At 40.8% G+C, this 71440-nt stretch overlaps 5 protein-coding genes across 6 annotated transcripts in view; all 5 read right to left on the bottom strand.

Moving 5' to 3' along the window:
* Positions 1-5295: 5295 nt before the first annotated feature.
* Positions 5296-14830, bottom strand: LOC120486156 (uncharacterized). The gene is made up of 12 exons (XM_089129268.1): positions 14741-14830; positions 14016-14348; positions 11221-11583; positions 7693-7782; positions 7492-7575; positions 7166-7258; positions 6792-6857; positions 6635-6709; positions 6381-6409; positions 6217-6291; positions 6028-6096; positions 5296-5942 (listed from the first exon to the last, which is right to left on the bottom strand). Exons 1-12 carry the CDS (start codon positions 14799-14801, stop codon positions 5904-5906), a joined length of 1377 nt encoding a protein of 458 aa, XP_088985394.1. The 5' UTR covers positions 14802-14830; the 3' UTR covers positions 5296-5903.
* Positions 14831-39942: 25112 nt separating this feature from the next.
* On the bottom strand, positions 39943-42527 carry LOC148981859 (uncharacterized). Its single transcript, XM_089129272.1, has 3 exons — positions 42444-42527; positions 41737-42054; positions 39943-40835 (listed from the first exon to the last, which is right to left on the bottom strand). Exons 1-3 carry the CDS (start codon positions 42502-42504, stop codon positions 40477-40479), a joined length of 738 nt encoding a protein of 245 aa, XP_088985398.1. The 5' UTR covers positions 42505-42527; the 3' UTR covers positions 39943-40476.
* A 6741-nt stretch (positions 42528-49268) lies between these two features.
* Positions 49269-50671, bottom strand: LOC148981860 (uncharacterized). Its single transcript, XM_089127483.1, has 3 exons — positions 50272-50671; positions 49627-49974; positions 49269-49339 (listed from the first exon to the last, which is right to left on the bottom strand). The coding sequence occupies exons 1-3, from the start codon at positions 50636-50638 to the stop codon at positions 49269-49271; spliced, it is 786 nt and encodes a 261-aa protein (XP_088983609.1). The 5' UTR covers positions 50639-50671.
* Positions 50672-59756: 9085 nt separating this feature from the next.
* Positions 59757-63598, bottom strand: LOC120486161 (uncharacterized). 2 transcript variants are annotated; one of them, XM_089129192.1, is made up of 7 exons: positions 63243-63598; positions 62537-62857; positions 61847-62233; positions 61220-61306; positions 60618-60677; positions 60392-60472; positions 59757-59819 (listed from the first exon to the last, which is right to left on the bottom strand). In XM_089129192.1, the coding sequence occupies exons 1-7, from the start codon at positions 63301-63303 to the stop codon at positions 59764-59766; spliced, it is 1053 nt and encodes a 350-aa protein (XP_088985318.1). In that variant the 5' UTR covers positions 63304-63598; the 3' UTR covers positions 59757-59763. The 2 variants fall into 2 exon arrangements, with proteins under 2 accessions (XP_088985318.1, XP_088985317.1); XM_089129191.1 differs by lacking the exon at positions 63243-63598 and having other exon boundaries at positions 62537-62947.
* A 2673-nt stretch (positions 63599-66271) lies between these two features.
* LOC148981861 (uncharacterized) overlaps positions 66272-71440 on the bottom strand; it is a 25122-nt gene continuing 19953 nt past the window's right edge. Inside the window, exons 3-7 of the mRNA XM_089129260.1 lie at positions 68249-68581; positions 67562-67945; positions 66829-66888; positions 66603-66683; positions 66272-66334 (exon numbers count right to left, since the gene is read on the bottom strand). Coding sequence (XP_088985386.1) covers positions 66279-66334; positions 66603-66683; positions 66829-66888; positions 67562-67945; positions 68249-68581 — 914 coding nt within the window. The 3' untranslated portion in view covers positions 66272-66278. The remainder of the gene's footprint in view (positions 66335-66602; positions 66684-66828; positions 66889-67561; positions 67946-68248; positions 68582-71440) is intronic.

The raw sequence follows: 71440 nt of genomic DNA on the forward strand, positions 1-71440 counted from the left end.
CGAGGAGCAATACAGAACAGTCGTTAAACCCTGCCTGTGCGCGGTCACAGGGCGCTGTTTCTGTCTCTAAAATTACTCCAGAGGCCAGTCTCGAGAGACTGGTACCCTTAGTAGAATTTCTGGCAGAATGGGAAAGTCTTCCAAATATATCTCGATGGGTCCTGCAGACTATCGAACGCGGGTACGCGATCCAGTTCAGGTCACGTCCGCCTCGTTTTCGGGGGATTTTGCCTACAGTGGTATCCCCCGAGCAGGCTCTGGTCATGGAATAAGAGGTGAAAGCTCTGTTACTGAAGGGGGCGATAGAACGAGTTCTTCCCCCCGACAGAGAGTTGGGGTATTACAGCCGTTACTTCATTGTTCCAAAGAAGCTAACGATGGACGCCTCCCTCACGGGCTGGGGGCGATCATGAGTGGTCGCTCGGCCCAGGGTCTGTGGACTTTCTCCCAGACCTGAAGGGTCACCATGTTCTTGTCTGGTCAGACAGCACATCGGTGGTCTTTTTATAAACCATCAAGGGGGTCTGCGCTCATGTCCATTATTCAGGCTAGCGCCAGATCCTTCTGTGGGCCCAGGGGAAGCTTCTTTCTTTGGCGATTATATATCCCAGGATATTTAAATCGGGGAGCAGACATCCTGTCGAGGCAGGGGCCGAGGCCCGGGGAGTGGAGACTCCACCCCGAGGTGGTGGAGCTCCTATGGAGTCATTTCGGTCATACCGAGGTAGACCTATTTGAATCCAGGGACTGAGACACTGCATGCTGTGGTTTCTCTGTATCCACCAGTCCCTCTGGGGTTGGATGCGATGGTACAGGAGTGGCCGAGGTCACCCCTGTACGCATTTCCCCCGATTGCTCTGCTCCCAGGAGTTCTGGAGAGGGTTCACCGAGACGGGGTCTTTCTACTGTTGGTAGCCCCGTGTTGGCCGGCCCGAGTATGGATGCGGGTCGATACTTCACCCCCGCCCAGATCTATGGAGGTTGTGGGCTTGGCCTCTGAGGGGGCCCAGCTCATAGAATCAGGTCTCTCGACTGAGGTCGTGGAGACCATCCTCCAATCCAGAGCTCCGTCCACGAGGAGATTATATGCCTTGAGGTGGAAATGGTTCACCTCTTGGTGTGGAGAACACCAGTTGGACCCAGTTAACTGCCCGTTGTGGCGGTGCTGGAATTCCTTCAGGAGCGTTTCTCCACAGGGTTATCCCACTCCACACTAAAGGTGTATGTGGTGGCCTATCTGCTTACCACGTCCCTTTGAGTGGAGCTTTTCACGGGAGATACCCATTGGTAATTCATTTTCTTCGTGGTATTGTGAGGTCAGACCAAGAGAAACTAATCTGCTCTGCCCTGTGAGGGCTCTAGATGCTTATGTCCACAGAGCTGCCCTGTGGAGAAAGTCTGAACAGTTATCTGTTTGTTTTGGACCTCCGAAGAAAGGTTGTCCCGCATCTAAGCAGAGGTTGAGTAAGTGAGTGGTTGAGGCCATCTCACTTGCATATGAGTCCGCCGGTCAGCCTTCTCCTTTGGCTGTCTGGGCTTACTCAACCAGGGGTATGGTAGCTCCGCTCCAGGGGCGCAGGTGCTTTTCGTCTAAATGTGTGCCTGATTTCATACAACGGACACCTGCTCGCATGGCGGCGTTGGTATTAGCGTTCCCATTGCGGTTACACGCAGCTCGAAGTTCCCTGAATGGGATCGTCTCTGGTTACGTATGTAACCTTAGTTCCCTGAAGGGAACGAGACGCTGCGTGTCCATGCCATACTCCCAGCATGCCCGTGAGCACTTGCTTCAGTCTTATCAGAAGCTGTTGCGCTTGTGTTTTTAGGGTGCTTTTTAGTTTCCTGGTCGATACGTCACCCCGCCTATGACGTTCCGTCTCGCCATTGGACTGATTTCATACGTGCTTCATGACTCATCACGCGGGGTCGTTCCCATTGCGGTTACACGCAGCGTCTCGTTCCCTTCAGGGAACTAAGGTTACATACGTAACCAGAGACGTTAATTTGATTGGTTCAGTATAGCTAAATTTTTATTTCAATTATTTTATATAAAGCGGCTCTTTATACACACACCTGACTGTGATATTCAAGTAAACTCAAAGGCTGTGTTTACACTTGGCTATTGGCATTAACATGCAAACACCGTCATCCAATCAAATAGATCAGATCATTAGCCAATGAGGACATGACACGTTTGCATTTGTTGGATAACCGATCGGATTTCTGTTTCCTGCATAATATTTAAATTAGGTCTGTGGCACGACACCAGATTAAGAGTAAAGATGGTACAAATTTAACAATGTACCAATTGCTTTCACTCACTCACTTTATGCCGAGTTCAGACTGCATGATTTTAGCCACGATTTTGGCTCGCCGACAGGTTTTGAGAAATTGCCGACAAATGCCCGAAATCACAGGCAAATCGGCGCTCGTTCACGCGAGTGACAATCACGCAGTGTGAATGAGAAAAGACGCGAACTGAGAGAATCACCGACGAGTCGCCGACGGCCGTGAGATATTTGGCATGCTAAATACTGGACCTGTCGGCGATTCAAAATCCTGCTGTGTGAAAAGTGTTTTGACTGAAACTACATCGGCGATCACCGGCAGCCAGTGAGAGAGCAAGATACAGAGCAGCAGGGAGTTCGGGGAGGAGTTATAGATCACATATCAACATGATATATGGCATTGTTTCAGAAAAAAAAAGCTTCTTCTCGGTCTATTTGGACACAATAAATGGAAAAAACATTAGTAGAAATTTGGCAGGAGCACTCGTGTCTGTTTGACGTTTCACCAGCTGTACCACAACCGGGTAGGAAAAAAAAAAGTCTCACGTGAGAACTCCGGTCTTGCACGTGTGGTGTCGCGTTGTTTCCTTTTCACATCTCACGTGTGTTTGTTGTGAAACGTAGTTTGCGCGCAGCGTGCTAGACAGAGTCTGTCGGCGATTTTTCTAAAGTCATGCAGTGTGAAACCTGTCGCCGATCAATCGTCCAGTGTGAACACAGCAGTGACTGAATGCTGGCCAAGATAGTCATGCAGTGTGAAAAGAACAGCGACCCGACTACTTTGAAAATCATGCAGTCCGAACTCGGCATTACTTTCCTGTGCAATCTCCAGTCTTAGATCAAATTAAGTGTTTCTGAACGAAGGAATACTTCCAGAGTTGATCATACAAAAACATCTGGGTTGATCATGTTAAACAAGTCACATCATCTGGGCCCGGCTTTTCAAATGTAATCCAGTGGGATTTCGGATCACGGATTGGATCAAATCTTGGAAATGGGTTTTTCAAAGGCTAAGATCAGAGCATGTAATCCGATCTCACATTTGATCTGAATCAAATCTGCCCTTTTTCAAAACTTTGAACTCAGTTTGGGATCTATTTGATAAAAAAAACAAAAAACAAAACAGGATTATCCTGATCCCATCAGAAGGGTGGATTCAGTTTTGATTTTACAACCAAATACGAGTTTTTTTTAAGTGAATGATCACAAATTCAACGTTTATGTATAATACATTCTTGATATTTGAAACATATATGAAGCGTGTCACATCCAATGAGAAATGGTAAACAATAACAAACAAATCTCTGTTGCACACAGCTCTATAAATCCAAAGTATATTAATGGCGACGACGACAACAAATATACTCCGTCATTCATTAGCCTAGTTAAAAGTAATTTCTCACAATTGCATCTCTAATTGTGTGTCCTTCATTAGGTAAGAACATTGGCGGCTGTTCTGGTTCTACTTCAGGCTCAGGTCCATCAAAACTGTCATCAAGAGGGACATGACCCCTGGTGGTGATGTTATGCTACTCGCAAGAGTTAAGAGTTCATTGATCAGGTCAAATGATTGTGAAATATTGATTATGTTAAAACGCAACCAACACCATCAGATCACCTTTCCTATTTGTTCATCAGGCTATTATAATTCATGTATAACAGCCAAACAACATCTAAAGTTAACAATTTAAGGGTCAAGAGCCCAACTAAAACACACTGATCTCTATAATGGTGACTTAAAAATCTCGGTTTTCTTCTTCGGTGATTCTGCTTGTTATCATCAGGTGTCTTCAATGATGGCAATGAAAAAAAAGAGGTCTTAATTCATCTTTGACGTCAGTCTGTTATTCCGATATTTTTGTTTAGAAAAATGTGTACATTTTACTCAATTTAAATGGTTAACTTTTAATTAATTTGTTTGGTTAATTATAACTCCATTCTAATTTGTTAAATTTAATTAATTATATTGATTGTAATCTGTTGCCTCAATTTTATTGATTAGATTTAACAGATTCAGTCATTTTCATTTTTACAGTGCAGATTTTGTTTCCTTGCTTATATTCAGCGATCATAATTTTATGATATTAATACCATAGGCCACAAGATAATAATCTGTCCAGAATTGATAAAATACTCTAATCTCCATTTTAGTCTAAGTTCCATTACTCACGTTCTTTAATAGATAAATAAATAAAAATACATTTCATATAAAAATATATTGTCTGCGATGTGAAAATATAATGTTCAAGAGTGCTAAAAGACAGCAAAGGAAGGACATCCGGTTTATGAAGCTTGATTTACAGAGACTGAAACGCCTACAACAGAATGATTGCATCATCCAGGGCATGGAGAAGCTGAGCTTAAAGGAGTAGTTCACTTTTTAAAAAAACTTTAATGATAATTTACTCACCCCCATGTCATCCAAGATGTCCATGTCTTTCTTTCTTCAGTTGAAAATAAATTAAGGTTTTTGATGAAAACATTCCAGGATTTTCCACACGGCACCCTTTAGCGTCAATATAACACACTTCGGTTATGGGCAGGTTTAGTTCTGGGGTAGGGTTAGGGTTACACCACTAGGAGGCGCCTTCTACGTATATGCGTCTCATATTGACGCTAAAGGGTGCCATGCGTGTTGGATGTCTACGTTTAGGCAAAAGCGTCAGTATGACGGCTTGGGATGAGAACGGGCTGAGCAATCAGCGTGATTTCCAGAGGATTTGAACACATTCAGAGTATAGCTCTGTTCTCAAAATAGGTTAAAACGCTGGTAAAGCAGATTTCAGGAAGTGTCTAGAGACTGCAAACATGGTGTCGAAATGTTCAGCTGGTGTGACTAGTTTATTGTCTGTGTGAATCAAAACATTCAGACTTTCACATCAGAACTATTAGGATAAATTTCAGCTTACAAATATGTATATTTTGTTCTCAAATTCAAATCTACAAGCTCTCGAATGTTGCTACTCTTGAACCCTCATTCAAGTATTCATTTAAAACGTGAAACTTTCAGCTAACAAGAGCAAGTTTAGTTATGTCTGTTTTTACAGGAATGGAAGAGACGAAAACTTTCCCCTTTTTCATGCTCTTTATTGTCACATGTAAAAAAATAAAGAAATAACTCATATTTAATTTCTTGTCATGTACAAAATGCAAAGTCAAAGTTTCGAATATCTTATGAAAATATAATGTGAGCAAACACTGATGTAATTCTCAGACGGACGTCTCTCGATAAAAGAAGCAGCAGATATACAAGCTGAACGCAGGACGATCATGTGCGCAAGATTAAAGCTCTGTGTGTGTGTGTGTTAATTCTATTATTTGGCATGTTTGTGTGCTGTTTCCGTCCCTGTGTGTGTCTAATAAGCAGATTGTGTGTGAGTTGTGGACCCTCCTGTAGGCACACATTACTAACGGACTCTTTAAATAATAAAAAAATACTGCGCCATTGACTTTAAACAGGTTTTTGTTGGTCAACGGCTCAGTCTATTTCATTTTCCTCAAAATAACAATGCGCCTGAACACACACCTCGTTCTCAGACCAGGCCATGGGCGCAAATGCATTTACTTGTTGTTGTTCACAGTGGCGTAAAGTTGATCCTGTGGTTTATCTTCTCTTCATCTGATGGCAGCGTAAGTCACTGTATCATTATGATCCTGAAAGAACAGATTCTGTCCATCAATGTTTGAACCACAGCGATTATTATTATTATTATTAGAGCATGAGCTGGTATCTACTCACATCGAGAGCTTTTACTGGCTTTGTGTTGGAAGAAGTGACCTCAGAATAAGTGACATCATCTGTCTGCTCCTAAACATCAATGCAAACATGCAGAGAGTCGAGTTTAACACACAGAACAGACATTTCGCTCACTAAAATATGTAGAATAACACAAACGTGAACGTAATATTTGATGATTTAGAGACTCACATCAGCTCTTGCAGCAGGAGGAATGGACATGTTGATCGTCTCATACGTCTGTTTATGTTCATTCTCATCTTTGACCTTCAGAATAAACAGTTAAACTGCATGAATGACACTTTATTGAGCTTTAAAGACTAATCAAATCTAAATCACTGCATTACTGAACTCACCGCAGAGTCGCCAGTCCCTCTTTTATTATCTGAAAACAAGTGCCTCATGAAATTAAATCAGAATTTGTTGAAGCATTAAAATGAATTATAAAAATGATTGACTTGATAACTCGATGAGATTGACCAGTATCAGGAATAAACTTCTGTTTGAGAATTTCATATAATCCACATGTACTTCCAGTCTGAACATGATGTGTTTGTTTGCTCATCTGAACTGTTTTTAATTGTTGTAAAGGAGTAAATCTGAATCTCACCAGCTGTTTTTCTGCAGATCAGCCAGAGAAGAGCAAGAAGGAGAACAGCGACTGCAGCGACAGAAATCCCTATGACTGAAGAAGAGATCGAGCTCAGAGTCAGAGACGGACAGGCCAGATTGAGGACAATTATAGACAAAAGACTGTGATTATGAACCTGTGTTTGTAGTCGAATTATCCTGAGAGTTTGTGCCTGTTGTTGTTGTTGTTGTATTAGCTTGAGCTGAAAAGTATGATTGAGGACAATTATAGACAAAAGCCATTGACACCGGATGAGATTTCAGATGATTCTGATCTTCCTCTGACTGTAGATTAATGACCCAAGATTTATTTATTGTTCATTGCTCTTCTTTCAAGAAACAAAATTAACAAGTCAACTCAACTCTTACATAATGATTATATAATATAAGGTACAGTGTCTTGTCTATAGCGTTATTCATTCATATTTTCTACAGAATTATTTTAGACAAAGCTGTTCTGTGAATAACATCATCTATAACTTACAGTAAAAGCATCAGGATCATCATGTACCTTGTGTAGAAGTTTGTGGTGTGTTTGTTGTTGAGGGAGATTGAGAGTTTGTGGTGTGGACTGGATTCACTGCTGTCGTTGAATGAGCTTGAGCTGTAAAAGAGGAATGTTTGTTCAGATGATTCAAACTATCTGGAGATAGGGACCTCTCACAGGGCAGAAAAAAATCCAAGGACCCCCTCATAACCACAACACAAATGTAATAAAATTGTGTGTGTGTGTGTCTGTGCGTGATGAGTGTATGTGTGTGTGTGTGTGTGTGTGTGTGTGTGTGTGTGTGTGTGTGAACCTCTGTTCTGGCCCCTCAGACTCTGATCCTGACTCACCCTCACCTTCTCCCTCCTTCCGGCTGCTGGACTCTTCATCATCATTCTCCTCATCTTCCTCTTCTTCTTCCTCAGTGCCAGAGCCTGACAAAACACACACACACACACACACAATCAACTCACATCTAACACAACTCAGCAAAAGAGAGAGAGAGACACAGAGAGAGAGAGAGAGAGACACAGAGAGAGAGAGAGATGTACCCAGTGATGATGACTCAGGTGTGATGGTCTTCCTCTCACTGTCCTGCAGATCAGACAGAAGATCTGCATCCTTCATCTTTCCCTCTTGCACTGTAAATAACAAACGCATTCTCATCGGACGCTTTTGCAAAAGCGTAAATATCCAACGCACATGGCACCCTATAACGTCTAATGAGACGCTTCGGTTATGGTTAAGTTTAGGTATGGTGTAGGGTAAGGGTTAGACCACTAGGGGGCGCCTTCTGCCCAAATATATCTGCGTCTCATTTTACGTTAAAGGGTGAAAAGTTTTCGCTGGTCTGACACCAGTATTCAGAAATAGTACTACAGAGACTGAATAAAGTAATCAAATGTAAAATAACACTGGGTAGTGTTTTAGTCCTGAGAACTAAATTAAATACATAGGATATTATTCCTGAGTCCTTAAAATGAAAGCAATGTTTCGTTGTTTTGACAACCAAATTAATGACAGACCATTGCTGCTGTCACTGTAAGAGCTCGTGCACAGATCCTGTAACCACTAACATTAAACGGTCAAGTGCGATGTATGCTTATTTAAGAAATAACCGACTGTGTTTAGAGGATACACACCAGTCATCAAGACTGAAATTGACATTTTCGCATGTTTTTGACTGTTGGGAATATAATCCACGAAAAATAACTGTTGTTATCCGCGAGCTTGTGAGGCGGCTTGAATGTGTGCAGAAAAAAACATCTCTCAGACAGCGCGCAAGTAGCCTACCGAATAGTTCAAGATCACTTGAATGTTAAAACTGGTAAGATTTAAGACCCGCAAACGGTAAACTCCAACTCATGATGCAATGCTGGCCCATGCAAATGACAATTCCGTCTATCCCGACTCTGAAACGCGAGTGTATTATCGCCGCCTGAACGAGATGGAGCCAGTCGGGCCATAGGCACGCGCCTAGTTTGCCTTTGCGTTAATCCGGCTCTGCCCACGCATCCGTGTTTACATCCGTGAAGTAGGAAGTGAAGTGCTCACTGAGTGCAGTGAGGTGAGAGTTGACTAACTCTCTCACTACAGCAACTAACATGTTGTTTGCGTTGAGATAATCAGTGAAGTCCTCTTCTCCATAGGTCAGCTTTCCTTGTGAATGTGGTGATTTTGTCGCTTGCATCAAGGATGGATGCATAGCGTCCATGCATGGAAAGGTTGAGGCTATTGAGAATGTTGAACACATCCACCAGATAGGCCAATTTGGCAACATAGACGGGGTCAGAACGGGCTCAGAAACTCTGACGTCTCGCTGCGTAGCTCGAACACCCGCTGAAGCACCTTCCCACGGGAGAGCCACCTCACTTCACGATGGTAAAGAAGTGTGTCATTGCCTGCGTCCATCTCCCGACAAACGAACGTGACTGGAATGCCCTCGACTGAACGAAATGAACTGCTGTCACAGCTGTGCTCAACAAGTGCAGGTCTGGTTCCAAACCTTTGGAGGCGAGTGCTTGTCGGTGCAGCATACAGTGGACAGATTTCACTCTGGGGTTTACTGCCTTTATCCGAGCAACAAGACCGCTATTTCTGTCCGTCATTGCTGCAGCTCCATCTGTACAAACGGCCACACATTTCCCCCAACTCAGCTCATGAAACTCGATCAATAAACTCATTTAGGATCTTGAAAATCTCCTCGCCCGTTGTCCTGCCCGGGACCTCTTTGCAGAACAAGAAGTCCTCCAGAATGGATCCATGATCCTAGGGGTAGCGGACGAGAGCGATTAGCTGTGCTGCACTACCACATCAGTAGAAGGGAAAATTCCAAAGGGGTAATCCTTTGACCGGAAGTTGAAGCCTCGCGGGAGCTGCCATCTTGTAGCAGAACTTCACTTGCGTTAGCATTCCCATTGACTCCCATTCATTTTGGCGTCACTTTGACAGCGAATAACTTTACATCTGAGGCGTTTGAAGACCCCATTTGTCCTTTATTTATTTCTAAAGAAACACGACAATGTATAAAATTCTCCATTACCTTGTAGCTTATGTTATGGCCCCGTAGAAGCAGTTTTAGTGAAAGTAGGCTAACGATTGCGTCATACCCACGCGACTCTCTGTCGCACAGTAGAGAGATTACCGTATGGACAGGAGGAGAAGCTCGCGCGCAATCGGGGAAACGTGGAGGCAAAATGACAAAATAATTAAATCAGAATACCTAGCAAAAGTTTCTCCTTCTCCTAGCTCATGGACAGCTCCTATTCACACTCTCCGCCTCTGCATGTTTCGGAAGGGAATGATTCAGATTTCTCATGCCACAGCACTAGAAGACAGACGGGTCACTCACGTCACATCTACGTCGTCAAGCTCTGTTTGAGTCTGTGCGTCAGGGACGGAAGTGCTAAAAAATCGCCAAAAATGGGCTTCAATCGTCTCAATGGAGTTCCAATGAGATTGCTCTGTCCATTTCTATTACTGTCTATGGAAAATTCACAGCAACAAAGTCTCCCCACAAGTTGTGATAAGATGTCATCGGCCAGGTTACCAATCCTCCGGCTCACAGGGTCATCAGAGAAGGGTATGCTTTTTAATTTATTTGCTGCCTCTGTCCCGACATTATCTCGCACATATCGACTGCTGCTGGGAGGACCAGCTCTTGCATTTTACTATTCGCTGAGCTACTAAAAGAGAAGCCTTCTGTGCTTTCTTAGATGTTGTGGCCAGATTAGTCAGTTTTGTTTGCTGGTGGCGATACCCTTCGCTTTTTTGGACGAAGAATTCCCTTGGTTTACCCATATACTCCGGGTTCTTGGTTACGAGGTGCCGCTTTAGTTTAGCCGGTTTCATCGCTTCATTTGCTAACACCTGAAGACACACGACGCACATCGGCTTCCCATCACTGTTCTCAAAAAATCCATAATTAACCTTTTTAAATATGAATCCATTGTGGATTCTTCACAGTAGTATATTATAGGAACGGTTAGGCTACTTTGTTTTCAGACTGACGAAATGTAACAACAGAGTTTCTATTGGCCAAAAGTTAAAATGGGGGTTACACAATGCGCCTGTTTAATTGGCTTTTTATTTTCATTTACTTATTCATTATCTGTAAGATGTGAAGTTAAAGCTTCAGGTAAATGTTTCGGTAGATTGACGTAATGTAAAAGCCAAATGTTCATTGGTCTAACGTTACACACGCAGGAGTAATGACGATGGGCCCTGCACTTTCTCCGGGTATGTTTATATTTTATGTCAAGCTTTCCAGGCAGTGCCCCTAGGGGTCCGTGGACCCCACTTTGAGAACCACTGTGTACAATATTACCATTATATTTTAACTTTGATCGTCACATTATAAAAAGTAAAATTTTTTGCTGTCACGTTTCAATTCCTTTATTATTCCAGCATCTCTTTTGGGACTGTGACTTCACTGCAGTTCATTAGTTTGAAGCGAAGCTTTGAGTTTCTCTTCTGTGAGAGTCAAAGCAGCTTTTGTTCCCTCAGTTTGTTCTGGTTCAGTGATACTGATAGACCTCAGTGTTCCTGACATCATGAGGCTCTTTAACAGTGTTTCTCACCTGAATACTTGACAGTGTATGTGACTGACGTCTGGAGTTGATTTCTGTGAGTAAGCTGACATCTCCACTCTCTGTTGTTATCTTCATTCAGGAGTGTTGTAGTCAGAGTGATGATACAGCGATGTGGAGATGATGATGATGATGATGATGATATCTGATATCTGGAGTCTGTCTTCAGATCAACACCAGCCTGATTCACCCACAACAGCTCAACTCCCTCAGAACGAACCAAATAATCACAGGGGGATCCACTATATGAATACAACTGACAGGAGAGAGTCACAGAGCGGCCTGAACTGATCTCAGTCTGTGAGGATGAAGATGATGATGAGGATGACGACAATGATGATGGAGACACTGAAACTGAACACAAGACAAAAATAACAGACTCTTATTAATTACTTACAAAGCACTAAATGGTTTATCTCTGCAGTACTTGAGCGAGCTCTTAACGGATTATACCCAGCTAACAGAATTTTGTTATAAGAACGTTGTCTAAATATTCAGTGTTGGTTCTATAATGTTCCTCAGACGTTCATTAAACGTAATTTTCTATTAAAAATTCAACATGATAGTAATGTTGACTTCTAACATTACTAACATAAAAATGTCCAGTTTCCTGATTGTTACTACACAGCAAAAACTCAAGAATGTTAAAGACTCAATAGTGTTAAAGTGTTAAAATTTGAGTGTTAAACACTGGTGACAATAATAAAGCATGTTACAGTGCATTCTGGGTGCCACCAATCAAAACTCATTCATAGCTCCCATCATACATTGCGGTGTGAATAAATTACGATCTGAATTGTCTTACGAATCTCCTTTTCCTAATCGAATATTCTTTTCGTCACCATTGTGGAGATTCATACACTGAATCTATATGTCAGTGTGTGCCTGAGAAAATTATATTTTTTGTTTTGTTTATCAGAACAACTTTTAAGAAATCATTAATTTTATATTGAAAAACCTGGAATTTATACGGTTAAATCACTTTGATTCTGCAATGACCAATATACATTCTAACCAGAGATTAGGACTACTTGAGTTCATTGAATCAGGTCATATGATTGTGAAATAATGATTACATTTTAAGATAACCAACACCATCAGATCACTTTTTCACTTTGTTCATCTGGCTGTCATAACTTATGTACGGCAGCCAAACAAAATCTAAAGTTGAACATGTCAACTGCCCAAAAGGTCAACTGCCCAACTAAAGCAGACACTGATCTCCATAATGGTGACTAAAATTTGAGTTTTCTTCTTCAGTGATTCTGCTTGTTATCATCAGGTGTCTTCAATAATGCTCAATCATCACTCAATCGATAACTTAATTAGCACATTAACTTTAACATTCTTAAGTGTTTATTTAACACTCAGATTTTAACACATTTACACTCTTGAGTCTTTAACACTCTTGAGTTTTTGCTGTGTAGTAACATTCAAGAAAATGGAAATTTTTATGTTCTTGGAATATTAGAAATCAACATTACTATCCTGTTGAATTTTTAATTGAAAATTACGTTTAATGAACGTTTGAGCAACATTATGCCTTTTAAAACACATTCCTCTAACGTCAAGAAAACTGGACATATTTTACGTTACCAGAACCAACACTGAACATTTAGACAACGTTCGTATAACAAAATTCTGTTAGCTGGGTAGTCCTTCACGTCTATTGCGATCTCTAAACTCCGGCCAGTTGATAATACCTAGAATATCAAAATCGACTGCAGGCGGGAGATCCTTTTCCTATTTAGCACCAAAACTCTGGAACAATCTTCCTAACATTGTCCGGGAAGCAGACACACTCTGTCAGTTCAAATCTAGACTAAAAACACATCTCTATGGCCTAGCAGACACATAACACACTATAGACTTCTATAACTCAATGTTCGGCTGCATAGTTTAGATCAGCCGGAACCGGGAACACGTCCCGTAAATCCTGATGTACTCGTTTCATCATAAGAAGGATGGCGTCTACGCTAATATTAGTCTCTGTTTATCCCGAGGTTTACCGCAGTATCCAGATCTGAGGAAGGACCAGCGCCTGGACACACACACACACACACACGAATGAACAGCCGGAGCGCGTTGAGGGTTTTCTGTTAGAACGGTGTCGTGTAAGTTAAGTTAATAACTAATGATTGCTGCGACAGAAGTGAATCAATTAAAACTTCAGCTGGACAATAACTTTATTCTAGATCTGCTGTAAAGCCAAAACAATGTTACTGTAATTCCCTTGTATCACTGTTGTCATGATGTGGGTTTGTGTCCTGTCATGTTCTATAATTCCCTGTCTTGTCTATTAGTTATCCCAGGTGGTTCTGATTTCCCACGCCGCCTTGTTCTCTTGTGTAGCTCGTTTGTTGATTATTTAAGCCCTGTGTTTCAGCCTTGTCTTTGTGAGTTCTTGTTTAACGTCGAATGGTTAACGGTAAAGTTGGTTGTTCCCGTATGCTGTTCCTGAGTCCCGAGTCTTATGTCCAGTCTAGTCTGTTTAAGTTTGTAGTCTGTTAAATAAAGCGTGTGCTGCACTTGGATCCAGCCTTATCCTTGCTTCAAGGATACTTTTACTTTCTGTAAAGCTGCTTTGAAACAATATGTATTGTGAAAAGCGCTATAGAAATAAATCTGAATTGAATTGAATTCAACCGCACCATCGTCACAACTGTAAAGCTGCTTTGAAACAATCTATATTGTTAAACGCACTATATAAATGAGACTTGACTCATAAATCATCATCTGAGTTTAAAGGGAGAATTTTTAATTGACCATATAATCATAAAACTTACCATGAAGAACATGCAGAAAAACACGTGTATCAGTTCCTTGTTTCTGGTGTTTTCCATTCACTTCTATCCATTGTTGGCAGGTGTAATATCCATAATCTTCTTCTGTGACGATCTTGATGTTCAGAGAGCAGTCAGACTCCAGACTCAGTCTCTCATGTCTCTCTGTGTTTTTCTTCTTTATCCCTAAATTAATCAGTTCAACTGCTGTTGAATGTCTGAATCTGTTATAGTAGATCCATGATGTTGATTTGCAGTCAGAAAGAGTTTTATTACAGGACAGACGGACATTTACACCAGAACTGATGAACACATGATCATCCGCTCCACTGGTGCCTGAAACACAGCAGATCTAAGTGATCATTATGATATTTAATAATAAATTAAAACATAAAACATACCAGCATAACAAGCAAACGATTACAATCATATAGAATTTCTCCTCATTTAAAGCAATCAACACACTCTCCAGAATAAACTATGAGTGTTTATCAGAGAGCTGTTCAAATCACTGACACACTCTTAATATGAAGATCATTCTTCATCATCAGATGTTTGAGTGACACTATGTCCAGTATCAGGAATAATACAGTATGATCTGTGTGTATCAATACACAACTCTGAGATCACAACGTGAATGTGTGCAAGAATAAACTGAGCATGTTCAAATCAACTCTTTCCAGACTAATTCCACTAAATGTGTTTAGAGAAAATACAGATTTCTTTACCTGTGAGAAGTGAAGAGAGAATGATCAGTCCCAGCAGACACAGATCACACTGATCAGACATTTCTGCTTCTGTCCGTTTCTGTCCGTCTTCCTCTTCAGTATATATAGTTACAGCTCCTCCTCTGGTTATTCACTTCCTCTCTAGCGTTTAAATTCTGCTAGAGTTGCTATAGTGACTCGATGCCACAGTGACGTGTTGCTTTAAGTGTGTGTGAAAGGTCTGAGAAGTGCATACACTGGTAACCGCACTGGCTCAACACACATCTGATCCGAACAGTTTATATCTACTTTTGCACATGAGAGCATTACTGTTAGTTTCACTTCTTTATTTTAGCAGTTTCCCGCATGACTTTAAAATCTAGAAATAAATTAAAAGAAATAAAATAATTGCATTATTAGTAATAAAATTAGTTTGCTACTTCGGTCACAGTCAGGTTTGTTTGGACTCTATTGACTCTATTGACACGATCTAAGCTCTAAAGCTTCTTCGTGTGTGTGTTCATGTTAACGTTGGCGGCGTTAGTTTGACCGCACTGGTTTAACACACACACACACACACTGTCAGCAGTTTAGGCGGACGAGTGTGAACTCTCACACATTCAGAAAACAGCTCATCTTCTTTTCTACAACTGACTTGCTCAACTTTTTTATCTTGTTTTTCAATGTGAGGAGTTGAAGCGTGCCTGCTCAGGTGTGTGTGCAACTGGAAAAGGGGTCATTAGCCATGCTAGGAGTGGATAACGCTGTCTCCCAATACTATGCCATTTGGTCGGTGGGATTGAAGCTCTCTGTATAGTGCACTCTCTCTTAGAGTACAAGCATCATGAACAGACCCTGGCCGTTTCACAACACAGTTGGTTATTACGAGGTCGGCGTTGCCCATAAGTTGGATGTTGATGCTGTGTCTCCCCTTTCGACTGACATAACTCCCTTTCACAAGGTGCTCGGATATGCACGTGAGTACAATCATTAGCACCAATAGTGCTAGGCATGTTCCCCAAGAAAAACACTTGTGCTTAGTCAGAGCTGTCCTTGGGAAAGGAAACAAATGGATTGATCAGACTGCCCAGCGCTACTGACATAGCCTTCACCACATTACTCACGGTTGCTTTTCTCACTCCCATTTTGTCACCAATTACTTGGTAGAAAGTCCCACATGTGTAAAAGTGCAGAGCAATTAAGCACTGTTCCTCCACGGATAAAGCAGGACTCCTTTGGGTTTGGTGTTGGAGTGTTGGCCTGACAAGATCTGTGATCAAGATAAATGGGTGCAAAGGCCTGATGTGTTTAAATGGTGTCCCATTAACCAACAATGAGCTGATTGGTGTAAGCCTTATTGAGCACAAGCCAAAGCAATCATGCTCAAGGATTTTAAGATCAGTGTTGGCGACATCACAGAGTTGGAACCATGAAATCCAAAGGGCCTAATTTCCCCGTGGCAGAAACCTGAGAAATACTGGACGGTGTTCGGGCCAATTTTGCCTCGATAGTAGGAGGTTTCAGCTCTGCAAAGGGTGGAGAACTGACCAAAAAAGATTTTATTCAGATTTAAATTATGTTACTAAATTGGTTTCACATGTGTGGTTGACACTAAACATGGTCTTGTCTTTTACAGATTAGGTAAGAAAGGAAATGGCATCATTCAAACTCCGGATAATATGGGGTAGTGTTGCCACCAGTCCCGGTTTCATCGGGATTGTCCATCTTCTGTTCCGGGAAATGTATCCACTCTCCCGGGGCACTAAAGACCCTTTCACACAGAGATTCCAGAAAATACCCGGGATTTGTCCCGGGATTGTTTGATTTCGGCTCATTCACACTGCCACTGATTTGCCAGAATCTGTGAGTGCGTTCACACACAACCCGTAAAGATCCCGGGAAGACACATGACGTCGGGATGAGACGTTTAACTTACGAGTCGAAACCATACACGCGCATACCGTTCCACAGCGCTGGTGAAGGATCTCAGCTTCAGCGCGGATAGTGAGGAGATCCTGGTCTCTGCTTCGGTCCAGTTTGCAGACATTTGTTCGTCCTTTCTTTGTTGATGACGAACACAAACTTACTTCTAAGAGCAACTAGAGCCCTGCACGGGCCTCAAATCTAGGCCCGAGCCCGGCCCTGGCCCGAAACATTCAGGCCCTAGTCCGACCCGTGTCCGACAGCTCATCAGAATTATCAGCCCGAGTCCGACCCGAGCCCTTTTTTTTTTTTTTTAATTACACAGTGGCAGCCTGCCCTGCCCTATTTGCAGCCATTAAAATAGTTCAGTTTTGTTAGTTTTGTTTCTTTTAATTTCTTTATTAAGTTAAGACAAATGTTTGGATCTTTTTTTTTTAAATGACGACCAAGCAGCCACGCCGACAGCGAGTTGCGAGTAAAACATGATTAATTTAGCCTCTAAAATCTTGGCTACCATAAAACAATAAATATAAAAAACTTCAAGCATATCACACAGACATTTAGTTTAATAAAAATAAATGTGTATTTATTAAACCACAGTGAGTACAGAACACCTTTTTTAAATAGCCTACTACTGAGGCAGGCTCGGCTCGCAACATCGCAAACGAACAAGTGAGCATCGCCAATCTAAACAAGTTAAATTAAATAAATTAAAAACAAACTCGCAGGTCATCTTACCTCAAAAATTCACCCCAGAACATGGCCATTCTTTTTCCCAATAGTTTAACGAAAATAAAGTCCAATCAAACGAAAAACATCAGTAGTTTCCAACAGTTAAACAAAAATAAAGTCCAATCAAACGAAAAACATCAGTAGTTTCCAACAGTTAAACGAAAATGAAGTCCAATCAAACGAAAAACAGTAGTTTTCAGCAGTTAAACGAAAATAAAGTCCAATCAAACGAAAAACATCAGTAGTTTCCAACAGTTAAACGAAAATAAGGTCCAATCAAATGAAAAGTTAGAACAGTCTCTTACAGAGCATCATGGAGAAAAAGAATAGCATCCACAGTGAAAGGTTTTAAGCCAGTCCTCCTCTCTTCTATCACTCTTCCCGCGGCACTGAAGACACGTTCGCTGCTACTGCTGCTGGCAGGGACACTAAACACAGAGCGGGCCAGTCTGGACAGTTGTGGTAGTAGGGTCTCGTGCTGTTTCCACCAAAGGAGCACATCTCGTCCATCACCTTCCATGTTGTGATTGAGGCGCATGTATTGCTGTACTTCATCGGCATCCTCGTCCTGTTCCAGAATGTTTTCCCACTCTTCCTCAAACTCGGCCAGAGCTCTTTTCTTTGCGTGGCCCGCAGCAACAGGTGCAGACACAGAAATGTTCGCCGCTGCATGAATCATCATAATTAGGGCCCAAGCCCTGAAAGGGCGAAGGCCCTATTGTTTTCCTAACGATTATTAGGGCCCAAGCCCTGAAAGGGCGAAGGCCCTATTGTTTTCCTAACGATTATTATTATTATTATTATTTATACGACTATTTGGGCACTTTTGGGGCCCTTAACATGCTCAAAAACTCTTGAAACTTTGCACACGGGTCAGAATCCGCGGCCATCAGGGCCGGGCTGAAGATGGTACCCGGGCGTGGCAGGGGGGCTAGACAGCGCCCCCTGGAACGGGGTCCGAAAACTTGGTCCATAAATCAAACACGCTTGCATGTAATAATATGAAACTCGGTGCACATATAGATCTCATCGTTCATATATACCTCAAACTATTACTTTTTACCCCAGCCCAACAGGAAGTCGGTTATTTAGGGTTGTTCATAAAACACTCGCAATGGAATTTGAAGTACTCCTCCTAGAGAATTGAAACACACGGCACGAAACTCGGTCAGCATGAAGTCAAGGCATTGAGGATGAAAGTTTGCGAGGGGATTTTTGATATCTTGAACGGTTTGGCCGTGGCGAGGAAACGAAATTATGGCGAGAATCGTGAAACAGGAAGTGTGTCAGAACTTCAGCATACATTAACTGATCTTGATGAAACTTCAGCAGTTTGTTTGCTGTAAGAGGACGATCACATGGATGTGAATATTGTGAGTCAAAGTTATAGCGCCACCAACTGGCAGCAGGAAGTGTGTCACTTTCAAAATGCTTTGAAATCACCCTCTTTTTTTTACCCGATTTGCTTCAAACTTAATCTGTATAATGTAAATACATAGCAGATAAGGACCTGTGAATGGATTCTTGATATCTTTGATACTGTTGCCGTGGCAACGCATCAAACTTTAAAATTCTTTTTTTTGATGATTTTGAGACTCTTAGCGGCTTTTGGGGCCCTTAACGGGTTTGAAAACTCTTGAAACTTTGCACACAGGTCAGATCCCACAGCCATCAGAGCCGGGCTGAAGATGGTACCTGGGTGTGGCAGGGGGGCTAGACAGCGCCCCCTGGAACGGGGTCCGAACACTTGGTCCATAAATCAAACACGCTTGAATGTAATAATATGAAACTCGGTACACATGTTGATCTCATCGTTTCATCTATACCTCACACTCTTACTTTTTACCCCAATCCAACAGGAAGTCGGCTATTGAGGTTTGTTTGTAAAACGCTCGCAATGGAATGTGCAATACACCTCCTAGAGAATTCAAACACACGGCACGAAACTCGGTCAGCATGAAGTCAAGGCATTGAGGATGAAAGTTTGCGAGGGGATTTTTGATATCTCGAACGGTTTGGCCGTGGCGAGGAAACGAAATTATGGTGAGAAACGTGAAACAGGAAGTGTGTTATAACTTCAGCATACATTAACTGATCTTGATGAAACTTCAGCAGTGTGTTCGCTGTAAGAGGACGATCACATGGATGTGACTATTGTGAGTCAAAGTTATAGCGCCACCAACTGGCAGCAGGAAGTGTGTCACTTTCAAAATGCTTTGATATCACCCTTTTATTTTTACCCGATTTGCTTCAAACTTCATCTGTATAATGTAAACATACGGCAGATGTAGACCTGTGAATGGATTCTTGATATCTTTGAAACTGTTGCCGTGGCGATGCATCAAACTTTACCATTCTTTTAGGATGCTTTTGAGACCCTTAGAATGCTTGAAATTGCATGAAACTCAACAGACACATCACATTTATTAGCCAGTGGACACGTGCAAAGTTTCAGAAACGGGCGTGGTGAGGGCTCAGTAGCGCCACCTTTTGACAAAAGTGGGGTTGTTAGTTTTATCTACAGTTACAAAAATCGGTATGTATATTGTACTCCTCGAGCCGGACAACTTTCTAATTGACACTCATTAGCTAGGACCCACAGAAAGTTAGATATCTTTATTTGAATGTAGAGAAAATCTTAGAATTTTGCCAGTCTCTCAGTGTCTCTCTGTGTGAGTGAGAGGAGGGGCGCCTGTCAGGTTAATTTTAACCCTTTATTTGCTGTGTGCGACTTCTCTGGCATTTTCGGGGGCCTTAACATCCTCTAAAACTCTTGAAACTTTGCACACGGGTCAGAACCCATGGCCATCAGGGCCGGGCTGAAGCTGGTCATCGGGCGTGGCAGGGCGGCTCGACAGCGCCCCCTGGACTGGGATTCGAACATTTGTCCATAAATCAAACACACTTGCGTGAATTAATATGAAACTCGGTACAATTATAGATCACATCAGGCCAAACAACTTTCGTGCTCTAAGTTTTACGACAATTAAAATGGAAGTTGAGAATTATGGGTTGTTTGAATAGTTGTCCTAGGAGAAATACATCAAATTACAACGCATGTGTTTACCAATCACAACCAAACTCGGTGTGCAGGAAGTCAAGACATTGAGGATGAAAGTTTGTGAGGGGATTTTTGATATCTCAAACGGTTTGGCCGTGGCGAGGAAACGAAATTATGGCGAGAAACGTGAAACAGGAAGTGTGTTATAACTTCAGCATACATTAACATATCTTGATGAAACTTCATCAGTGTGTTCGCTGTAAGAGGACGATCACATGGATGTGACTATTTCGAGTCAAAGTTATAGCGCCGCCAACTGGCAGCAGGAAGTGTGTCACTTTCAAAATGTTTTGAAATCAACCTCTTATTTTTAACCGATTTGCTTCAAACTTCATCTGTATAATGTAAATACATGGCAGATGAAGACCTGTGAATGGATTCTTGATATCTTTGATACTGTTGCCGTGGCAACGCATCAAACTTTAAAATTCTTTTTTTTGATGATTTTGAGACTCTTAGCGGCTTTTGGGGCCCTTAACGGGTTTGAAAACTCTTGAAACTTTGCACACAGGTCAGATCCCACAGCCATCAGAGCCGGGCTGAAGATGGTACCTGGGTGTGGCAGGGGGGCTAGACAGCGCCCCCTGGAACGGGGTCCGAACACTTGGTCCATAAATCAAACACGCTTGAATGTAATAATATGAAACTCGGTACACATGTTGATCTCATCGTTTCATCTATACCTCACACTCTTACTTTTTACCCCAATCCAACAGGAAGTCGGCTATTGAGGTTTGTTTGTAAAACGCTCGCAATGGAATGTGCAATACACCTCCTAGAGAATTCAAACACACGGCACGAAACTCGGTCAGCATGAAGTCAAGGCATTGAGGATGAAAGTTTGCGAGGGGATTTTTGATATCTCGAACGGTTTGGCCGTGGCGAGGAAACGAAATTATGGTGAGAAACGTGAAACAGGAAGTGTGTTATAACTTCAGCATACATTAACTGATCTTGATGAAACTTCAGCAGTGTGTTCGCTGTAAGAGGACGATCACATGGATGTGACTATTGTGAGTCAAAGTTATAGCGCCACCAACTGGCAGCAGGAAGTGTGTCACTTTCAAAATGCTTTGATATCACCCTTTTATTTTTACCCGATTTGCTTCAAACTTCATCTGTATAATGTAAACATACGGCAGATGTAGACCTGTGAATGGATTCTTGATATCTTTGAAACTGTTGCCGTGGCGATGCATCAAACTTTACCATTCTTTTAGGATGCTTTTGAGACCCTTAGAATGCTTGAAATTGCATGAAACTCAACAGACACATCACATTTATTAGCCAGTGGACACGTGCAAAGTTTCAGAAACGGGCGTGGTGAGGGCTCAGTAGCGCCACCTTTTGACAAAAGTGGGGTTGTTAGTTTTATCTACAGTTACAAAAATCGGTATGTATATTGTACTCCTCGAGCCGGACAACTTTCTAATTGACACTCATTAGCTAGGACCCACAGAAAGTTAGATATCTTTATTTGAATGTAGAGAAAATCTTAGAATTTTGCCAGTCTCTCAGTGTCTCTCTGTGTGAGTGAGAGGAGGGGCGCCTGTCAGGTTAATTTTAACCCTTTATTTGCTGTGTGCGACTTCTCTGGCATTTTCGGGGGCCTTAACATCCTCTAAAACTCTTGAAACTTTGCACACGGGTCAGAACCCATGGCCATCAGGGCCGGGCTGAAGCTGGTCATCGGGCGTGGCAGGGCGGCTCGACAGCGCCCCCTGGACTGGGATTCGAACATTTGTCCATAAATCAAACACACTTGCGTGAATTAATATGAAACTCGGTACAATTATAGATCACATCAGGCCAAACAACTTTCGTGCTCTAAGTTTTACGACAATTAAAATGGAAGTTGAGAATTATGGGTTGTTTGAATAGTTGTCCTAGGAGAAATACATCAAATTACAACGCATGTGTTTACCAATCACAACCAAACTCGGTGTGCAGGAAGTCAAGACATTGAGGATGAAAGTTTGTGAGGGGATTTTTGATATCTTAAACGGTTTGGCCGTGGCGAGGAAACGAAATTATGGCGAGAAACGTGAAACAGGAAGTGTGTTATAACTTCAGCATACATTAACATATCTTGATGAAACTTCATCAGTGTGTTCGCTGTAAGAGGACGATCACATGGATGTGACTATTTCGAGTCAAAGTTATAGCGCCGCCAACTGGCAGCAGGAAGTGTGTCACTTTCAAAATGTTTTGAAATCAACCTCTTATTTTTAACCGATTTGCTTCAAACTTCATCTGTATAATGTAAATACATGGCAGATGAAGACCTGTGAATGGATTCTTGATAAAATTGCTTGAAACTCAACAGATACATCACATTTATTAGCCAGTAGACATGTGCAACTATGGCAAAAGATTAAAGTAATGTCAAAAAAGTAAACACTAAAAGCCTCATATCTTCTAAAAATTTAATTATACATCATTTGTTTCTAAATTAAGTTATACAAATATTATAACTTCCCCAATTTTTCCTTTTTTTCATTTAAGAATTATGTTTACGTTCAAAAACAGCCAGAATTGTTGTAAAATTCATAAAAAAATAATAATCTGAGTCATACGTAGTGCTATACTGCCCTCTTGTGTTCAATATCAGGTAGGCCTATTGTGTATATTCCCACCGGTTAATCAACGTGTGACTCCGATGGGACTTGGGAGCTTTTAAATCGCTTACTTAAAACCGAAAGTCGAAATACGGATGTCCGCACAAGACATTAATGGTGTGGAGTAGAGCGAGCATTTTAAATAAATTCCTATTAAGTAGGATTGAACTAAACAGAAAGAATGTTCACTCTGTTCTGCTGGTTCCTCGCTGGTGGATCATATGATTACTTTGTCATAATCTATGACAAAAATGCTATTATAAACCATATTACTAATAGATAATACACATTGCTCTTATTTTTGAAAAATACTTTCATGAAAAACAAGATAACAAAAATCATAAAAAAATATAGCCATGGCTGCTATAAATGTTTGAAATGCATAGGACAGATGTTTAATGACGCAGCAACATATAATTGAAAGGCAATTAATAATCTGTCATTACGTCACTGCATTATGATATTATGGCTCCAATACGGTGCAGCACAAAGCACTTATGTGCATCCCGAGAGGAGAATGATGTGCTTGAAGCCACATGAAGTTACAGCGCAGTGAGTCCGTATTGAAAAGTTCAAAGCACAAAGGAAATACATATTTATGAACAGTGTATTATACATTATATATCTATGCAATAGTTTATTGAGCCTTTTCTTTTAAAGGTTTTAAATTTCAGTTACTGTGTGCGTGAAGAACAATTATAGTGCTCTGACTCTAGTGTTGTGATCTAACCGACAGCGTCCGACACCCAGTAGAAAGTAACACGGTTAAGTTACAGCAATAAAGTCCAGCAAGAAAAAGTTTCTTCATTCGAAAATATAGACCTTTAGACCTTTATCTTAAAGATCCAGTATAATAGGATTAACATTCAATCATCTTGAAGATCGTTTCATCATTGACTGTAACCGAATGTGACGTGCTGTTTGAATGCTGAATGGAGAATGACTGACAGGCGCAGAGAGGGAAAAGTTTACGTGTTCTTGAATTTAATGACTTAAATATTAATTTCTATATCACATAATAGCTTCAGAACACTAATAATACAGTACACAAAAACTTTATGGTACTTTAGAAAGTTTTTGTGCCTTTGTGCCTAACATAGAATAGTATATATGCACAATATAGAATTTGAATCAGCCTCGTCAAAGATGGCAGTGTCAGAGCCGATACCGATCCTGAGTATCTAATCGGCGCACTTCTTTTCAACAGTCAAATTGAAATTGAAATTGCTTGAAACTCAACAGATACATCACATTTATTAGCCAGTAGACATGTGCAAAGTTTCAGAAACGGGCATAGTGAGAGGACTAAATAGCGCCACCTTTTGACAAAAGTGGGGTTGTTATTTTTATCTACAGTTACAAAAATCGCTATATACATTGTACTCCTCAAGCCGGACAACTTTCTAATACATAGTCATTAGCTCGGACCAAGAGGAAGTCAGATATTTTGGTTTGAATATGGTGAGCCTCTCTCTGAGCCTACGTCCCTGTATGGCAAGCCCTTTTAACATTTAAAAGCTAAGTTTGCCTGTCCGGAATTAACATTGTAGATATCAACAACGTCTTTCTGTCTATTCGTAATTACATTTTGGATAGTTTGTATTATCATTTAAGATATCTGTAACATAATTGTGACTAGTCGAAATGACAGAGTATGGCAAGCCGTTTTAACATTTAATCATAAAAGGGCCAAAGCATTCGGCACCGCCACCCGGGTGCATTTAGGTAACTAAAGGAACCGGGGTGGCGGTGCCACCGGCTTGGGCCCGCCATCGCTGCTCGCAGCTATATTTAGGGCCCAAGCCCTGAAAGGGCGAAGGCCCTATTGTTTTCCTAACGATTATTATTATTATTATTATTTATACGACTATTCGGGCACTTTTGGGGCCCTTAACATGCTCAAAAACTCTTGAAACTTTGCACACGGGTCAGAACCCGCGGCCATCAGGGCCGGGCTGAAGATGGTACCCGGGCGTGGCAGGGGGGCTAGACAGCGCCCCCTGGAACGGGGTCCGAACACTTGGTCCATAAATCAAACACGCTTGCATGTAATAATATGAAACTCGGTACACATGTTGATCTCATCGTTTCATCTATACCTCGTGCTTTTACTTTTTACCCCAGCCCAACAGGAAGTCGGCTATTTAGGGTTGTTCGTAAAACACTCGCAATGGAATTTTTAATACTCCTCCTAGAGCTTTGATCCAAATTCGACGAAACTCGGTCAGCGTGAAGTCAAGACATTGAGGATGAAAGTTTGCGAGGGGATTTTTGATATCTCGAACGGTTTGGCCGTGGCGAGGAAACAAAATCATGGCGAGAAACGTGAAACAGGAAGTGTATCATAACTTCAGCACACATCAACCGATCTTGATGAAACTTCAGCTGTGTGTTCGCTGTAAGAGGACGATCACATGGATGTGACTATTGTGAGTCAAAGTTATAGCGCCACCAACTGGCAGCAGGAAGTGTGTCACTTTCAAAATGCTTTGATATCACCCTTTTATTTTTACCCGATTTGCTTCAAACTTCATATGTATAATGTAAACATACGGCAGATGTAGACCTGTGAATGGATTCTTGATATCTTTGAAACTGTTGCCGTGGCGACCCATCAAACTTTACCCTTCTTTTAGGATGCTTTTAGGATGCTTTTGAGACCCTTAGCATGCTTCAAAATGCATGAAACTCGACAGACACATCACATTTATTAGCCAGTAGACATGTGCAAAGTTTCAGAAACGGGCGTGGTGAGGGCTCAGTAGCGCCACCTTTTGACAAAAGTGGGGTTGTTAGTTTTAACTAGAGTTACAAAAATTGGTATGTATATTGTACTCCTCGAGCCGGACAACTTTCTAATTTACACTTATTAGCTAGGACCCACAGAAACTCAGATATTTTTGTTTGAATATGGTCACTCTGAGCCTACATGTCTCTGTGTCTTTGGCTGTCTTTGGCTGTCTGTGTGTGTGTGTGTGCCTGTGTGTGTGTGTGTGCAGGGGGAGGGGGCTTAACCATTTCACTGCTGTGTGTATGACCTGCATAAAGAAAATACATTTCTCAAGCCTGGTATTTTTTAAATAAGTTTTTATTTTTGTTTTTTATAAGTAAAGACATATAACTAGTTTAATTGTAGTGCATTGACAATAGTTTTATATAATTAGTTTATTAATCAGATTAACTTGGTCAATAAACTTGGTCTGAAAATTTGGTCCATAAATCAAACACACTTGCATGTAATAATATGAAACTTGGTACACATATAGATCTCATCGTTTCATATATAGCCTACTTCACACTCTTACTTTTTACCCCAGCCCAACAGGAAGACGGCTATTTAGGGTTGTGTTTAAAACACATGCAATGGAATTTAAAGTATTGCTCCTAGAGCACTGAACCAAATTCGACAAAACTCGATCAGCGTGAAGTCAAGACATTAAGGATGAAAAGGTGCCAAGGGATTTTTTATATCTCGAACGGTTTGGCCGTGGCGAGGAAACAAAATTATGGCGAAAAACATGAAACAGGATGTGTGTTATAACTTCAGCATGCATTAACTGATCTTGATGAAACTTCAGCAGTGTGTTCGCTGTAAGAGACCGATCACATGGATGTGACTATTGTGAGTCAAAATTATAGCGCCACCAACTGGCAGCAGGAAGTGTGTCACTTTCAAAATGCTTTGAAACCACTCTCTTATTTTTAACCGATTTGCTTCAAACTTCATCTGTATAATGTAAATACACGGCAGATGTAGACCTGTGAATGAATTTTTGATATCTTTGATACTGTTGCCGTGGCAACGAATCAAACTTTAACATTCTTTTTTGATGCTTTTGGGACTCTTAGCATGCTTGAAATTGCTTGAAACTCAACAGATACATCACATTTATTAGCCAGTAGACATGTGCAACTATGGCAAAAGATTAAAGTAATGTCAAAAAAGTAAACACTAAAAGCCTCATATCTTCTAAAAATGTAATTATACATCATTTGTTTCTAAATTAAATTATACAAATATTATAACTTCCCCAATTTTTCCTTTTTTCATTTAAGAATTATGTTTACGTTCAAAAACAGCCAGAATTGTTGTAAAATTCATAAAAAAATAATAATCTGAGTCATACGTAGTGCTATACTGCCCTCTTGTGTTCAATATCAGGTAGGCCTATTGTGTATATTCCCACCGGTTAATCAACGTGTGACTCCGCTGGGACTTGGGAGCTTTTAAATCGCTTACTTAAAACCGAAAGTCGAAATACGGATGTCCGCACAAGACATTAATGGTGTGGAGTAGAGCGAGCATTTTAAATAAATTCCTATTAAGTAGGATTGAACTAAACAGAAAGAATGTTCACTCTGTTCTGCTGGTTCCTCGCTGGTGGATCATATGATTACTTTGTCATAATCTATGACAAAAATGCTATTATAAACCATATTAATAATAGATAATACACATTGCTCTTATTTTTGAAAAATACATTCATGAAAAACAAGATAACAAAAATCATAAAAAAATATAGCCATGGCTGCTATAAATGTTTGAAATGCATAGGACAGATGTTTAATGACGCAGCAACATATAATTGAAAGGCAATTAATAATCTGTCATTACGTCACTGCATTATGATATTACGGCTCCAATACGGTGCAGCACAAAGCACTTATGTGCATCCCGAGCGGAGAATGATGTGCTTGAAGCCACATGAAGTTACAGCGCAGTGAGTCCGTATTGAAAAGTTCAAAGCACAAAGGAAATACATATTTATGAACAGTGTATTATACATTATCTATCTATGCAATAGTTTATTGAGCCTTTTCTTTTAAAGGTTTTAAATTTCAGTTACTGTGTGCGTGAAGAACAATTATAGTGCTCTGACTCTAGTGTTGTGATCTAACCGACAGCGTCCGACACCCGGTAGAAAGTAACACGGTTAAGTTACAGTCCAGCAAGAAAAAGTTTCTTCATTCGAAAATATAGACCTTTAGACCTTTATCTTAAAGATCCAGTATAATAGGATTAACATTCAATCATCTTGAAGATCGTTTCATCATTGACTGTAACCGAATGTGACGTGCTGTTTGAATGCTGAATGGAGAATGACTGACAGGCGCAGAGAGGGAAAAGTTTGTGTTCTTGAATTTAATGACTTAAATATTAATTTCTATATCACATAATAGCTTCAGAACACTAATAATACAGTACACAAAAACTTTATGGTACTTTAGAAAGTTTTTGTGCCTTTGTGCCTAACATAGAATAGTATATATGCACAATATAGAATTTGAATCAGCCTCGTCAAAGATGGCAGTGTCAGAGCCGATACCGATCCTGAGTATCTAATCGGCGCACTTCTTTTCAACAGTCAAATTGAAATTGAAATTGAAATTGCTTGAAACTCAACAGATACATCACATTTATTAGCCAGTAGACATGTGCAAAGTTTCAGAAACGGGCATAGTGCAAGGACTAAATAGCGCCACCTTTTGACAAAAGTGGGGTTGTTAGTTTTATCTACAGTTACAAAAATCGCTATATACATTGTACTCCTCAAGCCGGACAACTTTCTAATACATAGTCATTAGCTCGGACCAAGAGGAAGTCAGATATTTTGGTTTGAATATGGTGAGCCTCTCTCTGAGCCTACGTCCCTCTATGGCAAGCCCTTTTAACATTTAAAAGCTAAGTTTGCCTGTCCGGAATTAACATTGTAGATATCAACAACGTCTTTCTGTCTATTCGTAATTACATTTTGGATAGTTTGTATTATCATTTAAGATATCTGTAACATAATTGTGACTAGTCGAAATGACAGAGTATGGCAAGCCGTTTTAACATTTAATCATAAAAGGGCCAAAGCCTTCGGCACCGCCACCCGGGTGCATTTAGGTAACTAAAGGAACCGGGGTTGCGGTGCCACCGGCTTGGGCCCGCCATCGCTGCTCGCAGCTATATTTATTATTATTATTATTATTTATACGACTATTTGGGCACTTTTGGGGCCCTTAACATGCTCAAAAACTCTTGAAACTTTGCACACGGGTCAGAATCCGCGGCCATCAGGGCTGGGCTGAAGATGGTACCCGGGCGTGGCAGGGGGGCTAGACAGCGCCCCCTGGAACGGGGTCCGAAAACTTGGTCCATAACTCAAACACGCTTGCATGTAATAATATGAAACTCGGTGCACATGTTGATCTCATCGTTCATATATACCTCAAACTATTACTTTTTACCCCAGCCCAACAGGAAGTCGGTTATTTAGGGTTGTTCATAAAACACTCGCAATGGAATTTGAAGTACTCCTCCTAGAGAATTCAAACACACGGCACGAAACTCAGTCAGCATGAAGTCAAGGCATTGAGGATGAAAGTTTGCGAGGGGATTTTTGATATCTCGAACGGTTTGGCCGTGGCGAGGAAACGAACTTATGGCGATAATCGTGAAACAGGAAGTGTGTCAGAACTTCAGCATACATTAACTGATCTTGATGAAACTTCAGCAGTTTGTTTGCTGTAAGAGGACGATCACATGGATGTGAATATTGTGAGTCAAAGTTATAGCGCCACCAACTGGCAGCAGGAAGTGTGTCACTTTCAAAATGCTTTGAAATCACCCTCTTATTTTTACCCGATTTGCTTCAAACTTAATCTGTATAATGTAAATACATAGCAGATGAAGACCTGTGAATGGATTCTTGATATCTTTGATACTGTTGCCGTGGCAACGCATCAAACTTTAAAATTCTTTTTTTTTGATGATTTTGAGACTCTTAGCGGCTTTTGGGGCCCTTAACGGGTTTGAAAACTCTTGAAACTTTGCACACAGGTCAGATCCCACAGCCATCAGAGCCGGGCTGAAGATGGTACCTGGGTGTGGCAGGGGGGCTAGACAGCGCCCCCTGGAACGGGGTCCGAACACTTGGTCCATAACTCAAACACGCTTGCATGTAATAATATGAAACTCGGTACACATGTTGATCTCATCGTTCATATATACCTCAAACTATTACTTTTTACCCCAGCCCAACAGGAAGTCGGCTATTGAGGTTTGTTTGTAAAACGCTCGCAATGGAATGTGCAATACTCCTCCTAGAGAATTCAAACACACGGCACGAAACTCGGTCAGCATGAAGTCAAGGCATTGAGGATGAAAGTTTACGAGGGGATTTTTGATATCTCGAACGGTTTGGCCGTGGCGAGGAAACGAAATTATGGCGAGAAACGTGAAACAGGAAGTGTGTTATAACTTCAGCATACATTAACTGATCTTGATGAAACTTCAGCAGTGTGTTCGCTGTAAGAGGACGATCACATGGATGTGACTATTGTGAGTCAAAGTTATAGCGCCACCAACTGGCAGCAGGAAGTGTGTCACTTTCAAAATGCTTTGAAATCACCCTTTTATTTTTACCCGATTTGCTTCAAACTTCATCTGTATAATGTAAATATACGGCAGATGTAGACCTGTGAATGGATTCTTGATATCTTTGAAACTGTTGCCGTGGCAACGCATCAAACTTTACCATTCTTTTAGGATGCTTTTGAGACCCTTAGCATGCTTCAAATCGCATGAAACTCGACAGACACATCACATTTATTAGCCAGTAGACATGTGCAAAGTTTCAGAAACGGGCGTGGTGAGGGCTCAGTAGCACCACCTTTTGACAAAAGTGGGGTTGTTAGTTTTAACTAGAGTTACAAAAATCGGTATGTATATTGTACTCCTCGAGCCGGACAACTTTCTAATTGACACTCATTAGCTAGGACCCACAGAAAGTCAGATATCTTTGTTTGAATGTAGAGAAAATCTTAGAATTTTGCCAGTCTCTCAGTGTCTCTCTGTGTGAGTGAGAGGAGGGGCGCCTGTCAGGTTAATTTTAACCCTTTATTTGCTGTGTGCGACTTCTCTGGCATTTTCGGGGGCCTTAACATCCTCTAAAACTCTTGAAACTTTGCACACGGGTCAGAACCCATGGCCATCAGGGCCGGGCTGAAGCTGGTCATCGGGCGTGGCAGGGCGGCTCGACAGCGCCCCCTGGACTGGGATTCGAACATTTGTCCATAAATCAAACACACTTGCGTGAATTAATATGAAACTCGGTACAATTATAGATCACATCAGGCCAAACAACTTTCGTGCTCTAAGTTTTACGACAATTAAAATGGAAGTTGAGAATTATGGGTTGTTTGAATAGTTGTCCTAGGAGAAATACATCAAATTACAACGCATGTGTTTACCAATCACAACCAAACTCGGTGTGCAAGAAGTCAAGACATTGAGGATGAAAGTTTGTGAGGGGATTTTTGATATCTCAAACGGTTTGGCCGTGGCGAGGAAACCAAAATATGGCGAGAAACGTGAAACAGGAAGTGTGTTATAACTTCAGCATACATTAACATATCTTGATGAAACTTCATCAGTGTGTTCGCTGTAAGAGGACGATCACATGGATGTGACTATTTCGAGTCAAAGTTATAGCGCCACCAACTGGCAGCAGGAAGTGTGTCACTTTCAAAATGCTTTGAAATCAACCTCTTATTTTTACCCGATTTGCTTCAAACTTCATCTGTATAATGTAAATACATGGCAGATGAAGACCTGTGAATGGATTCTTGATATCTTTGATACTGTTGCTGTGGCAACGCATCAAACTTTAAAATTCTTTTTTTTTTTGGATGATTTTGAGACTCTTAATGGCTTTTGAGGCCCTTATCGGGTTTGAAAACTCTTGAAACTTTGCACACAGGTCATATCCCACAGCCATCAGGCGCGGGCTGAAGATGGTACCTAGGCGTGGCAGGGGGGCTAGACAGCGCCCCCTGGAACGGGGTCCGAAAACTTGGTCCATAAATCAAACACGCTTGCATGTAATAATATGAATGAAAAACTTCATCTGTATAATGTAAACAGATGAAAAACTTCATCTGTATAATGATGAAAAACAGATGAAAAACTTCATCTGTATAATGTAAACATACGGTAGATGTAGACCTGGGAATGGATTCTTGATATCTTTTAAACTGTTGCCGTGGCAAAGCTTCAAACTTTGAAATTATTTTAGGATGCTTTTGAGACTCTTAGCATGCTTGAAATTGCATGAAACTCAACAGACACATCACATTTATTAGCCAGTAGACATGTGCAAAGTTTCAGAAACGGGCATGGTGCAGGGACTAAATAGCGCCACCTTTTGACAAAAGTGGGGTTGTTATTTTTATCTACAGTTACAAAAATCGTTATATACATTGTACTCCTCAAGCCAGACAACTTTCTAATTCATAGTCATTAGCTCAGACCAAGAGGAAGTCAGATATTTTGGTTTGAATATGGTGAGACTCTCTCTGAGCCTACGTCCGTGTATGGCAAGCCCTTTTAACATTTAAAAGCTAAGTTTGCCTATCCGGAAATTAACATTGTAGATATCAACAATGTCTTTCTGTCTAGTCGTAATTACATTTTGGACAGTTTGTATTATCATTTAAGATATCTGTAACATAATTGTGACTAGTCAAAATGACAGACTATGGCAAGCCGTCTTAACATTTAATCATGAAAGGGCCAAAGCCTTCGGCACCGCCACCCCGGTGCCTTTAGGTAACTAAAGGAGCCAGGGGTTGCGGTGCCACCGGCTTGGGCCCGCCATCGCTGCTCGCAGCTATATTTTTATAATTATTATTTGATCAAGTAGGCTATGATTTTAGTACAATTAATTTATTAATTTGAGGTCCCAGAAAAGCGCTATATGTAGGCTAACAAATTATTATTGTTATTAGGCTATTAATAATTTAGAGGCCTATAATAGCTACTACTGTTGAGGGTGAAAATAAAGTTAAATAATAATAATAATAGGCCTGCTAATAATAATAGGCTAGTAATACACACACACTTCATAATAGGCTAGTAATACACACACACTTAAAATAAAACCTCACCGGCAGCTTGATCCGCCGTTCCCTCCTCTCTATAGCGGGCTATCTGACGTTTGGCCAGCTGAAAGATGTCATCCCTCTCAGCGTTGGTAAACATCCTTAACTGACTGAACTTTGGCCATAAGAATATGGCCAGTTTGTGAAGTGGCTGGATGTGGACTTTCTTTATTATCCACTCAAGGTGTCGTTGGCGGATAATTGCTTGGGAAGGAGTGTCCGACACATCTGGCTGGCAATGGTGTTTCAGCTTGTGAAGCCAGGGCACGACGAGGTTCAGTGTTGGGTATTTATCCCCCTCCAACTCCCTTTGTGCGTCGTAGAACGGGCGCAGAAATTGAATCAGGAAAGACAGCACATCAGGGAGCACATCGTGAAGTCTCTGGCTCTCACCACGGCTCTGAAGTATCTCCTGTAACTCTGCGTAGACTGATTCAATTGACTCCAGGGTGAGAAATACGGTGCTAAATCTGGTTTCTGCCATCTGTTTGACACTTTTTGACAACCGGCTTGTCAGACCTGACTGCTTTAAATATCGGACTAAAGCCTTGGCGGCCTGCAGGGTCTCTGCTACTTCTGGGACTATTTCTGAAAGCTCATCGCAGTCCAAGGCATGCCGGAGGACAGTGTTGTACAGGTGGTCTTGACAGTCCAGGCGCCGGTATGGGCGAAGAGCGGCAACATAATTAGCGCCTTGATCGGTTACCCAGACAACAGAATTCATCACTGAAGCGTCGAATCCAAGGACTGAGACTAATTGCTGCTGCAACTCTTTTCGAATATTGTCTGCTGTTTTGGCCTCGTTTGGGAAGCTTGTTGTGGTGAGTACCCTGCTCTTCATGTCATACTGTGGTGTGACATAGTGACATGCGATTGACATGTAGCTTATTTTACGGTGATCATCCGTCCACATGTCAGTTGTCATGCCCACATTTATCAACGACATGACCCCCTTGATTTCTTCAATCACGTCCCCTCTCTTAGCAGTCGCCAGTTCTTTGCACTTTCGGGAGATTGTGGTGGGGTCAGGGAGTAAACTTGTTGCTGACATACGTCCATGGGCTGCGCCTACATTTATTAGCTCTTGCGCTAACTGGATGAAACCGTTCCCTGCTACTGTTTCAAATGACCGAATGTCCATACAACAGAAATTCACACATTTATCTGTGATCAGTGATTTCACCTTAGAAGGAGTTGGTTTGGCAAGGAAATCACTCACACTCATTTGTTTGCTGCTGCTGGTTGGTTCGCTACCATTACATCCACCACGCTCAAAATGTCTCTGTAAATGAGATGATCCCGTCTTCTTACTATCGTAGCTTAGCACAGCCTTGCAAATTGTACACTGTGCATAACCAGTTGGCTCGTCATTTAAGGTTGTCACGATTTGAAAAACAGCCCAGAAGTTTGCCTTTCCTCTGGTGTTTTTTACCGTTTTAAGTTGGCCATCTGCGATTTTTCTCTTAATACTCTCCATTTTCAAATGAGGTGATGAATCGCGGGTCGCGCCACTGACGGGAAACCTTTTGTGTGCATGCGTGAATGCGCGAGACTGTTAGTCATTCATTGTCGGTGCAATTATAAGATTATGAAAGTTATGAGGTTATGAATTGGCTTTTTTATGTTTGTTTTTCTATCGTCGACGTCAACTTCATATACATTTTTAAATGAATGTCTAAAAATATAAAAAGAAGGATAACCCAAAAAAGGCCCGAGGCCCGGCCCGCATGTGAAATATGACGTGAAAATTGGCCCGAAGCCCGGCCCTAGGGGAGTAAATAAGTCGGGGCCCGTCGGGCTCGGGCTGAAATGCAGGGCTCTAAGAGCAACAGTTCTGCAATGGCACGAGCGACATCACTGTGACACACCCCTTACGGCATTGGTCCTGGCTTTTGTTCACACAGTGCGCGTCCCGGGACTGATTCCAGCAATGTTACTAGGTCCCCAACCCGGCATCGATGCCGGTATCAATCCCGGGTCGTGTTTGCGTTCACACAGAAGGCGTTCTGGGAATTTCCCGGCTATTTCCTGTATCAACACGCTGTGTGAAAGGGGCTTAAATGTCCCGGTTTTCAAAAGGCTACGTGAATATGTATATTCAATGATCTATTCTCTCTCCACTTGAAATAGCCAATGCGTTGTGCTCAGAGTGGTCGGTGTCTCTTGTGTGTAGAATCCGCTATCATTGGCTCTGGGACATGTGACGTGACGTCGGCTACATCATCTAGGCGCGTCGGTCTTCTTGGCAGCTAGCCAGTTACTACAGGCGGCGATTTGAGAAGCAGTGTGAAGAAGAATGTACGTTCGTTAGCGTTAACATGGGTGGCGAGATGGAAGATGAAGATGACAGTGTGTTCACAAAGACGGACAGGCCAGTAAAAAAGAAAATGAATTTGTTCGACATACTTTAATAATGACTGGATGAAAAATGGCTAAAGCCAACACCTGGCGACCCACTTTACGCTACCTGCTCCGTTTGCTCAGTTAAAATTCTGGTTCAACATGAAGGCAAAACTGCTTCGGATGACCATGATAAAACAAAGAAACATCAGAGTCGCGTTCAAGTAACCAGACGACTCAGAGGAAAAGATTACTGACGCCGAATTAACAGCTACCTATCACGGTGGTGGCTACCTGTCAAGTGACTGTGGGAAGGTCAGTGCAAAAATAGTCAGTGTCAACTAAGACGTCTTGTGGAGAACTTTGTGGAAATTGTGTTGGCACCATTTAGTTAGCAAAGATTAGCTGCAGAGTTGCAGAAAGCGCACTATTTTGCGGTGTGTTCTGATGCGTCCAATTCTGGGCACACAAAATTGTTTCCCTACACGGTCCAGCATTTATGTTTATCCGAGGGAGTGAAGTATGGACTGTTAGACTTTTACGACGACTCCAACGAATCTAGAGAAGCCATATTCAAACTAATAGTGTCTATTACTGAAAACAAAGGACTTTCAGTCAGCCAGATCAGTGCCGATGGTGCAGATAACGCTTCCGTTAAATATGTTTCTCAGAAACTCAAAGAAGCTAACCCACAAAGTATGATGGGTATTTGCAAGTGTCACATCACAAACAACACTGTCAAAGTAGCTAATCGTGTCTTTAGTGCTGGAGAGTGTGACGTGGAGGCCTAGTGTTGCTTTTGTTTTTCCTTTCCAGTCAGTAATGCCTGCAGAAAGTGTGTTCAGTCATATGGAGGATGTTTGGTTGGATAAAAGAAAAGGACTTTCAGTTGCAATGGTGAAGTCTGAGCTTCAGGAAAGATTGAATTTCAAATTGTCATGCACTGAATTCAAGACATTCATTGATGAACAGAAACCCCTGATAGCTACAGCAAAGGGAAATGCCACGTATAGATGGAAGACTAGGTAAGCTAAGCTTTATGTATGATTTAGTTTTTCCAATGTCTGATTGAGACATACTAAATAAAAGTGGCTATAGATGTGGCTGGTAAATCCAAATCTAATGTCATCCCTCTACTTATTTCTTTAGCAAAGAGGAAGCAAAAGCAAGCACAAGCACCAAATGCACTCTCCAAAAAGATTGTAAATTAAAGTGTCCGCCAAGGGCAAGAATTTCGACTTTAATATATGGATAAGACTTCAATGAGTTCATGAACTTGACATCAGTCTCTGACAGGGACGTACTGGGACTGAAATTCAGCCCGGGACTTTAAGATGGAGAGGCCTTTTATGCGAGTGACCTTGGTATTTTAATTCTAATAGTGTTTTTATTGTATAAAGAGAATCAGATTACACTGAAGACATTCAAGATATTTTAGGATGACACCTGCCTCTTCAGGTTGTATAAGCAAATCCCCACTGCACTAAACACAACCAGGGGTGCGTTTCCCGAAAGCATCGTTAGCCAACTATGGTCACAAGTTCCGTCGTTATCAGCATAGTTCAACGAGTCGGTGTTTCCCGAAACCATCGTTCCAACGGACATTCGCAAACAGCATCGCAAAGTTGTGTGGTTTGAACGACAGCTCTCGACCTGTGGTTAGAGACATCGTTTCTATATTTGGAGGTAATAAATCATTATCTTGAGCAAAATAAGCAAGCTGACATTCAGTACAACCGGTGTCTTTTATTTAGAATACATACAAATGTAATTTACGTCTTTTAGTTTGTCAAAAGATTTGAAGTAACGTGTTTGAAGAGTGCGCATGTGCGAATGTGCTCTACTATGTAAGAACGAGCCAAATATTGAGTCTGGTAATAAAGCAAAATAACTGAGAACAATTCGAAATACTCCTCAGATGACATGTTTGTAATTTATATAAAACAAATCTAGCATTAATTGGATCTCAAACAGTAGTTATTACTCCACCACGTGCGAAACCAACGTGGTTGAACGATAGTTTGCGACAGTGGGGTTCGGGAAACAGTCGTGACTAGCTAGTTGATTTTTCCAATGATGCATCGTACTATGGTAGTGAATTAGCCAACGGGAAACGCACCCCCGGTCAGCAAAACCTAATCTCCAACACATAAGTCACAGTATGTCATGTGTACAGTCAGTATATAATATATCTATGAAAATATAACATATGAAAGGGATAATGTATAGCGATGCGTTGTTCATTTTTGAAGCGTTTGTATTCGCTATACATTATCCAGCTTATTACATGATGGCTACCAACCAAATAAATCAATAATGTAACAAAATATCAATTTAAAAAGCAGTTTGTTGATTTAAAAACGACTGTATTGCTTCCGCTAAACCCGAACTGCGTCCATGGCAACGCTCTGTTTATCATTGAAACGTGTGTTATACTGAGCAGGTCTGTTATCAAGAAACCGACCGCGTTCTGCCAAGCCATGTAATAAATGCCCAATTGGAGGAAGCATATGCACAAACATTTGTAAGATCTTGTGGTGGCAAACAATTTTACATCACTGAATAAGAGACAAACACGTATACATTTTCTTTAAAGGTTATTTATTTTTGTGCAAGAAAAGGCCAGCAGTCGTAGAGTCACACAGAGTGTCTGCAGAGTGACAGAGAAGGGAGGGCATCCTTCCTCCTCTATTATATTATATATATTATTATATAGTGGACTTCCTCTGTCATCCCATTACTAAAACAAATCATTGGCTGTAATCATATCAAACACAGCTGTAACTGACACATTATACGCTAATAAAGTACCAACATAGGCTAAACTGTTGTGTATGAATAACAGAATATAAGCTTAACTTTGTTTAAGCTAAGCTAATTACCGTTATGCTAGCAGAGGAGCGCTAATAGTTTCATTGGCAGGTTAACACGAAACAGGAAACTCGTGAATATTCACGTAAGCTCCGCCCATTTACACCGGAAATCTCAGACACATGAAACATTAAATATTGCTTTGTGCTGCTCTATTTTTAAAGGTGTTTTGATCATTGTCCATTTTTCAAGAGTGCTCATAAAACTAAATTTCAGACGTTGATTAGAGAGCAGCACAAGCTCGAATAAGGATAACGGACGTGTACTCACTAGAAATTCAAACTGTATTTTAATTCATATATGCATAAGATTGGCTTTATTGTCCCGAAGGAAATTTGTCTTGGATACACACAATTCAATTCTGCTGTTTAAATACAAATGACGACCAATTCATAAAATACAGACAACATCCTATCAACATCACACACAATATAGGAATAAAGGAAATTACACACTGCTCCTCGTGCAACCCACCTATTGAGGGCTAGGGGCGCAAGTGGCATTTTGGGCGAATATGAGTTCTTTATATCAAAATAAAGGTCTCGATGAGCTCTATCCAATGGTGCCAAAATACCGATCTGAGATCAAACTGTTTTGAATAAAGCAACAAAAAGACGTATCTGACGTATTTGACTATTTGTTTTTTTGAAAATGTTAATATGCCGTACATTTTTTACTTAAATACTCATTCATGTAAGTATGCCTGTGGTTGCAATGTTTGTGGTTTAAGGTTAATAATACAGGTGACTGAAGCGTGGTCAAAATTTAGTTTTGTCTCTCCTGTAAAATTTGTTAAAAGCCACTTACGCCCTTCTGGCTCCAAGCCCTCGCTATGATCACTGGAAAAAAATAATATTTATTACCTAAACGTGACCCTGGACAACAAAACCAGTCACATGGGTCAGTTTTCTGAAATTGAGAGTTACACATCACATGAGAGCTGAATAAATAAGCTAACCATTGATGTATGGTTTGTTAGGATAGGTCGAGATACAACTATTGAACATCTGGAATCTGAGGGTGCAAAAAAACCCCGAAACATTGAGAAAATCGCCTTTAAAGTTGTGCATTAATGTTCAGATTTCTGCATTCACTCACAAAAAGAAATGTCTTATGTGTCTACGGTAGTAAATTTACCAAATATCTTCATGGAACATCTTTAATTAATATCCTAATGATTTTTGGCATAAGAAAAATCGATCATTTTGACCCGTACAATGTATTATTGGCTATTGCCACAAATATACAAGTGCGACATGTGACTGGTTTTGTGATCCAGTGTAACAAATGCCATTTAAAGCCTTAAAGGTGCTCTAAGCGATGTTTGGTGTCTTCACTTCCTTCTCATTTATCATGCAGAATGACATCGCTGCCTTAGTCTGTGATGATGGAGATGATGATGATGGAGACACTGAAACTGAACACAAGACACAAATCACAGACTCGTATTAATTACGTATAAAGCACTAAATGGTTTATCTCTGCAGTATTTGAGCGATCTCTTAACTCATTATAGTCCTTCACGTCTATTGCGATCTCTAAACTCCGGCCAGTTGATAATACCTAGAATATCTAAATCCACTGCAGGCGGGAGATCCTTTTCCTATTTAGCACCAAAACTCTGGAAGATAAACGGCTCAGATCGCCATATACTCACTCACACACACACACACACACACGCGCACGGAGATGATGACATTTTTCAAACATTCTCAAGTCGCCAGGTGCTGTTGTTGTGTGAACGAACAGCCGGAGCGCGTTGAGGGTTTTCCGTTAGAACGGTGTCGTGTAAGTTAAGTTAATAACTAATGATCATTTTGACGGAAGTGAATCAATCAAAACTAACTTCAGCTGGACAATAACTTTATTCTAGATCTGCTGTAAAGCCTAAACAATCTGTTACTTTACTTTCCTATTATCACTGTAAAGCTGCTTTGAAACAATCTATATCGTTAAAAGCGCTGTTATAATTTTAATTTTGTGATGATTCGCTGCTGTCGTTGAATCAGCTCGAGCTGTAAAGATGAATGTTTGTTCAGATGATTCATACTGTACAATATTACCATTATATTTTAACTTTGATCATCACATCACATAAAAAGTTTATTTTTTTTAAATAAGTTTATCAGCATGTCTTTTGGGACTGTGACTTCACTGCAGTTCATTAGTTTGAAGCGAAGCTTTGAGTTTCTCTTCTGTGAGAGTCAAAGCAGCTTTTGTTCCCTCAGTTTGTTCTGGTTCAGTGATACTGATAGACCTCAGTGTTCCTGACATCATGAGGATCTTTAACAGTGTTTCTCACCTGAATACTTGACAGTGTATGTGACTGACGTCTGGAGTTGATTTCTGCGATTAAGCCGACATCTCCACTGTCTGTTGTTATCTTCATTCAGGAGTGTTGTAGTCAGAGTGATGAAACAGTGATATGGAGATGATGATGACGATGATGATGATATCTGATATCTGGAGTCTGTCTTCAGATCAACACCAGTCTGATTCACCCACAACAGCTCAACTCCCTCAGAACGAACCCAATGATTACAGGAGAGTCCAGAATACAACTGACAGGAGAGAGTCACAGAGCGGCCTGGACTGATCTCAGTCTGTGAGGATGAAGATGAAGATGATGATGGAGACACTGAAACTGAACACAAGACACAAATCACAGACTCTTATTAATTACGTATAAAGCACTAAATGGTTTATCTCTGCAGTATTTGATCGAGCTCTTAACTCATTATAGTCCTTCACGTCTATTGCGATCTCTAAACTCCGGACAGTTGATAATACCTAGAATATCTAAATCCACTGCAGGCGGGAGATCCTTTTCCTATTTAGCACCAAAACTCTGGAACAATCTTCCTAACATTGTCCGGGAAGCAGACACACTCTGTCAGTTCAAATCTAGACTAAAAACACATCTCTATGGCCTAGCAGACACATAACACACTATAGACTTCTATAACTCAATGTTCGGCTGCATAGTTTAGATCAGCCGGAAGTGGGAACACGTCCCGTAAATCCTGATGTACTCGTTTCATAATAAGGAGGATGGCGTCTACGCTAATATCAGTCTCTCTGATTATCCTGAGGTTTACCGCAGTCCGTATCCAGATCTGATGAAGGACCAGCGCCTGGACACACACACACACACACACACACACACACACATACACTCTCACACACGCTTGTACCTGGAACCTATTTCAAGGTTTGCGTTCTCGAGCCGCTTGTGCGGATGAACAGATCATTAAAGCCGGTTTTCTGTTAAAACGGTGTCATGTTAGCGGCCCCTAAGTTAATAACTAATGATCATTTTGACGGAAGTGAATCAATCAAAACTAACTTCAGCTGGACAATAACTTTATTCTAGATCTGCTGTAAAGCCTAAATCTGTTACTGTAATTTCCTATTATCACTGTAAAGCTGCTTTGAAACAATCTATATTGTTAAACGCGCTATATAAATGAAGATGACTTGACTCATAAATCATCATCTGAATTTAAAGGGAGAATTTTAAATTGACCACATAATCATAAACTTACCATGAAGAACATGCAGATAAACACGTGTATCAGTTTCTGGTTGGTGATGTTGTCCGTTCACATATTGTCTGCAGCTGTAATCTCCATAATCTTCTTCTGTGACGTTCTTGATGTTCAGAGAGCAGTCAGACTCCAGACTCAGTCTCTCATGTCTCTCTGTGTCTTCATTCTTTATCCCTAAATCTATCAGTGCAACTGTTGAATGTCTGAAGCTGCTGTAGATCCATGTAGTTGATTTGCAGTCAGAAAGAGTTTTATTACAGGACAGACGGACATTTACACCAGAACTGATGAACACATGATCCACTCCACTGGTGCCTGAAACACAGTAGATCTCAGTGATCATTATGATATTTATTAATACATTAAAACATAAACCATACCAGCATAACAAGCAGAAGATTCAATCACAGTATTTCTCATCATTTAAAGCAATCAACACACTCTCCAGAATAAACTATGAGTGTTTATCAGAGAGCTGTTCAAATCACTGACACACTCTTAATATGAAGATCATTCTTCATCATCAGATGTTTGAGTGACACTATGTCCAGTATCAGGAATAATACAGTATGATCTGTGTGTATCAATACACAACTCTGAGATCACAACGTGAATGTGTGCAAGAATAAACTGAGCATGTTCAAATCAACTCTTTCCAGACTAATTCCACTAAATGTGTTTAGAGAAAATACAGATTTCTTTACCTGTGAGAAGTGAAGAGAGAATGATCAGTCCCAGCAGACACAGATCACACTGATCAGACATTTCTGCTTCTGTCCGTTTCTGTCCGTCTTTCTCTTCATTGTATAGTTACAGCTCCTCCTCTGGTTATTCACTTCCTCTCTAGCGTTTAAATTCTGCTAGAGTTGCTATAGTGACAGTGACGTGTTGCTTTAAGTGTGTGTGAAACGTCTGAGAAGTGCATACACTGTTAACCGCACTGGCTCAACACACATCTGATCCGAACAGTTTATATCTACTTTTGCACATGAGAGCATTACTGTTAGTTTCACTTCTTTATTTTAGCAGTTTCCCGCATGACTTTAAAATCTAGAAATAAATTAAAAGAAATAAAATAATTGCATTATTAGTAATAAAATTAGTTTGCTACTTCGGTCACAGTCAGGTTTGTTTGGACTCTATTGACTCTATTGACACGATCTAAGCTCTAAAGCTTCTTCGTGTGTGTGTTCATGTTAACGCTGGCGGCGTTAGTTTGACCGCACTGGTTTAACACACACACACACACAACTGTCAGCAGTTTAGGCGGACGAGTGTGAACTCTCACACATTCGGAAAACAGCTCATCTTCTTTTCTACAACTGACTTGCTCAACTTTTTTATCTTGTTTTTCAATGTGAGGAGTTGAAGCGTGCCTGCTCAGGTGTGTGTGCAACTGGAAAACGGGTCATTAGCCATGCTAGGAGTGGATAAACTCTGTCTCCCAATACTATGCCATTTGGTCGGTGGGATTGAAGCTCTCTGTATAGTGCACTCTCTCTTAGAGTACAAGCATCATGAACAGACCCTGGCCGTTTCACAACACAGTTGGTTATTATGAGGTCGGCGTTGCCCACAAGTTGGATGTTGATGCTGTGTCTCCCCTTTCGATTGACATACTCCCACTCCCTTTCACAAGGTGCTCGGATATGCACGTGAGTACAATCATCAGCACCAATAGTGCTAGGCATGTTCCCCATTTGAAAAACACTTGTGCTTAGTCAGAGCTGTCCTTGGGAAAGGAAACAAATGGATTGATCAGACTGTCCAGCGCTACTGACATAGCCTTCACCACATTACTCACGGTTGCTTTTCTCACTCCCATTTTGTCACCAATTACTTGGTAGAAAGCCTCACAAGTGTAAAAGCACAGAGCGAATAAGCACTGTTCCTCCACGGATAAAGCAGGACTCCTTTAGGTTTGGTGTTGGAGTGTTGGCCTGACAAGATCTGTGATCAAGATAAATGGGTGCAAAGGCATGATGTGTTTAAATGGTGTCGCCCATTAACCAACAATGAGCTGATTGGTGTAAGCCTTATTGAGCTCAAGCCAAAGCAATCATGCTCAAGGATTTTAAGATCAGTGTTGGCGACACCACAGAGTTGGAACCATGAAATCAAAAGGGCCTAATTTCCCTGTGGCAGAAACATGAGAAATGCTGGACGGTGTTCAAGCCAATTTTGCCTCGATAGTAGGAGGTTTCAACCTCTGCAAAGGGTGGAGAACTGACCAAAAAAGATTTTATTCAGATTTAAAGGGTTAGTTCACCCAAAAATGAAAATTAAGTCATTAATTACTCACCCCCATGCTGTTCCAACCCCGTAAGACCTTCGTTCATCTTCGGAACACAAATAAAGATATTTTTGATTGAATCTGAGAGCTAGATCAGCTGAGAGCTTTCATCGGGATTGTCCTTCTTCTGTCCCGGAAATGTATCCACTAAATATCCCGGTTTTCAAAAGGCTACGTGAATATGTATATTCAATGATCTATTCTCTCTCCGCTTGAAATAGCCAATGCGTTGTGCTCAGAGTGGTCGGTGTCTCTTGTGTGTAGAATCCGCTATCATCGGCTCTGGGACGTGTGACGTGACGTAGGCTACATCATCTCGGCACGTCTGTCTTCTTGGCAGCTAGCCAGTTTCTACAGGCGGCAATTTGAGAAGCAGTGTGAAGAAGAATGTGCGTCGACGTCGTTCGTTAGCGTTAACATGGGTGGCGAGACGGAAGACGAAGATGACAGTCCGTTCACAAAGACGGACAGGCCAATAAAAAAGAAAATGAATCGTTCGACATACTTTAATAATGACTGGATGAAAAATGACTATTACTCCACATGGCTAAAGCCAACACCGGGCGACCTATTTTACGCTACCTGCTCCGTTTGCTCAGTTAAAATACTGGTTCAACATGAAGGCAAAACTACTTCGGATGACCATGATAAAACAAAGAAACATCAGAGTCGCGTTCAAACTCAGAGGAAAAGATTACTGACGCCGAATTAACAGCTACCTATCACGGTGGTGGCTACCTGTCAAGTGACTGTGGGAAGGTCAGTGCAAAAATATTCAGTGTCAACTAAGACGTCTTTGTGGAGAACTTTGTGGAAATTGTGTTGGCACCATTTAGTTAGCAAAGATTAGCCGCAGAGTTGCAGAAAGCACACTATTTTGCGGTGTGTTCTGATGCGTCAAATTCTGGGCACACAAAATTGTTTCCCTACACGGTCCCGTATTTATGTTTATCCGAGGGAGTGAAGTATGGACTGTTAGACTTTTACGACGACTCCAACGAATCTAGTGAAGCCATATTCAAACTAATAGTGTCTATTACTGAAAACAAAGGACTGATCAGTGCCGATGGTGCAGATAACGCTTCCGTTAAATATGTTTCTCAGAAACTCAAAGAAGCTAACCCACAAAGTGTGAAGGGCGATTGCAAGTGTCACATCACAAACAACACTGTCAAAGTAGCTAATCGTGTCTTTAGTGCTGGAGAGTGTGACGTGAAGGCCTAGTGTTGCTTTTGTTTTTCCATACGAGTCAGTAATGCCTGCAGAAAGTGTGTTCAGTCATATGGAGGATGTTTGGTCAGATAAAAGAAACAGACTGTCGGTTGCAATGGTGAAGTCTGAGCCTCAGGAAAGATGAAATTTCAAATTGTCATGCACTGAATTCAAGACATTCATTGAAGAACAGAAACCACTGATAGCCCCTAACCCTAGCTGTATGATTATGTTATTCCAATGTCTGATTGAGACATACTAAATAAAACGTGACTATAGATGGGTATGGTAAATGCAAATCTAATGTCATTCCTCTACTTATTTCTTTAGCAAAGAGGAAGCAAAAGCAAGCACAAGCACCAAATGCACTCTCCAAAAAGATTGTAAATTAAAGTGTCCGCCAAGGGCAGGAATTTCGACTTCAATATATGGATAAAGACTTCAATGAGTTCATGAACTTGACATCAGTCTCTGACAGGGACGTACTGGGACTGAAATTCAGCCCGGGACTTTAAGATGGAGAGGCCTTTTATGCGAGTGACCTTGGTATTTTAATTCTAATAGTGTTTTTATTGTATAAAGAGAATCAGATTACACTGAAGACATTCAAGATATTTTAGGATGACACCTGCCTTTTCAGGTTGTATAAGCAAATCCCCACTGCACTAAACACAACCAGGGGTGCGTTTCCCGAAAGCCTCGTTAGCCAACTATGGTCGCAAGTTCCGTCGTTATCTGCATAGTTTAACGAGTCTGTGTTTCCCGAAACCATCGTTCCAACGAACATTCGAAAACAGCATCGCAAAGTTGTGTGGTTTGAACGACAGTTCTCGACCTGTGGTTAGAGGCATCGTTTGTAGTATATTGCATCACATTTGAAGGTAATAAATTCTTATATTGAGCAAAATAAGCAAGCTGACATTCAGTACAACCAGTGCCTTTTATTTAAAATATATACAAATGTAATTTACGTCTTTTAGTTTGTCAAAAGATTTGAAGTAACGTGTTTGAAGAGTGCTCATGTGTGAACCTGCTCTACTATGTAAGAACGAGACAAATATTGAGTCTGGTAATAAAGCAAAACAACTGAGAATAATTCGAAATACTCCTCAGATGACATGTCTGTAATTTATATAAAACAAATCTAGTGTTAATTGGATCTCAAACAGTTTCATTAAAGGTAGTTATTACTCCACCACGTGCGAAACCAACATGGTTGAACGATACTTTGCGACAGTGGGTTTCGGGAAACAGTCGTGACTAGCTAGTTGATTTTTCCAACGATGCATCGTACTATGGTAGTGAATCAGCGAACTACGTCGTTGTACGGGAAACGCACCCCCGGTCAGCAAAACCTAATCTCCAACACATAAGTCACAGTATGTCATGTGTACAGTCAGTATATAATATATCTATGAAAATATAACATATGTAAGGGATAATGTATAGCGATGCGTTGTTCATTTTTGAAGCGTTTGTATTCGCTATACATTATCCAGCTTATTACATGATGGCTACCAACCAAATAAATCAATAATGTAACAAAATATAGATTTAAAAAGCAGTTTGTTGATTTAAAAACGACTGTATTGCTTCCGCTAAACCCGAACTGTGTCCATGGCAACGCTCTGTTTATCATTGAAACGTGTGTTATACTGAGCAGGTCTGTTATCAAGAAACCGACCGCGTTCTGCCAAGCCATGAAATAAATGCCCAATTGGAGGAAACGTATGCACAAACATTTGTAAGATCTTGTGGTGGCAAACAATTTTACATCACTGAATAAGAGACAAACACGTATACATTTTCTTTAAAGGTTATTTATTTTTGTGCAAGAAAAGGCCGGCAGTCGTAGAGTCACACAGAGTGTCTGCAGAGTGACGGAGAAGGGAGGGCATCCTTCCTCCTCTATAGTGGACTTCCTCTGTCATCATGAACAACACGTCTCATTACTAACACAAATCATTGGCTGTAATCATATCAAACACAGCTGTAACTGACACATTATATGGTAATAAAGTACCAACATAGGCTAAACTGTTGTGCATGAATAACAGAATATAAGCTTAGCTTTGTTTAAGCTAAGCTAATTACCGTTATGCTAGCAGAGGAGCGCTAATAGTTTCATTGGCAGGTTAACACGAAACAGGAAACTCGTGAATATTCACGTAAGCTCCGCCCATTTCCACTGGAAATCTCAGACACATGAAACATTAAATATTGCTTTGTGCTGCTCTATTTTTAAAGGTGTTTTGATCATTGTCCATTTTTCAAGAGTGCACATAAAACTAAATTTCAGACGTTAATTAGAGAGTAGCACAAGCTCGAATAAGGATAACGGATGTGTACTCACTAGAAATTCAAACTGTATTTTAATTCATATATGCATAAGATTGGCTTTATTGTCACGAAGGAAATTTGTCTTGGATACACACAATTCAATACTGCTGTTTAAATACAAATGACATCCAATTCATAAAATACAGACAACATCCTATCAACATCACACACAATATAGGAATAAAGGAAATTACACACTGATCCTCGTGCAATCGAGAGCTTGGAGCCAGAGGGGCATTTTGGGCGAATATGAGTTCTTTATATCAAAATAAAGGTCTCGATGAGCTCTATCCAATGGTGCCAAAATACCGATCTGAGATCAAACTGTTTTGAGTAAAGCAACAAAAAGACGTATCTGACGTATTTGACTTTTAGTTTTTTTGAAAATGTTAATATGCCGTACGTACATTTTTTACTTAAATACTCATTTCATGCAAGTATGCCTGTGGTTGCAATGTTTGTGGTTTAAGGTTAATAATACAGGTGACTGAAGCGTGGTCAAAATTTTGTTTTGTCTCTCCTGTAAAGTTTGTTAAAAGCCACTTACGCCCTTCTGGCTCCAAGCCCTCGCTATGATCACTGGAAAAAAAAAATATTTATTACCTAAACGTGACCCTGGACAACAAAACCAGTCACATGGGTCAGTTTTCTGAAATTGAGAGTTACACATCACATGAGAGCTGAATAAATAAGCTAACCATTGATGTATGGTTTGTTAGGATAGGTCGAGATACAACTATTGAACATCTGGAATCTGAGGGTGCAAAAAAAACCCGAAACATTGAGAAAATCGCCTTTAAAGTTGTGCATTAATGTTCAGATTTCTGCATTCACTCACAAAAAGAAATGTCTTATGTGTCTACGGTAGTAAATTTACCAAATATCTTCATGGAACATCTTTAATTAATATCCTAATGATTTTTGGCATAAGAAAAATCGATCATTTTGACCCGTACAATGTATTATTGGCTATTGCCACAAATATACAAGTGCGACATGTGACTGGTTTTGTGATCCAGTGTAACAAATGCCATTTAAAGCCTTAAAGGTGCTCTAAGCGATGTTTGGTGTCTTCACTTCCTTCTCATTTATCATGCAGAATGACATCGCTGCCTTAGTCTGTGATGATGGAGATGATGATGATGGAGACACTGAAACTGAACACAAGACACAAATCACAGACTCGTATTAATTACGTATAAAGCACTAAATGGTTTATCTCTGCAGTATTTGAGCGAGCTCTTAACTCATTATAGTCCTTCACGTCTATTGCGATCTCTAAACTCCGGCCAGTTGATAATACCTAGAATATCTAAATCCACTGCAGGCGGGAGATCCTTTTCCTATTTAGCACCAAAACTCTGGAAGATAAACGGCTCAGATCGCCATATACTCACTCACACACACACACACACACACGCGCACGGAGATGATGACATTTTTCAAACATTCTCAAGTCGCCAGGTGCTGTTGTTGTGTGAACGAACAGCCGGAGCGCGTTGAGGGTTTTCCGTTAGAACGGTGTCGTGTAAGTTAAGTTAATAACTAATGATCATTTTGACGGAAGTGAATCAATCAAAACTAACTTCAGCTGGACAATAACTTTATTCTAGATCTGCTGTAAAGCCTAAACAATCTGTTACTTTACTTTCCTATTATCACTGTAAAGCTGCTTTGAAACAATCTATATCGTTAAAAGCGCTGTTATAATTTTAATTTTGTGATGATTCGCTGCTGTCGTTGAATCAGCTCGAGCTGTAAAGATGAATGTTTGTTCAGATGATTCATACTGTACAATATTACCATTATATTTTAACTTTGATCATCACATCACATAAAAAGTTTATTTTTTTTAAATAAGTTTATCAGCATGTCTTTTGGGACTGTGACTTCACTGCAGTTCATTAGTTTGAAGCGAAGCTTTGAGTTTCTCTTCTGTGAGAGTCAAAGCTGCTTTTGTTCCCTCAGTTTGTTCTGGTTCAGTGATACTGATAGACCTCAGTGTTCCTGACATCATGAGGATCTTTAACAGTGTTTCTCACCTGAATACTTGACAGTGTATGTGACTGACGTCTGGAGTTGATTTCTGTGAGTAAGCCGACATCTCCACTCTCTGTTGTTATCTTCATTCAGGAGTGTTGTAGTCAGAGTGATGATACAGCGATACTGATCTGATGATGATGATGATGATGATATCTGATATCTGGAGTCTGTCTTCAGATCAACACCAGCCTGATTCACCCACAACAGCTCAAGTCCAACAGAACTGACCCAATAATTACAGGGGGATCCACTATATGAATACAACTGACAGGAGAGAGTCACAGAGCGGCCTGGACTAATCTCAGTCTGTGAGGATGAAGATGATGATGAAGATGGAGACACTGAAACTGAACACAAGACACAAATCACAGACTCTTCAATCATTTAATATAGAATCTGTTCTTTTTGGAAATTTCATTGAAGTGAATCAATCAAAACTAACTTCAGCTGGACAATAACTTTATTCTAGATCTGCTGTAAAGACAAAACAATCTGTTACTGTAATTTCCTATTATCACTGTAAAGCTGCTTTGAAACAATCTATATTGTTAAACGCGCTTTATAAATGAAGATGACTTGACTCATAAATCATCATCTGAGTTTAAAGGGAGAATTTTATATTGACCATATAATCATAAACTTACCATGAAGAACATGCAGAAGAACACGTGCATCAGGTCCTTGTTGTCCGTTCACATATTGTCTGCAGCTGTATAATCCATAATCTTCTTCTGTGACGTTCTTGATGTTCAGAGAGCAGTCAGACTCCAGACTCAGTCTCTCATGTCTCTCTGTGTCTTTCTTTATCCCTAAATTAATCAGTTCAACTGCTTCTGAATGTCTGAATCTGTTATAGTAGGTCCATATAGTTGATTTGCAGTCAGAAAGAGCATTATTACAGGACAGACGGACATCTACACCAGAACTGATGAACACATGATCATCCACTCCACTGGTGCCTGAAACACAGTAGATCTCAGTGATCATTATGATATTTATTAATGAAACCATAAACTATACCAGCATAACAAGCAATAGACTCAATCACAGTATTTTTCCTCATTTAAAGCAATCAACACACTCTCCAGAATAAACTATGAGTGTTTATCAGAGAGCTGTTCAAATCACTGACACACTCTTAATATGAAGATCATTCTTCATCATCAGATGTTTGAGTGACACTATGTCCAGTATCAGGAATAATACAGTATGATCTGTGTGTATCAATACACAACTCTGAGATCACAACGTGAATGTGTGCAAGAATAAACTGAGCATGTTCAAATCAACTCTTTCCAGACTAATTCCACTAAATGTGTTTCACGAGTTCACACGTACAGGAAATCAAATATAATTTTAATGCGTATTTGGCTTGCTGTTCGGGGGAGGGCTCCGAGCTCGGAATTTTGCCCGAACCCAGAGTACTCCCCCCTATACTGGGGTAGACCCAGCCCAGAGTGAGGTGATGGGGTGGTGGAGGGATGCTGAGAGACTTGTCGTGAGACATGAGGTGAGAGAAGCTTTATTTATACCGGCTTCCTTTGAGTTGATTGGTTGATTACCTGAACATGCTCCTCCCGAACTTTGTTTACATAAAACTTCATTTCACGAGTTCACACGTACAGGAAATCAAATATAATTTTAATGCGTATTTGGCTTGCTGTTCGGGGGAGGGCTCCGAGCTCGGAATTTTGCCCGAACCCAGAGTACTCCCCAAAAAGCAAGGTATGGGACAGCGAGCGTAAAAATATTTCCCCCCAAAAAGTGAAGGGCATGAGAAGGTAATTACTAAAGAACGAGCTTGACCGTTCGACCATTGAGGGCTCTCGCGACGTCCGACGGGAACTTGGATGCTCACAGCATCGGACGGATAAGCCCCGCCAGCAGTTGAACTGACAGCTCGATGACGCCAGATTTATACGAGCGGGATATTGGAACGAGTTAAGCCGTTCAACCGGGAGGGCTCTCGCGGCATCCGACGGGTACTTGAGTGCACACAGCGTCGGAAGGGTAAGCCTCGCCAGTTGAACGGGGGCGCCCGCTGTACTCGGTCGGGAGGGCTCGACCGGCGCTTCGAAGGGTGCTGGGGCACGGGAATAGACCTCTCGCGGCCCAACGAACGGGGAGCCCTTGCGGCGACACGAGCGCGGCCGTCCAACGATGATGAAAATAGGCAGGCTCTCACTGCGATTCGGACGGGAGGGCTCGACCAGCGGCTCGGAAAGGGGGACGAGCCCGACCCACGAGCGGGGAGCCGTCACTTCGTACGAACGGGGGAGCCTGCAATTTTAAAATGTTACGCCGTAATTTGGATATGCTTACGACGCGGGCGTGGAATACGGTGATGGTGTCGATGAACGGAGCGCAACAGGTGATGGAAATTAATTAATTAATTAATTAGTAAGGGTTTGGTGAGCGTTTCGGATGTGGAAGCGGCTGGATCTAATGTAAGTATTGAAAGCTTCAGATGACCAACGACCGAGGGTTTGGATTTGTTGTTGGGAAAGACCTTTTTGTGCGGCTGTGGTTGCTGCGCCGATGCGAAAAGAATGGCTTGAAAATTGGTTTGCAGAGATGCCGGATTTGATGAGGACTGCTTTGAGATGTTTTTGGAACCAGAATCTCGTGGCTGGATGATTGGAGTCGTCTGTGAAGAGTGGATCGAGAGGGGATTTTAGCGTGGAACGTTTATACTGAAGGTAATTTAGCAGGGAATGGAACGGTTGAATGGGAGTCGGCAGATTGAAAATATATACGAAATGACCTTTTTTAGCTCGATCTGTTTTGCTTTGTTTGATGAAGAAAGATATAGTTTCGTTATCCACGATCTGCAAATCTGAGATGGTAGGGTGAATGTTTGGATTGAAATTGGAAGTGATTGTCAATTCTGAGCAACGGAGAAAGCCGAAGAAAGCCAAAATAAACATAGCTTCTAGTGTGCGCGCTGTGTTGGTGGAGTGGTATCCTAGACGGAGTGATGTAATGCATTTGGCGAGTATATCAATTGTAATGGGTTGTCTGGTATCCGGGCGAGTGGGGTGAGTTCTTTGAATTCCTTTAATGAGAAGGGACGTTTGGGAGTTATTGATAGCGGGGGCGGGCTTACCATAAGTTAGTTTGTGAAAGAATTGAATGCCGCTTAAATAGCTTTTTATGGATCCGGCTTGGAGACCTTTAACTTGGTTGAGGTGAGATATGAAAGAAGTAACGGTTAGAAGAGAAAAATCAGGAAACGGTAAGTTATGCGAGAGGTGAAATAATTTGAAAGATTTCCACGCGGTGTAGTATGATTGGAGAGTTCTGGGAGAAACTGCTTGCAGGATAGAATCGATGGACGTGACCAGAAGGGATTTCAATGGATGGTTTATGGGAAGATTAGTTGAGAATAAGGAGGTACTGGGGTTGGAACGGGGTCCGCTTCTGGTGCCAGCATCCTGAATCTCTGAAAATAGAAACGGGAGAGAGAGTCAGCGATTTGGTTGAGAACACCTGGGACGTGTTTTGCATTAATGATGAACTGATCGCAGGCGGAGATCCAGATGAGGCGTCTGAGGAGTGGCATTATTGCAGGTGAGCGAGAACGACCTTTATTGATGCATTGAACGGTTGCTTCATTGTCGCAATGAATTTGAATGCTTTTAGATGACCATTCTTTCCCCCATAGGGAAGCTGCGACGACAATCGGGTAGAGCTCAAAAAGGGCCGAGGAGGCTGAGGACTCGGGAGTGTCTAGCAGCTGGGGGGGCCATGGAGATGCAAACCAGCGACCCTGGTAATAACCTCCGAAACCGACTGAGGGAGCTGCGTCTGTAAACAACTTGATGTCGAGGGGGAGAGAGATAAAATCGTCGTAAAAAAAAGTTAGACCGTTCCACTGATTAAGGAAAGCGATCCATAATTTTAGCTCCTTTTTGCACTCGCAAGAAAGGTTGACTTGGTCTTCCAGCGCGTGGACTGATGACGAGAGTGCGAGGAGATGCGTGATAAACGGGCGGCCTTGCGGGATGATACGCATTGCATAGTTTAAGTGACCAAGCAGCGAGAGGAGTTCGCGTTTAGAACATTTTGAGCGGTCCGTAAAATTGGCGGCGATTAAAATGATTCGATCTATTTTTTCCTTTGGCAGTGAAGCCTGGAAATTAACGGAATCCAGATTGATGCCCAGAAATTCTATGGATGTGGTTGGCCCTGTTGTTTTTTCCTGAGCTAACGGAATCCCTAGCTCGGCGAAGACTTTTTGCACCCTGACGAGGTGAGCCGCGGGGATGGCGTCGTGAGGTGAAATGATTAAGAAATCATCGAGCAGATGGAGGAGGTGAGGAATTGCGTAATTATTGGAAAGGATCCAACATATGGCTTCTGATAGGGTGTCAAAGATTTTGGGGCTGCTTTTGCAACCGAAAGTTAGGCGTACCGAAAAATAAAATTTTCCCCGCCAGTTCACGCCGAATAAATGCCACGAATCTGGATGGATAGGCATTACTTTGAAAGCAGAAGTGATATCTACTTTCGCCATCCACGCGCCGCGACCTGCTATTTTGATCATGGTTATAGCTTGATCAACGTCGTGATATTTAATTGAGAACTCTTCGAGGGGAATGAGACTGTTGATGCTTGGATATGGAGAGTTGTGAGGAGCTGAGAGGTCGATAATCAAGCGCTTTTTTCCTGAAAATTTTCTTGTAGCCACGCCTATGGGGCTAATGCGGAATTTGACGAACGGGGGGGCTTCGAACGGACCGATCATGAAACCTGATTCTATTTCTTTTTTTATTAGCTCGTCTACCACTTCGGGCTCTGCTAAGGAAGACTGAAGATTATTGCAGATGATGTTTTTGGTAGGCTGGCATTCCACGCCAGGTTTAAAACCTTGGCTGAGACCGGACAACAGGTAATTTGTAAAGTTGGCGTCTGGGTGATGGAATAATTCCTCAGCCAGGCGGGAAATATTCACTGGAGTCGAGAGATAGTTTTTCTCGCCTTTATTTACAGCTTTTTGTACAGGACATACAACACGGGCGTGGGCACCGCCACAATAATTGCAAATGTGGAGAAAACGACAGCGTTGTCTTTGGCATTTACCCTCGTTGAAATTATTGCAGACTTGTCTGTTCGACGCGACGTTTGGGGCTCTGCTCGGAAAGATGCTACCGGAAGAGAGGTCCTCTCTTGCCGGTCGCGGGACGTAGCTTGTGGGTTTGATGGGGATCTGCGCTGGGCCGGGAGGAATCGAGGGATTGATTTGCGGGCATGCTGTGGTGGCATGGTTTACGGACCTGCAAATTGCGCAAGAGATGTTTCGGCATCCGAGAAAGACGCGATTATGGAGATCAGAGTCCAACGCTCCCCAGTAAGGACACTGATTCCATTGAGAAATACGGACGGCGCATTTAGCAGAAAATAATTTGTGATAAGTGTAAAAATGACTACCCCCATACGACAGCGCAAGCTCCGCTATGATGGAAAGGTAATCGTTGAGCTCGCGCCGTCTATGGGGAAAAACGGAGCATATAACTTCGGTATAGCGGTTAAAGGAAATACAGAATTCGGCCAAAGACAATGTGCGAGATGAAGCTTGCGTGTTGTTTTTTAAAGTGACGGATATATCGCCGCAATCCACCTGGCGATTGGATTCCGGCATGGGGAACATCGAAAGTAGGGAGCCCAAGTCTACATCCGCACCTGCGAGGATTTGAGCTCTGATGCTGTTCGTCACTGGCGGAGGTTCTGCGGCGACGGCGTTTGGAGGGGCTGGTTGAGGAGTGGCTGAAAAGAGAGAGAAGGAAGATCGAGCGTGTAGAGGATTAGAAGTGGGGAGGACCGGAGCTGAGGTCGATTGCGGAGGCATCCTCACGCCAGAGTCAGCCCCTGCTCCGGGTGGAGGGGGGAAGAATTGAGGGTAGTAGTGAGGAAGAGGAAGAAAATGCGTCGGCGTCTGACCGGCTAACGGAGGCATCCTCGCGCTAGGGTCAGGGTGCGCACCTGGGGCTTGAAAGTAAGGAAAATTGAAAGAAGTAACAACGGGAGGGAGAGGAAGCGTTTGAGGAGCTGATGTAATGTTGGTGTTACAGAGATCCGGCGCGTTCGGTGCCACGGTGGGAGGGGCTGGAGGGAAAATTTGACCTGGAAGAGAAAGAACCCCTTCCGCGACTGGGTCTGGGGCGCGGCCCAGGCTGGCGGAAGGTCTGCGGCGACGTGGCGCGTGGGCGGAGCCCGGCACTGAAGGTGGATAGGCTGGAAGGCGAGCAATCCGGGTCCGGCAGGCTCTGCTCGTTCGAGCCGGTGAAATGGCATCTGGAACAGAAAGGTGAGTAGGTTGTAAAGACACGTACAAATTATATAAATCTACTTTTTTCGCTCTGCGAGAAAAGTTGACGTCTGAATTAATCAGGGCTTGTCTCAGCGCTTTAACGGTCCACTTCCCTATGGGAGGTATGTTTGGGTGTGTCAAAGAGTGCGAAGACGCAGAGGAAGATGGTGGGGTCCTCGCCGGTGGTGGTGAGGGGAGTCCTCGGCGTCTTGGCGTGCGTGGAGAGGATCGTGGAAGTTGGCGTCCCCGGTTTGAGGAGGCTGGAGATGGAACGATCCTTGGATCCGCGGGTTGTGAAGGAGTCTCATCAGTGACGAGAGAATCGTCATCGGATGGGAAAAGCTCTAGCTCGGACATGACGGCACAAGGGCGGAGTCAAATGCTGAGAGACTTGTCGTGAGACATGAGGTGAGAGAAGCTTTATTTATACCGGCTTCCTTTGAGTTGATTGGTTGATTACCTGAACATGCTCCTCCCGAACTTTGTTTACATAAAACTTCATTTAGAGAAAATACAGATTTCTTTACCTGTGAGAAGTAAAGAGAGAATGATCAGTCCCAGCAGACACAGATCACACTGATCAGACATTTCTGCTTCTGTCCGTTTCTGTCCGTCTTCCTCTTCAGTATATACAGTTACAGCTCCTCCTCTGGTTATTATCTTTGGTTATTATCTTTAATTCTGCTAGAGTTGCTATAGTGACAGTGACGTGTTGCTTTAAGTGTGTGTGAAACGTCTGAGAAGTGCATACACTGTTAACCGCACTGGCTCAACACACATCTGATCTGAACAGTTTATATCTACTTTTACACACGAGAGCATTACTGTTAGCTTCACTTCTTTATTTTAGCAGTTTCCCGCATGACTTTAAAATCTAGAAATAAAATAAAAGAAATAAAATCTTTGCCCTTGACTAGTTGATGTTAGATTTGCTCAGGCTGTTGTAAGTGTTTATTACAGCAAGAGAAAATGTGATCAAGTTTGCAGGTTACCTGTTGATAATGAATATAATCCAGCAAACTCACTCTCCCAACAAAGGTCTATGTAACTTCCCCCAAAACTTGCATCACAAATGAAGCTAACACACTGGCAGAACTCAGTGTCCACATCGTTACAGGACACATTAAGACTGATAAGACTTTTTACGACCCCAACACAGGAATTTGAAGAGGGCTGTGACTCTTAATTGAACACTTCATAAATATATACACATGTATCTAATTGACCCATCTCATGATTTTCCTTTTATGTGGTTATGCCTATGCTCTCTTGTAAACTCTAATGGGTTAATGTTTCAGACGTGCATACTATTGTTAATCGAAATCATAAGTGTGTGATGTTTAGTGTCTATAAACTCCAATCTTCGTCCCCCATTTGTTAATTTACATTAGATTATGCTAACTTTGTGGTGCATGGGTATTATAAGAATCTTGAAGACTATTTTCTTAAACACCCAATCAAATTACAGATTCAAATGCCCTGCTAGCACACAAAGGGTTGTAAAATCTCAACTTCTGATTGGCTCTTATTGACATTAAAACTCACTGGTCAGAAGATCAGCTCTCTGTAGCCTCTTTCTGTCACGGTGTGGGTTCATGTCTGATTTCTGTCTTGTCTTGTGTGAACTTTAGTTATTTCCTGTTCTGTTTTGTAGTCCTTTGTAGTTTTTCTAGTTTATTGGTATCCCCAGGTGTTTCTGATTGCCCTCTTGTTATCTTGTTCAGCTTGTTAGTCTCTGTATTTAAACCCTGTGTCTTGTTCCAGTGTTAGTGAGTTCTTAATGTTGTAACGGTTGCTGTTAGCTGTTTCCTTGTTCCTGGTCTGAGTTTCTTTGTTTTCCGTTTACCCTTCACTACCTGTTTGTTTTGTTAATAAATGTGCTTGCGATTGGATTCACTTTTCTGCTTCATTTCGCAACGTTATACTTACTGTCACAGTGTCTGGTTTATGTTCCCTGGTGTCCACTAGAGGTCCTCCTTCCCCACGGTGTCATTCACCATTGGAACTACATTTCCCACAATCCTTGTCTCTGTTCATTGCACTCTGTTCCCCACACAGTGGAACATTAAAACCCTCCGCCGCCTCCTAGCGTTTCGGAGCAGTACTGCAGAGCAACCAAGACCTGAACGCAGAAGTATAAATGCTCACAACGGCCAACGCCGTACACTACGGCGTACCCTCGACGCAGAAGTATAAATTGGCCTTTACTCTCACAGTGTTGGTTTATGTTCCCTGGTGTCCACTAGAGATCCTCCTTCCCCACCGCGTCATTCACTGTTGGAACTACATTTCCCACAATCCTTGTCTGTGCTCATCACTGTTCATTGCACTCTGTTCCCCATCATGATTGTCTTGGTCTGTGTATAAATGCCCTGCCTGTTTAGTGTTTGTTACGGAGTCCTTGTTTTATGTCACACTACTTCGGAAGTCCTGCCTGTTCTTGTTTTGTTTGTGTCTTGGGTTGCTTTATGGATTTTGACTACGGATCAAAGTACAGATTGTGATTGTGTTGTGAGTACGGATTCCCCTAATCAATTACTGCTATTGGTTCTTACCTGTTATGTGTGTATGTAACGTGACTCTTACTCTCCTAGTTATTTTCATCTTAATATCTTTTTTTAGATAATAATCGCACGACCGATTAGATATTCTATAATTAAATCAATAAAACTCGTGACACATCCCTATTGCTGTATTATTGTATCCAGTGTAAAACACGGACACCCCCACACAACTGTGTCTTTTTGTTAATGATGGTCATACTACAGGATTTAACACAAAGTAACAGCTTACTTAACTACCAGTTACAAAAGACACTGTAACAGTCTGGCACAGGAAATTCTATATTTATTTTTCCATCAATTCAATTCTTACAGTAAATTATCCGTGACTATGTTCTGGCCCGCCATCTAGTGGAAAAAATATTTTTTGGCCCGATGCCAACCTTACTCTCCGACCCCTGACCTATTTGAACAGGATTTGTAGGACGACAGAGTTTACACCTTTAAAGGAGGCAGGGTCATATAGAGTTGGAGACACTCTGAAACAAAGCATGTAAATGAAGTACAGGAGTCAACCCACTACCTGAAACTCCCCAGCGCTGATCTCATCAGCATAACAGTGTGATTCGAATGCAGAGAAACTAAATCTAATCAGCCGGACTGCTCAACGACAAAAGGTGATAGTCTCAGTACTCTGATTAATTTAACTTACAATAGAGAGATCAGGACAGGCAGGAATATCTCGCTGGAAACTCTGATAAGCAGGTCTGTGATGTCATTTATACAACAAAATGGAGAACAGTGAAAATACTAATGTATTGGAACCCAAATTAAACATTTTAATACATTTGTAACAACAGTAGAAATTGCTGAATAAAAGCTAAATTATTAAAAACATTTAAGGCAAACAAACGGATTTACAAGGAAATTTAGTAGCAGTGATTAAAAAAAATTAAAACACTAACAGAAGAATCAGCAAATCAGCTCCATCACACAGAACACAGAAGCTTTTACACACGTCTGAATATGTCCATAACTGTATGTAATATTACATTTAAAGCAGTTTATACAAACCACAATAAAATGACCTTAAACACTGTAGACAAATGTCCATAAAATCCATATAAATGAAAATAAATCTTGGCTGTTATTTGTAAAAATATTTTAATCTAAACTTGATGTGTCTCTATTTCTTCAGAGTGGTCAGAGTTTTTTCTCTTTTTTTTCTGAAAATAGAAAAGTAATAAATAAAACATTGAACGAACCTCTATAAGTTTTTGCTATTTTAAAAATTGTTGCAGATTTGCTCAAAACTTACCAATATTTTATTGTAATATTGTGGGCATCTCTATTTCCTCTGGGTTCTGCACGTCCTTCCTCCCTGCAAAATAAAAGCATGACTGTCCTGTCATATAATTCAAAATAAAAGCATTAACTGTCCTCTGGTATAATTCAAAATAAAAGCATTGACTGTCCTCTCATATAATTCAAAATAAAAGCATTGACTGTCCTCTCATATAATTCAAAATAAAAATATAAGCATTGACTGTCCTCTCATATAATTCAAAATAAAAATATAAGCATTGACTGTCCTCTCATATAATTCAAAATAAAAGCATTGACTGTCCTCTCATATAATTCAAAATAAAAGCATTGACTGTCCTCTCATATAATTCAAAATAAAAGCATTGACTGTCCTCTTATATAATTCAAAATAAAAGCATAGATTGTCCTCTCGTATAATTCAAAATAAAAGCATAGATTGTCCTCTCGTATAATTCAAAATAAAAGCATAGATTGTCCTCTCGTATAATTCAAAATAAAAGCATTGACTGTCCTCTTGTATAATTCAAAATAAAAGCATTGCCTGACCTCTCGTGTGTGTTTATCATGATTGCAGATGTTCAGATCAGACGAGTGTGAATCTTCAGAGTGTGTGCGGCTCAAACTCACCAGCTCTTCTTGCACAGATGATCTGAAGAAGAATCACAGTAGGAGCAGCAAACACTGCCATCTCAACAATACTCACAATCACTGCAGGAAACATGAGAGGAAGAAGAGAAACTGGACATGACTGAAGTCAAGGGTCTTCATCTATCAGCAGTTATTGATGAAGCATTTACAGACTGACTGATAGTGTAATGTTAGAAAGCTGTCCATCTAAATCAACGTGTCGTACCTCTGTATAATGATCCAGCAGTCACACACACTAAAGTTTCTGATGCTGGATCAGCTGGACCTGTGGATCACGTGTGTTAGTTCAGCTCAACACATAATACATCATATACACAACATCATCAACAACTACAACAACTACAACAACTACAAAAGTTGGGACGTATTTTTTTTTTAATTTGAATAAAATGGAAACTAAAAGACTTTCAAATCACACGAGCCAATATTAGATAACATAACAAATGTTTAAACAGAGACATTTTACACTTTTATACACTAAATGAGCTCATTTCAAATTTGATGCCCGCTACAGGTCTCAAAATAGTTGGGACGATTTGGATAGTTTTCATTTTATTCAAAATTAAAAAACGTTTGAAAACATTTGTAAACATGTAAACACATGAAACCATTTCTACTTTGAGTTCAGCGAATCACAGTGAAGTGTGAAAATCTTATTACTTTGCACACAGTTCCTGATCCCCTGTTCTCTGTCTCTTAATGTCTTCACAGAGGAATCAGGTATATATCTAGGGACTGATTTTAGAAGAAAAGTGCATCTGAGAGACACTGCACAGCGCTGATGTGAGAAAGACAGCGATGAAGTACCTTTAGATACGTGTGTGTTTGTTGTTGAGGGAGATTGAGAGTGTGTGATGTGGACTGGATTCACTGCTGTCGTTGAATCAGCTTGAGCTGAAAAAGATGAATGTTTGTTCAGATGATTCATACCTGAAGATTTGACTTAACACAAGATAACTCTAGCATTATCTATCATTATATATACACTGTAAAAAATAAAATCGTAAAAAAAGGGTCAAATGACTGCCAAACAAATACCGTAAAAATAAAGCAAAATATCCTAATTTAAATTAAGCGCAAAAAACATTTTACAGATATTTTTCTTTAATGTTTTACAGAAAAACACTGTTATTTTACAGCTATTATCTGGATTGTTACGATCAAACACTCTAACTGTAAAAACAATGCATTATTATGATCAAATACCTGAAAAAAACTTTAATGTCTTTGTCTTTAATGTAACAATACCTAAAATATCAGCTGCATTTTTATTTTTGCAGATATTATTTGTAATTTTACAGTGTTTTGAGTACAATTTAAAATGAAAGAAAATGATCGTCAAAAAATCACAGTTATTTTCTGTGAAATTGGGAATTTTTTTTACAGTGTAGCACATCTAACAGATAACACTGATTCATGAGACTGCTTTCTCACCTGAATACTTGACAGTGTATGTGACTGAGGCATGGAGTTGATTTCTGTGAGTAAGCTGACATCTCCACTGTCTGTTGTTATCTTCATTCAGGAGTGTTGTAGTCAGAGTGATGATACAGTGATATTGATCTGATGATGATGATGATGATGATGATGATGATGATGATGATGATGATGATATCTGATATCTGGAGTCTGTCTTCAGATCAACACCAGCCTGATTCACCCACAACAGCTCAACTCCCTCAGAACGAACCCGATCATCACAGGAGAATCTAATATTTGTATACAACTGACAGGAGAGAGTCACAGAGCGGCCTGGACTGATCTCAGTCTGTGAGGATGAAGATGATGATGATGATGATGATGATGATGGAGACACTGAAACTGAACACAAGACACAAATCACAGACTCTTCAATCATCATCTGAGTTTAATAACAAATCTGCTCTTTTTGGAAGTTTCATTGAAGTGAATCAATCAAAACTAACTTCAGCTGGACAATAACTTTATTCTAGATCTGCTGTAAAGCCTAAATCTGTTACTGTAATTTCCTATTATCACTGTAAAGCTGCTTTGAAACAATCTATATTGTTAAACGCGCTATATAAATGAAGATGACTTGACTCATAAATCATCATCTGAGTTTAAAGGGAGAATTTTATATTGACTAAATAATCATAAACTTACCATGAAGAACATGCAGAAAAACACGTGCATCAGATCCTTGTTGTTGTCCGTTCACATATTGTTGGCAGATGTATAATCCATAATCTTCTTCTGTGACGTTCTTGATGTTCAGAGAGCAGTCAGACTCCAGACTCAGTCTCTCATGTCTCTCTGTGTCTTCATTCTTTATCCCTCCAGCAATCAGTTCAACTGTCCGTGAACGTCTGAATCTTCTGTAGATCCATGTAGTTGAGTTGCAGTCAGAAAGAGCATTATTACAGGACAGACGGACATCTACACCAGAACTGATGAACACATGATCATCATCCACTCCACTGGTGCCTGAAACACAGTAGATCTCAGTGATCATTATGATATTTATTAATGAAACCATAAAACACACCAGCATAACAAGCAGAAGATTCAATCACAGTGTTTTTCCTCATTTAAAGTAAACAACACACTCTCCAGAATAAACTATGAGTGTTTATCAGAGAGCTGTTCAAATCACTGACACACTCTTAATATGAAGATCATTCTTCATCATCAGATGTTTGAGTGACACTATGTCCAGTATCAGGAATAATACAGTATGATCTGTGTGTATCAATACACAACTCTGAGATCACAACGTGAATGTGTGCAAGAATAAACTGAGCATGTTCAAATCAACTCTTTCCAGACTAATTCCACTAAATGTGTTTAGAGAAAATACAGATTTCTTTACCTGTGAGAAGTGAAGAGAGAATGATCAGTCCCAGCAGACACAGATCACACTGATCAGACATTTCTGCTTCTGTCCGTTTCTGTCCGTCTTTCTCTTCAGTATATACAGTTACAGCTCCTCCTCTGGTTATTATCTTTGGTTATTATCTTTGGTTATTATCTTTGGTTATTATCTTTAATTCAGCTAGAGTTGCTATAGTGACAGTGACGTGTTGCTTTAAGTGTGTGTGAAACGTCTGAGAAGTGCATACACTGTTAACCGCACTGGCTCAACACACATCTGATCTGAACAGTTTATATCTACTTTTGCACATGAGAGCATTACTGTTAGTTTCACTTCTTTATTTTAGCAGTTTCCCGCATGACTTTAAAATCTAGAAATAAAATAAAAGAAATAAAATCTTTGCCCTTGACTATTTGATGTTAGATTTGCTCTGGTTGTTGTAAGTGTTTATTACAGCATGAGAAAATGTGATCAAGTTTGCAGGTTACCTGTTGATAATAAATATAATCCAGCAAACTCACTCTTCCAACAAAGGTTTATGTAACTTCCCCCAAAACTTGCATCACAAATGAAGCTAACACATTGGCAGAACTCAGTGTCCACATCATACAGGACACATTAAGACTGATAAGACTTTTTACGACCCCAACACAGGAATTTGAAGAGGGCTGTGACTCTTAATTGAACACTTCAGAAATATATACACATGTATCTAATTGACCCATCTCATGATTTTCCTTTTATGTGGTTATGCCTATGCTCTCTTGTAAACTCTAATGGGTTAATGTTTCAGACGTGCATACTATTGTTAACCGAAATCATAAGTGTGTGATGTTTAGTGTCTATAAACTCCAATCTTCGTCCGCCATTTGTTAATTTACATTAGATTATGCTAACTTTGTGGTGCATGGGTATTATAAGAATCTTGAAGATTATTTTCTTAAACACCCAATCAAATTACAGATTCAAATGCCCTGCTAGCACACAAAGGGTTGTAAAATCTCAACTTCTGATTGGCTCTTATTGACATCTTCACGCTTTAAAACTCACTGGTCAGAAGATCAGCTCTCTGTAGCCTCTTTCTGTCACGGTGTGGGTTCATGTCTGATTCCTGTCTTGTTTTGTGTGAACTTTAGTTATTTCCTGTTCTGTTTTGTAGTCCTTTGTAGTTTTTCTAGTTTATTGGTATCCCCAGGTGTTTCTGATTGCCCTCTTGTTATCTTGTTCAGCTTGTTAGTCTCTGTATTTAAACCCTGTGTCTTGTTCCAGTGTTAGTGAGTTCTTAATGTTGTAACGGTTGCTGTTAGCTGTTTCCTTGTTCCTGGTCTGAGTTTCTTTGTTTTCCGTTTACCCTTGACTACCTGTTTGTTTTGTTAATAAATGTGCTTGCGATTGGATTCACTTTTCTGCTTCGTTCTGCAATGTTATACTTACTGTCACAGTGTCTGGTTTATGTTCCCTGGTGTCCACTAGAGGTCCTCCTTCCCCACCGCGTCATTCACTGTTGGAACTACATTTCCCACAATCCTTGTCTCTGTTCATTGGAGTCTGTTCCCCATCATGATTGTCTTGGTCTGTGTATAAATGCCCTGCCTGTTTAGTGTTTGTTACGGAGTCCTTGTTTTATGTCACACTACTTCGGAAGTCTTGCCTGTTCTTGTTTTGTTTGTGTCTTGGGTTGCTTTATGGATTTTGACTATGGATCAAAGTACGGATTGTGATTGTGTTGTGAGTACGGATTCCCCTAATCAATTACTGCTATTGGTTCTTACCTGTTATGTGTGTATGTAATGTGACTCTTACTCTCCTAGTTATTTTCATCTTAATATCTTTTTTTAGATAATAATCGCACGACCGATTAGATATTCTTTAATTAAATCAATAAAACTCGTGTCACATCCCTATTGCTGTATTATTGTATCCAGTGTAAAACACGGACACCCCCACACAACTGTGTCTTTTTGTTAATGATGGTCCTACTACAGGATTTAACACAAAGTAACAGCTTACTTAACTACCAGTTACAAAAGACACTGTAACAGTCTGGCACAGGCAATTCTATATATTTTTTTCCATCAATTCATTTCTTACAGTAAATTATCCGTAACTATGTTCTGGCACGCCATCTAGTGGCAAAAATATTTTTTGGCCCGATGCCAACCTTACTTGCCGACCCCTGACCTATTTGAACAGGATTTGTAGGACGACAGAGTTTACACCTTTAAAGGGGGCGGGGTCATATAGAGGTGGAGACACTCTGAAACAAAGCATGTAAATGAAGTACAGGAGTCAACCCACTACCTGAAACTCCCCAGCGCTGATCTCATCAGCATAACAGTGTGATTCAAATGCAGAGAAAATAAATCTAATCAGCCGACTGCTCAACGACAAAAGGTGATAGTCTCAGTACTCTGATTAATTTAACTTACAATGGAGAGATCAGGACAGGCAGGAATATCTCGCTGGAAACTCTGATAAGCAGGTCTGTGATGTCATTTATACAACAAAATGGAGAACAGTTAAAATACTATTGTATTGGAACCCAAATTAATCATTTTAATAAATTTGTAACAACAGTAGAAATTGCTGAATAAAAGCTAAATTATTAAAAACATTTAAGGCAAACAAAAGGATTTACAAGGAAATTTTGTAGCAGTGATTAAAAAAAAATTAAAACACTAACAGAAGAATCAGCAAATCAGCTTCATCACACAGAACACAGAAGCTTTTACACACGTCTGAATATGTCCATAACTGTATGTAATATTACATTTAAAGCAGTTTATACAAACCACAATAAAGTGACCTTAAACTCTGTAGACAAATGTCCATAAAATCCATATAAATGAAAATAAATGTTGCCTGTTATTTGTACAAATATTTTAATCTAAACTTGATGTGTCTCTATTTCTTTAGAGTTTTTTCTCTTTTTTTCTGAAAATAGAAAAATAATAAATAAAACATTGAACAATGCTTTATAAGTTTTTGCTATTTTAGAAAGTGTTGCAGATTTGCTCAAAACTTACCAATATGTTATTGTAATATTGTGGGCATCTCTATTTCCTCTGGGTTCTGCAAGTCCTTCCTCCCTGCAAAATAAAAGCATGACTGTCCTGTCATATAATTCAAAATAAAAGCATTGACTGTCCTCGCATATAATTCAAAATAAAAGCATTGACTGTCCTCTCATATAATTCAAAATAAAAGCATTGACTGTCCTCTCATATAATTCAAAATAAAAGCATTGACTGTCCTCTTATATAATTCAAAATAAAAGCCTTGTGTGTGTTTATCATGATTGCAGATGTTCAGATCAGACGAGTGTGAATCTTCAGAGTGTGTGCGGCTCAAACTCACCAGCTCTTCTTGCACAGATGATCTGAAGAAGAATCACAGTAGGAGCAGCAAACACTGCCATCTCAACAATACTCACAATCACTGCAGGAAACATGAGAGGAAGAAGAGAAACTGGACATGACTGAAGTCAAGGGTCTTCATCTATCAACAGTTATTGATGAAGCATTTACAGACTGACTGATAGTGTAATGTTAGAAAGCTGACAGTCTAAATCAACGTGTCGTACCTCTGTATAATAATCCAGCACTCACACACACTACAGTTTCTGATGCTGTGTCGTCTGGACCTGTGGATCACGTGTGTTAGTTCAGATCAACACATAATACATCATATACACAACATCATCAACACATAATCCTTGAGTTTCACATCACAGAAATGATACATTCAAATACACAAATATTGATGAATCACTTGAGGTTTCAATAATGAATTGGAATGTTTGTTCAGATGATTCATACCTGAAGATTTGATTTAACACAAGATAACTCTAGCATTATCTATCATTATATATACACTGTAAAAAATAAAATCGTAAAAAAAGGGTCAAATGACTGCCAAACAAATACCGTAAAAATAAAGCAAAATATCCTAATTTAAATTAAGCGCAAAAAACATTTTACAGATATTTTTCTTTAATGTTTTACAGAAAAACACTGTTATTTTACAGCTATTATCTGGATTATTACGATCAAACACTCTAACTGTAAAAACAATGCATTATTATGATCAAATACCTGAAAAATACTTTAATGTCTTTGTCTTTAATGTAACAATACCTAAAATATCAGCTGCATTTTTATTTTTGAAGATATTATTTGTAATTTTACAGTATTTTGAGTATAATTTAAAATCAAAGAAAATGATCGTCAAAAAATCAGTTATTTTCTGTGAAATTAGGATTTTTTTTACAGTGTAGCACATCTAACAGATAACACTGATTCATGAGAGTGTTTCACCTGAATACTTGACAGTGTATGTGACTGACGTCTGGAGTTGATTTCTGTGAGTAAGCCGACATCTCCACTGTCTGTTGTTATCTTCATTCAGGAGTGTTGTAGTCAGAGTGATGTTACAGTGATCTGGAGATGATGATGATGATGATGATGATGATGATGATAATGATGATATCTGATATCTGGAGTCTGTCTTCAGATCAACACCAGCCTGATTCACCCACAACAGCTCAACTCCCTCATAACGAACCAAATAATTACAGGAGTATCTAATATATGAATCCAACTGACAGGAGAGAGTCACAGAGCGGCCTGGACTGATCTCAGTCTGTGAGGATGAAGATGATGATGATGATGATGATGATGATGATGATGGAGACACTGAAACTGAACACAAGACACAAATCACAGACTCTTCAATCATCATCTGAGTTTAATAACGAATCTGCTCTTTTTGGAAGTTTCATTGAAGTGAATCAATCAAAACTAACTTCAGCTGGACAATAACTTTATTCTAGATCTGCTGTAAAGCCTAAATCTGTTACTGTAATTTCCTATTATCACTGTAAAGCTGCTTTGAAACAATCTATATTGTTAAACGCGCTATATAAATGAAGATGACTTGACTCATAAATCATCATCTGAGTTTAAAGGGAGAATTTTATATTGACTAAATAATCATAAACTTACCATGAAGAACATGCAGAGAAACATGTGTATCAGATCCTTGTTTCCGGTGTTCTCCATTGACTTCTATCCATTGTTGGCAGGTGTAATATCCATAATCTTCTTCTGTGACGTTCTTGATGATCAGAGAGCAGTCAGACTCCAGACTCAGTCTCTCATATCTCTCTGTGTCTTTCTTCTTTATCCCTAAATTAAACAGGTCAACTGCTACTGGATCTCTGAAGCTGTTATAGTAGAGCCATGATGTTGATTTGCAGTCAGAAAGAGTTTTATTACAGGACAGACGGACATTTCCACCAGAACTGATGAACACTTCGTCATCCACTCCACTGGTGCCTGTGTAACAGGTACATAAAGTGTACTGTTAAATGTATTTATAGTTTATTAGAATTTCCACAAAATTGTTTGTTGACATATACCTGATATTACTGCCTAAGTGAAGTTGAGTGTCTTTTCCTTTAATTGATGTGATGTCATGAGTCAATATAATTTCCTGTTCTGTCTCCTCCTCTTCCTCTTTGCACTGGTGATGCAGTGAGAGGTGAGGTTATTTTGGGCTCCTGATAATCATCTTTAATCTATATATTAAGTGTTGCTTTTATGTCTAAATTTTCATTCTAATTCCTTTGTGCAATATTATTTTACTTATCTGTGTGGTTATTTTCGTAAATTTTGTCCCGATTAAGTGATGTTTTAACATCTGGGCCTAAATGGGAAATGAGAACACGTGTGACAAGTGTACATCATATTTGTTTTATAGAGCTAGAGAGGGCGCTTCTCACTAAGAGGCTGATTATGTTTCATTTGTCTATCAGTTGTCTATCAGAGTAAACCAGTGAAATCGCCGCCTGTGGTCCAGTGTCTTCTTTATCTACACAACGCAGACAAGTATAACTGGTGTCGCGAGCCACCGGTTACACGTGGTGCCGTGAACCTCCGGAGATCATCACATGAGGAACTTTGTTTCGTTTTTCTCCGTGCAACGCTGTACTGGACTGTTATTTGTGCTACTGCCAGAGTTTTTGTGATCGTCACATTTTTTTTTTCTTTCTCCGTGCAACGCTGTACTGGACTGTTCTTTGCGCTGCTGCACGCTTTATGAACAGTTTTGTGATCGTCATCGCCACATACTTTTTTTTTTCTCCTCCGTGAATTGTCACACTGAACTGTTTTGAGAGTCTACATGAGTATTTCTGCAAAGTGCTTTTACCTGAATACTAGTTAAGTGACTTGTTTTTATTTCCATTTTTTTCTGAAACAAGTTATTACATTTTCTTTTTGTGTTTTCTATTCAAACTGAGTCATGTTTGAGGACACTGTCAGTCAGGATAATTTTCGCCCTGTACAACAGCCTAGTGTCACGTTCCCAGTAGGCAGGGGTATTGGGGCTGTACTTAACCGTCCTGACAATATGTCTGGAGCTTCACCTCAATGTTTTGGAAGGGGGAGGGCACTCTTTAATTCAGAAATTGACCGTGGGCATGCATCTGATTCAGCTATTGGTTCTTCAGGAAGCCCAGCTGCTTGCTCTACTCCTTTTTCACGTCCAAATGTTGATCACATCATTACCCCTGAGTCTCTAGGAGGTATTATTTCTGATTTGGCACAGAAAATTGGTGAGAGTATTTCAGCCAGTCTGAACTTAACACAACATCCCAGCCCAGTGCAGCCCAAGTCAAATGTCCAGCACTCAAGCGATTGTGTTGATGCTTCTAATTTGAACATCATTGTCCAACACGATGTTAAACCCCCACCATTATTTAGAGGTGACCAGAGTGATTCATTTACTGTGCATGAATGGGAAGACATGATGTACAGTTATATGAACAGAAAGAAATGCACTGATGAAGCTGCCTCTGATCTAATCCTGAGCAGGTTAGCTGGAAAAGCGAGGGATGTAGTGAAAGTGTCCTTACGCAACTTCCCAGGACCGACTGCTGCAGTGCTCCCCACCACAGTGTTTGACATACTGAAGCGAAATTTCAGTGAGTTGATGTATTCAAATATGCCTATGGCTGATTTTTATAACACTCTACCCAGGGCAGACGAGAGCCCAATGGACTACTGGATCAGACTGAACAAGGCGATTGATGTGGCTGATGAGTGCTTGCGTAGGCGCAACAAGTCTGTTGAGGATCCTGTTACTGAAGCTGTTATGATGTTTATCTCACACTGTCCAGATCCTGGTCTTGCTTTGTCTTTTCAGTTCAAGCCTGCTGAACAGTGGAGTGCTGCTGAAGTTCAAGAGCGACTGGATAGTCATCACAGGAACTTGAAGAGAGCTTTTGCCAGACCTGCACGCTCATTGCCTGTGTCAGCTTGCCATCAGAACACTGTGACTGTCTGTGACGATCCTGTACCCAGCCCTTTCAAACAGCCTGAACTCTCCTTAAGCCAGATGTCAAGTTTAACTGGTCAGCTGAACCCCAACGCTGCTCCTTTTTACTCCTGATGGTAGTATGCAACAGTTGGTTGGCATGATGGATAAAGTTTTATCTCTCTGCACTGCCTCACTGTCCTCGTCCAACCCAAACTGTCCTGGCAGAACCTCAGACCCCAAGCCCAGTTTGAGCCCAGCATGTAGAGTATGTCGATCTAAAGAGCACACTACACATACTCATTGTATGCGCCAGAGGCTTTGTCGTAACTGCTTTAAACCTGGACACTTTAAGAGCAATTGTCCTAAGACGACGGGCCTTGAGCTTCCTTCTCCTGCCACCCAGTTAAACTAAGTAGCCCATGTGCAGAGGGGGATAGCATGGGGTAGCATATTTCCCCTAAAAGATGAGTCAGACCCACAAGAGATTTTTGTAAATAGTTGCAAATTGTTGCCACCCGACAAAAAAGTGCTGTATGTGGGATCTCAGAAAATTGATGGAGCCAGTGAACTCTTTTATGCTCCTGTAACTGTCCGTAGCCATTAAGTACTGCACGGTTTGCTTGATTCTGGGAGTATGGCTTGTACCCTGAGCACGGAAGGTGAATCGAAGTTGTGTGCTGACGGAGTTCTCCCTCAACCCTCAATGATTCCTGGTAACGTGGTCCTGGTGGGCTGTGGTGGCCTTACTACTCAGCCTAAGTGCGCGTATGACCTGGAAATCGAAGTCTACGGGTTCAAGTTCATTGTACCAACCTTGGTAGTTCCCGGACAGAGGGATGAGTTCATTATCGGTGTGACGACCCCTGCTGTTGGTC

This window comes from Pimephales promelas, chromosome 3, assembly GCF_988280905.1.
Source record: "Pimephales promelas chromosome 3, fPimPro1.hap1.1, whole genome shotgun sequence".
NCBI lineage: Eukaryota > Metazoa > Chordata > Actinopteri > Cypriniformes > Leuciscidae > Pimephales > Pimephales promelas.

What these genes read in the sequence shown, in the direction of transcription:
- LOC120486156 (XM_089129268.1), bottom strand. Translation starts at nt 14,801, where the DNA reads ATGTCTGATCAGTGTGATCTGTGTCTGCTGGGACTGATCATTCTCTCT. An exon ending in ACCACAAACTTCTACACAAG is followed by an intron (nt 6,858 to 7,165) that starts GTACATGATGAT and finishes CATACTTTTCAG; the next exon opens with CTCAAGCTAATACAACAACA. An exon ending in GAGGGACTGGCGACTCTGCG is followed by an intron (nt 6,292 to 6,380) that starts GTGAGTTCAGTA and finishes TTTATTCTGAAG; the next exon opens with GTCAAAGATGAGAATGAACA.
- LOC148981859 (XM_089129272.1), bottom strand. Translation starts at nt 42,504, where the DNA reads ATGTCTGATCAGTGTGATCTGTGTCTGCTGGGACTGATCATTCTCTCT. An exon ending in TCTCTCTTCACTTCTCACAG is followed by an intron (nt 42,055 to 42,443) that starts GTAAAGAAATCT and finishes ACTGTGTTTCAG; the next exon opens with GCACCAGTGGAGTGGATCAT. An exon ending in TTATCTGCATGTTCTTCATG is followed by an intron (nt 40,836 to 41,736) that starts GTAAGTTTATGA and finishes TCTTGTGTTCAG; the next exon opens with TTTCAGTGTCTCCATCATCA.
- LOC148981860 (XM_089127483.1), bottom strand. Translation starts at nt 50,638, where the DNA reads ATGGTTTCATTAATAAATATCATAATGATCACTGAGATCTACTGTGTT. An exon ending in TCTTCTGCATGTTCTTCATG is followed by an intron (nt 49,975 to 50,271) that starts GTAAGTTTATGA and finishes TCTTGTGTTCAG; the next exon opens with TTTCAGTGTCTCCATCTTCA. An exon ending in ATACACTGTCAAGTATTCAG is followed by an intron (nt 49,340 to 49,626) that starts GTGAGAAACACT and finishes TCATCTTTACAG; the next exon opens with CTCGAGCTGATTCAACGACA.
- LOC120486161 (XM_089129191.1), bottom strand. Translation starts at nt 62,924, where the DNA reads ATGCTGGTGTGTTTTATGGTTTCATTAATAAATATCATAATGATCACT. An exon ending in TTTTCTGCATGTTCTTCATG is followed by an intron (nt 62,234 to 62,536) that starts GTAAGTTTATGA and finishes TCTTGTGTTCAG; the next exon opens with TTTCAGTGTCTCCATCATCA. An exon ending in ATACACTGTCAAGTATTCAG is followed by an intron (nt 61,307 to 61,846) that starts GTGAGAAAGCAG and finishes CATCTTTTTCAG; the next exon opens with CTCAAGCTGATTCAACGACA.